Raw genomic sequence first — 56,353 nt, 5'->3', positions numbered from 1 at the left:
GAGTGCTTTCCTTCCAGGTAGACTGATCACTGATAACTCATTAATTGTTTTTGAAACTTTTCACTACATCAAAAAACCTAGAAGGAATAATAATGGTTATGTGGGAATTAAACTAGATATAGCTAAGGCTTATGATAGCCTTGAATGGGAGTTTATTGAAAATACTCTTAGAAGTATGGGTTTCCCTAACAAAATCACTCATACTATTATGCAATGTATTAGAACTGTCTCTTTTTCCATATTGATTAATGGTCAGCCTTCTGAGTCTTTTAAGCCCCATAGAGGCCTGAGGCAAGGGGATCCTTTGTCCCCTTACCTCTATATCATTTGCTCAGAAGTTCTTTCAGGCTTGCTTGAAAAAGCTCAGAAGGAAAACCAAATTCAGGGCATCTCTATAGCTACTAATGCCCCTGCAATTTCACATTTATTATATGCTGATGATAGTATTCTGTTTTGTAGAGCCAGACCAATAGAAGCAAAAAACATCATGAATATTCTAACTCAATATCAAGAGGCTTCAGGACAAAGGATCAATCTGGACAAATCAGAGATGATCTTCAGTCCTAACATTTCTCAAGATCTCAAAAATCAATTCCAGGAGAATCTACCTGTCAGGATAAGTGACAATATTCATAAATACCTAGGCATGCCTACTCATTTTGGTCGTTCCAAAGAGCAGGATTTCAATTTCATTATGGATAGAATATGGAAGAAATTGAAAGGTTGGAAGGAGAAATGTCTATCTTTTGAGGGAAGAGGTGTTCTCATTAGAGCAGTTGCTCAGGCCATTCCTACTTATTATATGTGTTGTTTCTTACTCCCAAAAGGTCTTTGTTCTAAAATTGAGAGAGCTGTTTGTGCATTCTGGTGGGGTTCAAATGGTCCTAAAAATAAAATTCATTGGACAAAAAAAGACAACCTTTTTAGGTCCAAATATGATGGTGGCATGGGCTTCAAGACTCTTAGAGATTTTAACTTGGCTATGTTAGCCAAACAAGCTTGGCGCTTTCACACTTCTCCTGACTCACTTATCTCTAGGTGTTTTAAAGCTAAGTACTACCCTCACTGTGATATTCTAGAAGCCCCTATTGGTAGCAATCCCATCTATGCCTGGAGAAGTATTCAGAATTCCATCTGGGTTATTCAAAGAGGAAGCTGTTGGACTATTGGTAATGGCAACTCTGTCAAGATTTGGAGGGACAGATGGATCCCTCAACATAATAAATATAAGGTTATAACCCCTGAAGCTTCCAACAGGAACATTACTTATGTCAAAGATCTGATTAATTGGGACACTAAAAGTTGGGATACTACAGCTCTTAATTCTTTGCTTCTACCTATTGACACTGAGTGTATTGAACAAATCCCTCTTATTAACAATAATAACAAGGATGAACTGATGTGGATGAAGACTCCTAATGGGATTTATACTGTTAAGAGCGGATATAATGCTATCAAGGAGTGGCAGTATGAGGAAAGTCAGCACCCATCCTCAAGTAACACTCAAAGCAACGTGTGGAAGAAAATATGGGCACTACATACTGTACCTAGGCACAAGACAATTCTTTGGAGGATTTTAAATCATTCCAAGCCGGTTAACAGTGAACTCAGCAAAAGAGGGGTGTCTTGTTCCATTTTATGTCCCAGATGTCTATCCAAAATGGAAACAGTGACCCATGTTTTTATGGCATGCCCTTTCACTATAAGAACATGGTTTGGGTCGTGTCTAACAATCCGGATTCTGGACATCCCTAACCCAAACCTTACTGAGTGGCTCTTTAACATGATTCTTCAACATGATGAACATGTCATTGTTTCTATAGCCGCAATAATATATAACATTTGGCATGCCAGAAACATATGCGTTTATGAAAATAAATTGATACCTGAAGCAGAGATATTGGATCGAGCTCAGCGCAGCATCCCAGACTATCTTACGGCAAACCCTCCTATTTCTAAGTCTCAGATGAAATCTCGATCCACCAGCATTCCTCACCCTAGTTGCTCGTCGTCTTATTCCGATGCTCACATCCATCCTAATCCTCCTGCTCAAACGACAGTCAAATGGAGGAAACCAGAAGCTGACTTTGTTAAAATCAACAGCGATGCCAACATGCAGCGAAGTGGAAAATGGGGTCTGGGGACGATTATTAGAAATGAGGATGGTCTGGTAATGGCTTCGGCAGAAAAGGCTGGGTTTGATAGCGCTACCGTAGCAGAGGCTTATGCTATGATGGAATCTATGAAATTTGCTCATGAGTGTGGGTTCCGTAAAGTTATCTTTGAAGGAGATAGTGAAGTTTTGATAAAGACAATAAAGGAAGGAATAACAAAGGACAGAACATATCTTGGTCTCTTAGTTCAGGAAATCCTTAGACTCCAATTGTATTTTGACAAATGTCAATTTAGTTTTATCTATAGAGATGGGAATAGAGTAGCCCACTCTTTGGCCCAATTAGCCCATTCAGAACCAAATGTGGTCTGGATGGAAGAGGTGCCAGGATCCATTCATAGGGTGTACTTTCTTGATCTGTTGAATTAATGATATAGTCTTTTATTTTCAAAAAAAAAAAAGATAAATAGAAGTATAGTTTAAGCATCTAGACAACCACTACGTGCCTGTCTGTCTCATCTTTTCATTACGCTAATGCGTATAAATTACGAACAATAGTTTTTATGAAATTTTGATTAAAATTATTACGATTTTGATTAAAATTATAAATATATGTAATAGATATTTTGCTCTTTTATATTGTAACAAACTATACTTATCTTTTTCAAAGTTACCAACAATATAACAAATAATATAATATCTTTCAAAAAAAATTTAACAAATCTAATATAAATTCTTATTTTTTTGAATGACACTAATAAAACAGCATTAGTCAAATTTGTTTAGGGTATATTGAAAGGAGAAAAACCTAGTACAAAACGGCTTATGTTCTTTATATATACCTGAAACTTGGAGATCTTGAACCTAGAAGTATCAAAACCTAGAAGGTAAGGTCTAACCTATGTGATTCTCATTCACTTTGAAGGTAAAGGTAACAAAATATTCACACTATGCAGAGGTGGGTGTCGTTTGCAGCAACACATGGAAGAAACTACATCACTTCTTCTTCTTCCTTCCCACGAATAAGATTTCATAACCCTAATAAGCTTTTATTCTCAAACCCTAATAATAACTTGCTACGTAAGTTATCATCATCCACTTCCAGTAACCCTAATGACGACAACGTCACCGCTTCCGTGGATGGATTTCCAGAAATTGATGAGTCTTCTTAGCAATCATACTCCCGAAGAGCAAAGGTACCACCTACCTTGACCAATCGACTTCACCATCAAAACTTTCTACTCCAAGTTATTGAAACCTCTTGTCAAACTAAATTAGTTGAAACCCTAAAAGTTCCACCGCAAAATCTTTTGCACTTTATAAAGAAGGTTTGGAAAAATAATAAGGGCATGATCAATACACATGCTTTGGAATCTCTTGTTGAATCGATATGCTCCAAACTTCATACTTAAGTTGATCCTAAACTTAGGAAAAATTGCATATTTTCACTGTGTTACGTGCTTAAGCATATTGGTGAAGATCAACTGGCTTAGTTAACAATATTTCTCAACTATGAAGGGTCAAGGAGAGTTTGTACTTGAAGTTTTTCATAGTTTTGATGATATATTTGTGTGTGCCAAATCAAGATACATATTACTTTACACTGCAAGCTCTTCTGAGCAGCACAAGTTATAGTGCTGACATGATCAACCAAGCAGCTTCTATTTGTCAAAAGATGATGCTGCTTCCTCTTCGTGATCATGATGCTGATGTCGATGTCGATGCTGGCGTTAAGGAATACATCCACCTTCTTCCTCCTTACATCGACGATGTCACTACATCCAAACTATTCTAGGATATTTTGACATGTCTTGGTGCTGTTCCTCCTCTCCGTGCCTTTAGGCACCGAATTGATTTAGAAATTTTATTTATGAACTTTCACACTCCGCTTAGAAATCAACAACAGTTTCTACTCAAAATTATTGAAACTTCGTGTCAAACTAAATTAGTTGAAAAACCAAATGTTCCACCTCATAATCTTATCCACTTTGTAGAGTGGGTTTGGAAGAATCATAAGTACCTCATCACAACACCTGTTTTAGAATCCCTAGCCTTGTTTCATCAATATGTCCTACTGCTCCCACTGAGTACGATGTTGAACTAAAGAAGAAAGATATATGTTTTCTGTGGAACTTGCTTAAGCATATTGGCCACAATCAGACTGGCCTTCTTAACACTCAGATTCTCAATCAACTCATAGGTTTCTTTAGACATATATGGGGGAACGAAGGAAAGGATGCACTTGAAGTTTTTGATAAATTTGAGGTATTTCAATGTGTACCAAATCAAGATACATATTTCAATGTGCACACTATTTGTGATTGCAAATCAAGTTTGGATACCCAGCACGTTGAAAGACTTCATCAAACCGCCGCTTCCATATGTCAAAATATGGTGCGTAATCCAGAAACCCTCCTTCCAGATGATGGTGAGATACATGGTTTCTGTTTAAATAGGTTTTCTGATAACAATATGATCAAAGAAGTCTATGCTCTCTATCTTGCTGCAAAAGAGAAACAGAAAAGAATCCCAAATTGGTCGCTAGAGTTAGATATGTTGTTGCCTTCTTCTTGTTGGAGTAAGCCCTAATATCCAATCAATATTGATTGGGTTTGGCTTTGTATCATGATATTGATATAAATATATATTGTGAATATATATAATAATAAAGCATTTCTTTATTGATTTTGTTATGTTTCAAAATAATAAAGTCCCTAGAATAGATAGTTCATGTAATGGAATATTAAGTGTGACTTAATCATGAGATTACATTACGTAAAGAACTCTATTCTTAAACATATCCATAGTCAAGCTTTAATATGAATTGGGATAATAATAAAGCATAAAGACTATTATGTATGTAGACTGATGACCGCATCTCATGGGTCATTGATATTGAGATATTAAGTCTATACATAGGTATAAATATTAGGAGTGATATTTATACTGGATTGACCCACCGTGAGAATACTACATAGTATGTTATGAAAATGTCATAAGATATTCTCACAATGATAATGGTGTATATCACTCTTAGACCTGAAACCACTATGATCCCTAGATGTGGACTCAAGTGCTTTGTTGCCATTCAAACGTTGTCTGTAACTAGATGACTATAATGTTGGTTGATGGGTACTTGAAGAATCATGCTGCGGGACATGAGTGTCCTAGATGGGATTTGTCCCTCCTCATAAAACGGGAGATATATCTTTAGGCCTCTTGATGAAATATGACTGTAAAACTGCATGGCCATGCCGAACTAAGTCAATATAAGATATTGGACTTATTCGTTATTCAGTATATTTCGGAATCAAGGAATATAAATAGTGATCTATACAAGGGTGACAATATCTATGCCTTGGGATCAATAAAGATATCGAGACAAAGGAGTAAGTGTACACATGAGTATTATCATGGAAAGGTTTCGTCAGATCACTTGACATTCTTGTCACTTGGGTAGCAATGATGTGTTGCTAGATACCGCTCATTGTTTATAATATTAAATATTAGATTTAATATTATTGCCAACGTGACTAGAACCTATAGGGTCACACACAAAGAACAGTCAAAAGAGAAATATATAAGTATGACTTATATAAGGGGTGCGTTTAGTAAATAACGCTAATTAGTTAGCAAAATTACTAAACTCGTTGTTGGGCTTACTGAAGCCCAATAGTGACTTATGACTTGCAGAGCACACTAGAAGTTCTATAAATAGAACTCTGGTGCTGAAGTTTTTGGTTACACGTTTTGAAGCAACCCCTTTCTTCTCTGCACTTCCAATTCATTGGCTAGCACCGAGTTTTGGAGGAGCACTGTTCATGTGGACTTACTAGAGGCTTTGCTGCTTGCTGCTTGCTTGGCTGTGATCGAGATTCCAGTTTCCAGTTCCAGCTTTCAGATTCCACAGTTCAAGGTAACAATCAAATCACTGGTTCATGTTTGAATTTCGTAATGATCCAAGGAATGAAAATCGAAAATTTTCCGCTGCTTCTACTCCATTCTTCTATTCGATTTTCCTTCAGTGGTATCAGAGCCAATTACGAAACCATGAATCGGATTGCTTTGTTACTGCTTTATGTTTTAATATGATTAAACATTTTGAATCGGAATTAAATAATAAAGAGAATTAAAATTGGCATCGTATCATGTTTTCTGTGCATGGCTTTTCGATTTGTTTGATGTTTCAGAAACCGTTTATGGTGAAGTATCGACATATCGATTATACATATCGACGGGAACATGATTGGAAACAAATCAAATTAGATTATCTTTTAAAATTGTTTTAAGAGATAATAATATTTTCGCAAATATTTGATTTGCTAATATTTTGATATTCTATAAAGAATTAATTTGGAATGCAAATCCGTTAATAAAATAGAATATTAAGTGTTAATATTTTATTATTTAAATTTAAATATTAATTAAAATTGATTGATCAATATCATATATGTGATATATGATTTTAATACAACATCATTATATGTGATATATTGATGATATCATTCGTTCAATAGGTTTTATATAATTGATTGTGAATTTGTAGTCAACTCGTGAGATTGAGCTTCGAATACCGATTCTGGTGAAGCATCAAAGATCCGGTTGTCCATACTGAACAAACAATTGTTAAAACTATTGATGTTTGATTGTTGTATTAGGATACCTAACTATACAAGCGTTGTATTATTATGGTTGTATCATTCGATCAATTGTTTTCAAAGAGATTGTTGTGAATTTGAACAATTCGTGAGAGTGAGCTTCAATATCCGAATCTGGTGAAGCATCATAGATCCGGTTGTTCATGCTAAACAAACAAATATTTATGTTTAATTAATTTATTTAATTGGAGAAAGGTAGTAAATTTAAAAGATCATGATTTTGAAAGAGTTTCAATATCAGATATGATTTTTGAATTTGGTAATAAAATATTTGCTTAATTTTAGCCCTGTAATTTGTTTTGGAAACAAATTGATTGCCTAAATAAAGCAGATTTAATTATAATAATTATTGAGTGTCAATATTACTATAATTAAGTAAATAAAAAATTCTACATTTTGGATTGTTTTTCAAAAGTTGTTTGAAAGGTAATAAACGATCCTAAATTGATAGTTAATTTAAAAGATCATGATTTGAAATAGTTTCAATGTCATATATGATCTTTTGAAATTATTTAATTGATTTGCATGACTTTAACTTGATTTGTTTATAATTTAAAAGAATTTGAAAGAGTTTCAATATCATATATGATCTTTTGGATTTGATCATAATATTTGCCGAAACGATTTGGGTGTTCATAAACGTGTCAAGTGTTGATGCGAAATACGCAATCTAGAATATTTTGGAACACAATCTGAGATATTTTGGTATGCAATCTAATATATTTTAGTACTTGATCTGAAATATATTTTGGTACATAATATAATATATTTTGGTACTCAATAAAATATATTTTGGTACATAATATGAGATATTTTTGTACTTAATATAATATATATTTGTACTCAATATAATATATTTTGGTACTCAATTAAACCCCCAGCTAATCTGCGTAGTGTGATCATATGTCAAATTTTAATTTAATTTATTTAATTATAAGGTATAATTAATAATAATAAAAGTGTGTTTGTTATTATTATCATGTGAATGATTATGGCCCTAGTCCTTTTATTTTATTTCTTTTGGATATTAAAATACGGCCTGCGTGTCGTGCCTCTCTCTTATATCTCTATTGTACATTCTCTTCTCATCCACTCCCTCGTATGTAAAACGAGTTTCTTTCATATGTAATGTAAATAGAATGCAAAGAAGTAATAGGGCTCATGACGTTAAGATAGTCCTGGAGGTCAAGCTTGGAGAAGCAAGGTCGTTTCTAGGATTAGTTTAGATTCTCTCATTGGCTTGAGAGAGTCATAGCGTTAGGATGACCATAATCATGTCACTTTGTAAATAGAATGCAAAGAAGTAATAGGGCTCATGACGTTAAGATAGTCCTGGAGGTCAAGCTTGGAGAAGCAAGGTCGTTTCTAGGATTAGTTTAGATTCTCTCATTGGCTTGAGAGAGTCATAGCGTTAGGATGACCATAATCATGTCACTTTTATTATTGTATAATCGTTATGCATGTTATGATTGGAGTGCGAATATATATGATATATAAGCCGTGGTGAGGTGAGATCAAACTTAATAAAAATCCTTCAATTCAAAATATTAAGTTTAATGCTTTCCAAAAGTTTAACACCCTTCAAGACTAATATCGAAATGTGTAGGTTTCGCCTCCGCGAGGTGCACTTTCTATACTAGTAAGTTGCGGTGCGGTAATCCAATTTACCCAAGTGTTATTCTTTTGGGTTTAACTTAACTAAATTAATTTTAATAAGATTAAAATAAATTTAGAAGCAATGTTTGGGAACATCTATATGATAGATTAGAGTAAGGAGTTATTCACTCAAATGATTTGAAAGTTGTATGAGATACAATTGGAAGGAGTTCCTACCTAAATAACTGAGTTTTGAGTACAGCCCCCGTTGACTTAAAGCAAGGTGAAATATGGATTTCAACCCACTAGAAAATCTTCCAACGAGATTTTCCGAATCAAGTGTTTTGAAGGTCATTTGATTTGAGTAAAATAGTGGGAGCGTATTTAATTAAAGACCTATTTAAATATGTTTTAAATCATGATAAATTTATTTTATTTATTTTCTGTATTTAGAATTTCTTTAGCATATAAATTTTATTATACTGTTAAAAGTTCTTATGAAGAACAAAATTTTCAGAAAAGAGTTTCCGAATTGGTACAAAATTTAAGAATTGTTCTTAAGAATGAGAAAAACTGTATATTCTCGAGCAGTTATTTCCTAGCAACTTTCTATGTCTATATTTGAAAAACAACGCTTATCAGAAGCATTGAGTCAAATGAGTAGATATAGGATATCTCATAGTGGTAACGACGATGAAGAATGATATGATCATTCAACCTCAATGTTATAAGATGAATAGTTTAAGCCTATCAAGTAGATCTACATGGATAAGAATAAAATTCAAATTCTGTTTTTCTACCTTTGAAAGGTTAAACACGGTTGCAAAAAGGGGAACCAATTATTTCAAAAGTTGAAAAACAAAAATTGCTCGTAGTTTTGAAAGGGTCAAAATATAAGAAAGAAGTAAGACTTCTTATTTACCCATATAGTTATAGAAAGTTAAATTTCTACTTCTTCATCATAAGTATATGATACTTGATGATTAATCTCATATTTGTTGAAATATAGAGAGTTTTAAAGAAGCAGAACATTAACTATAAGTGAAGTTCACCTACGTCTGGAATGGAACAAATTGTTTCATTAACTATAAGAGCTTATGCTTGGACTTAAACTTAAATTGATATGGAACCAAATAATTGTTATTAAATTCCATATAAAATAGAAACATTAAATCATAAATCTTGTATTGACAAGAGAAGGATTATGTAGTTGAATGATAGACAAATATTGTCCTATTGTCCTAATAATGTTTTCTATACAATGTGCTGATCAAGTAATGGATTTGAGTTCCATGATCATGATAAGCTAATCTATAACATATGAGAAAAGGATCAAATGAGATTTGAACCTTTTGTATATCATTGGCATCACTGTTTAGTACAAACAAGTGTGATTCACATTTCCAAAATCCATGGATATGGACTATTGGACTCATTTGATTTTATATCATTTGAAGGATGTGAGCCCCACTTTTCAAAATAGATTAATGCACCGGTCACCAACAAAGGTGAAAGGACACATAATTAATTTGAATTGATATACATATGAGATGTATATGGAGAACTAAACATATTTGCTAGATATTGTTTCTATACTTCATCTAACATTACTAAATCATTTAGTAGATAAGCAAAGTGTATTTGACACGATTCAAGAAAACTTTGAAATTGTTCAAAGATTTTAACAATGAAGTAAAAGGAATAAGTTTGAAAAGTATAAAGACTATACGAGTAAGTCGTGATGGTAAATGCTTGATTAATGAGTATAATGATTATTTATATCGCTTCATGTTTGACATGACTCGATCTAAAATAGTTTGATTATAACTCAATGACTCTTGAAATTAATTAAATTACAGTTATTCTTCACCCACAACAAAGTTCCAATTAAGTAATCATAAAGACACCATATTAGATATGGACGTAAGAGTACCTAGTTTTGACTTTATGATAATTTTAGGTTATATGGTTTATTAGATAAACTAAACTTCGAATTTAATGAATGTATAATTGTGTAACTATCCTTAGGAAACTAAAGGATATTATTTTTACATCTTCTTCTTTGACAAAATTTGTTTGTCGCTAGAACTGGAGTATTCCTTTTCAAGGAGTATGTCTCTACAGGAGCCAGTGGGAGTGATGTAGAACTTGAATTAAGTCAAGTAACACAAAATACACATCTCTCTAAGAATGGAACACGAGTTGATTCAACAAAGGGTTGTTGTTAAATCATCAGTTTGAGTAGCACAAGATCTAAATGGCTTGAACTTTGAGAAGTGGATATATGCCATGGGATCTTATAAAGAATCTATGTACACAAACCATATATGGATATTGGAATGTGATTTTGCTTTTAGAAAACTGACATGGATGGTATTATGAATACCTTTAAGATGTGATTGATTGTAGAAGGTTTCATGCAACTCGTGATGCAAATCATGACGAAACTATTACATCATCATAATGCTTAAATCTAACGATCCCACTTGTCATTATTGTATAATGCAAATTCTAGGATATGGACAACGATGTTGCATTCTTTAATTAGAATGACCTTGTATATGTATTTGACATATATGTAGGGTTTCATTAATCCAAAGGATGCTAGAAAGGTATATATATATATTACAAAATTCATGTATGAATTGGAGCAAGCTTCTTGAAGTTGAATTATTTGTTTTATTAGTGAAGTTTTATAAAAAACTTTGATTAATAAAAATCTTGTGCACACAAGGAGAATAGTGGGAGCATTGATATTAGTTTGGTGGAGTATGTGGATGACATACTAGTCACCAAAACAATTTATCTACACATGTGAGACATGGTTAGAAAATTATTTTCAATATGTACCAAAATTGATTGTAGTGTTCGACACTAGAATACTTTCAAGAATATCCATGGATGTCTTAAAGGACTAAGGATTGTTTCTTGAACACGGATTAAAGGAACATTGTAAAGAAGTTACAATGATGCTGATTTTAATATCGGTGTACAGTATATCCAAATCGCAATTTGGAATAAATGCTATGCTTGGATATCAACTATGAAATTTGTAAAAGTACAAGCTTCAAATAGTTGTTGTTTCTATTACAGATGTCAAATATATATGATTTGGATTGTTTAGCTCATAACTGAGCGAAACCATGTGTCTCTTGCGTTGCGGATTCCATTGATCCCGTCTGAGGTGAAATTGGTTTAATCTTGCGAGCAATGAATACTTGATCTCACCAATAATCCAAATGTATACTTTGACACTTCAATTTCTTTTCGATGGAAGATCGAAAGTGGAAATTGAAAGAAGTGTAACCTACCAACATAGGAAAGAGTTCCTTATCTACTAGAATAGTATCATGCCCAGGGTGTGCTTGATGCTAACACTTGATCAATATATATTGAGTTAATATTTGATTGGCTTTTAGTGCTAGTGGGAGATTGTTGGAGTAAGCCCTAATATCCAATCAATATTGATTGGGTTTGGCTTTGTATCATGATATTGATATAAATATATATTGTGAATATATATAATAATAAGGCATTTCTTTATTGATTTTGTTATGTTTCAAAATAATAAAGTCCCTAGAATAGATAGTTCATGTAATGGAATATTAAGTGTGACTTAATCATGAGATTACATTACGTAAAGAACTCTATTCTTAAACATATCCATAGTCAAGCTTTAATATGAATTGGGATAATAATAAATCATAAAGACTATTATGTATGTAGACTGATGACCGCATCTCATGGGTCATTGATATTGAGATATTAAGTCTATACATAGGTATAAATATTAGGAGTAATATTTATACTGGATTGACCCACCGTGAGAATACTACATAGTATGTTATGAAAATGTCATAAGATATTCTCACAATGATAATGGTGTATATCACTCTTAGACCTGAAACCACTATGATCCCTAGATGTGGACTCAAGTGCTTTGTTGCCATTCAAACGTTGTCTGTAACTAGATGACTATAACGTTGGTTGATGGGTACTTGAAGAATCATGCTAAGGGACATGAGTGTCCTAGATGGGATTTGTCCCTCCTCATAAAACGGGAGATATATCTTTAGGCCTCTTGATGAAATATGACTGTAAAACTGCATGGCCATGCCGAACTAAGTCAATATAAGATATTGAACTTATTCGTTATTCAGTATATTTCAGAATCAAGGAATATAAATATTGATCTATACAAGGGTGACAATATCTATGCCTTGGGATCAATAAAGATATCGAGACAAAGGAGTAAGTGTACACATGAGTATTATCATGGAAAGGTTTCGTCAGATCACTTGACATTCTTGTCACTTGGGTAGCAATGATGTGTTGCTAGATACCGCTCATTGTTTATAATATTAAATATTAGATTTAATATTATTGCCAACGTGACTAGAACCTATAGGGTCACACACAAAGAACAGTCAAAAGAGAAATATATAAGTATGACTTATATAAGGGGTGCGTTTAGTAAATAACGCTAATTAGTTAGCAAAATTACTAAACTCGTTGTTGGGCTTACTGAAGCCCAATAGTGACTTATGACTTGCAGAGCACACTAGAAGTTCTATAAATAGAACTCTGGTGCTGAAGTTTTTGGTTACACGTTTTGAAGCAACCCCTTTCTTCTCTGCACTTCCAATTCATTGGCTAGCACCGAGTTTTGGAGGAGCACTGTTCGTGTGGACTTGCTAGAGGCTTTGCTGCTTGCTGCTTGCTTGGCTGTGATCGAGATTCCAGTTTCAAGTTCCAGCTTTCAGATTCCACAGTTCAAGGTAACAATCAAATCACTGATTCATGTTTGAATTTCGTAATGATCCAAGGAATGAAAATCGAAAATTTTCCGCTGCTTCTACTCCATTCCTCTATTCGATTTTCCTTCACTTCTATGATTGCGACACTTTGTTCAAGAAAAGAAACTGTGCATTTGGCTTTGGAGATGTTGACTGATAAAGATAATCCTGGGGAAAATCAGGCTAAACTAGAGCTTTGTTAGAAGGTTGTCAGATACATTTGTCCTGGTAAATATTTGGATGAAGCCAAGCAGTTGATCTTTAAAATGATTGCAGACAGTCCATTACCGCGTCCTTCAGAACCAATTTTCGACCGTATTATTCGTGCCTACGTTCAAGCTAGGGAATTCGGACAAGCTTTGGAGATGGTGATGTTATTGGAGAGTATAGGCTTATACACTTGTCGTACTCTTCTGTATGATTCTTCAAATTCGTCTTGTATAAATATTGCTGAGAAGATCTTGGAAGAAGCCAAAAAGAAGGATTCTAAGTTAATCATCGCTCTGCTGTACCATACGCTCATTTTTAGATATTCCGATGGGCGGGTTTATGAGGAGGCTGTTAGGTTATTTACTCAGATGAGGCTCTCAAGTTTATGACTGAGATGAAGGATTTTGGTTTCTCCTTCAAACTTGATGACTATCACAAGTTGCTCCACTCTCTTTACTTGAAAGCTATGGATAGGAAATTGATGGCAAAGCAGCTAGAGGAAATGGAACCTATGGATAGGGAAATGGCAAAAGATCAGCTAGTAAAAATGAGCTCTATGGATTCGAGAACCATTGTTATCAAAAACCCGACTTAAGTCTCAAAATCCTGGTTTTTGCGACTTTGCGTAGCTTCAACGACTCAAATCCATAACAAAGTCCCAAAAACAGGCAAAATCCTATCAAAATCGCACAAAATCGCGAAATCCATTCAAAATCGCACGATTTTGATGGATTTTGAAGGATTTTGTTCATTTTTTTGATAAGGGTCAATTTTTGACCTGGTTCGTAAATTGACCCGATTTGAATCCATGACTCATTCTATAAATAGCCGAAAGGCCAAAAATTTTCATTCCTTCACTTCTTCCACATGCAATTTATAACATATATTTAACATTATTTTTGTTTTGGTAGAATCCTCGATTTTGATTGCGATTTTACGAGTCCCGACTTTGCTATCCTACATCGATTCTACAAAAGTCCTTGAGTAAAATCCTTCGATTTTGATTGCGATTTTACGAGTCCCGATTTTGCTACTCCCTTTCGACTTGAAGTAAAGTCTCGATTTTGATAACTTTGTCGAGAACGATAAAAGAGAAGCTAAAGGAAATGAATCTTGATATTAGGGCATCATTTTCATAGGAGGTTAGAATAATGGAAGAAAAAAAAATCAGTGGAGAAAATGTTAGGAAAAAATGGTTAAGAGTCAGGTTTATTTATTTTTATGTTTTTTTACTATATTATTATATTGAACTCGGTTTTCTTTTTCGCAACTATATTGTTTATGTATAGCTTATTTCCTTTTCAATATTAAGTTTATGTGTTTTTATGGTATCTTTGAGAGAGATAAAGATCAACGCTATATTTTTCTTACAGTGAAAAGAAACTAATAATGTGTAAAAGAGTTAAACAAGATGTTAACCCAAATTGCATTAGTCATTACGCACCACTTGTATTCTTTTGTTTATTACACTGTGGTGGCGGCGTACAGGCCGCAATTGCAGTGGTGAAGCTAAGTAACCATAGCAATGGCACATTCGTACTGGTTTTTATCACATGGAAATTTCTGTGTTCTCTGTTTTCGATAAATGCCATTTGATGAATTGCATTGTTTTGTAAAAGATGTTTATAAAAGTTCATTCAGGCACAGAAGGCTCCTAGAGTGTTAATGCTTTGGCTAAGAAACAAGCTATTATTATAGGGTATATAGTTTGGAAAAGGGCTTCTGCAACTCTTCATAAACATCATAGTTAAAACTCTTACAATATTGTCTTTTAGTTTACCAACAGTCAAGCTGCGTATTTTATTTTATTTTTGAATCATTAGGCTGCATACTTGGGACCACTAAAAAATTACTAGACATTTTTTTTATCACAAAAAACTGCTAGACATTAATAAGTATATACACACTACAAATTATAACTAGGCCAGATAGGATTTGGAAGTTCGGGATAATTTGACTGTTGAGACTTGACCAATTAGGATGAAGATCGAAAAGTTAAGCGCTTAAGAGGAAAAAAAGATCGTTTTGGTGAAGGTGATTTGGGTTGGACAAACTGGTAAGAGTGCTACCTAAGAATCGGAGAGCAGGATGAGGGTTTCATATTCGGAGTTGTTTTCTTCAGGTAATTTTCGAGGACGAAAATTCTTTTTTAGTGGGAGAGTTATAACAACCCGTTTTTCGCTAGAATTATTCTTATTATTTATTATGCGTGTTTATATGCGCTTGTGTGTGATTATTTGTCTCTGTGTGTATTTGTTTGGGATTAGTGAATTTTTGGCCTAGAAGGGTATTTTAGTCATTTTTAGACTCAGGGGTATTTTGGTCATTTGGTGAGCAAGGGTAAATTAGTCGTTTTTATTAAGAAGGTTATTTTTGGTATTTTAGTGAGAATGATTATTTTTGCTAAGTTACTATGAGTTGGGGTAAATATTAAGAGATGGTAATTATTCGGTGTTTTAACGATTTAAGTGAGTAGTAACTTTTGAGAATTAGTTGGTAAGCATGTTAAGCTCATTAAGACAATTAGAAACCTAGCCCAATTAGAAGGTGGTATATAAGCATAACTCTTATGAGAAATCATAGGTTAAGCCTTTCATTATTTCATTTCACAAAAACATAAGAGGTAGAGAGAAAAAGTGTATCAAGAGGATAGAAGAGGAAGCTAAAGAGAGCTTGGGGTTTGAAGAGCTAAGAGCTAAAGTGAAGCCAAATCTAGGATTTGTGAAGCTAGAGGTAAGGGGGATGGTTTCCTTTTCATAATTAAGCTATAATCTCCTATTTTCAATTATGGGATTTAAGTGCTTTTCTGTTAATTGTGACTTTTGAATGATGAAATTCGTGCTCCTAATTCAAGTGGTTTTGTGGGAATGATGAATTTCATGAAATTGTTATGTTATGTGCTTAAACTTCATAGTTGTTGTTGTTAAGTCATTTTGATGATTTTTGCTTATTTGTGTGTAAATCATGAATTGATGAGTGATTAATGTTGAAACATGTCTAAATTCACTTCATAAATGTTTGCTTATGTTTGTATGTTGATGGGATTTGAATTGGTGTGATTGTTGTGAAGTTTGAATAAAAATGAGAAAATTGTGGGTTTTGGTGAAAAATGAACTAGGTGATGAATATGTGGTGAATTGAGGTTTTGATTCCATGTTTGTTGTTCTTTTGATTGTCTTTTGATGTATTTTTTTTTTTGGTCAAGCCTTTTGATGTATGTTAACTAGCTAGTAAACAAGTTTTGGGGACGAAATTGAGTCAAAGAGGATCAAAAATGGGATTTTGGGGTGAAAATTGGAGGGTTCACGAGAGGAAACCCAAGAACAGGGCTGCCTATTCTGGTGCAGCTCGCATGGCAAGCTCGTGGCGAGCTCAAGGCGAGTTGCCCAGTTCAGCACCCATGTTTTTGGTCGATCCGGGTACTCGGGGTCAATCCAGATTATTCCAAATTGATTCTTTTGATGTATTTGACTGTACTATTGCTTTCTAAACCTTTGGAAACATCAAATGAATTAGATTGAACTTGGATTTGTGAATCGAATCAAACTTTTTGAAAAAATGTTCAAGAATGCATAATTTTCCAAAACTCGTTTTTCTCAAAGGAAAAGGGTAGGGTTAGGGTTGTTTATTGTAACCTTGATTTATAAAAATGTTTTGGATGGTATTCATGAGCTTTAACATGGTTTTGCTTTGAAAATTGGAATTCTTTGAAAAAATGATAAAACGATACGAACTAAGTGAATTTTAGAATTACTCGTAATTAACCTATGATGGTTATATGCATATGCTACTCTGATCATATGTGAGTAGTGTATATGTTTGGTTGAGGTGTTTGAACATTTTTACTTTGTTTTGTCGACTTATTTAGAAAATGTAGAAAGTAACGAAAATAGACGAACTTTGTTAAAAAGTGGATTCATGACTGGATAACTTGTAATTGGCTTCGTGCTTAAGATGATATGATATAATAAGGATGAATCCATGTGAGTTGGGTGTTTATTATGATGAATGTCATGATGTGGATAGTTGTCCATCTTTTATGTGAGATGTGAATTTGGAATTTTGTCGTTTCTTTGAAGTGATTGTTATTGATGATGATTATGATAATGATTTTGATGATGGTGATTTATTATTGATGATGAATTCTTACATGCAAAATGATGGTGATTTAATGGTGCTTGCATGTATGAAAAATGTCGGTGTTTATGTTAGTGTCTATGTCGGTGCGGTGTTGTTTGAACATAAGCATTATTGAGTCATATGTTCATGAAAATAAGTAGGATATTTATATCCAAGGACGGTGATTAGGATACTATGTATCCAGCAACGGTGATTAGAATACTTTGTATTCAACGAAGGTGATTATGATACAGTTGTATTTTGAGGTGATGACCTTGACTGTGACCGGTACCACATGCATATAGAGTTGTGTCTAGGAGCATTGCATAACTTGACAGGTGTCATACTTCCTTAGGTGCTTGGTAAATATTCGTATTTGTGAAACATTGGAGAATTGTATGCTTGGTGAAATTTTGGTGAATATGTGAAAATGTACTTGTGTATTATTATACTTGTATGCTTGATGATTGTTAATGTTGTTGAGTTACTTAATCATTTGAATTTAATTATGTTGTTCATATTCATTTGATTATACTTTAATTGTGAAATGTGAACTAACCCCCAGTTGTTGACAGCCTACCTTATTCGTTTGGATGGGTAGATGATGTGCATGAGTAGTTTATCTTTGCTTGGTGAGTTGTTAGAGGCTAGCTTTGGATCTAGCCCGTCTTTTACCTTTAGAGTCTTAGTGTGTCGGCTCTGATTATGGCCATCTGTCTATTATTTACATTTGATGACTTGTTGAGATTTTTATCACCCAGTGTGTTGAGATGAGATTTTATATTTGGTGATGTAGTATGATTATGTGATATGGCTATTTTGGAGATTTGATGTAGTTGTTATTGAGATTTGATGATATTATATTCCGCTGCGATGTTTTGAGAAAATTAATTATGCATGTTTTGAACTTATAGAAGAAGTAGCATCTAAATCCTTTGTATGATGATTTGTGTAATTTACCGCTTTAAAGGTTTAGGGTGTTACACTATGAGTGTCCTAAGATTCATAGATGGGCTGACCTAATGGAACCTTTGCCTTCATTGCCTTGGGAAAAACAGGAACACCAATTATATTTTCAGTTACCTTACAGATGGTAAGACCCCACTCGTAAAGATCACTATGATCAGCAGGTGCAACCAGACTTAGGAGGGATAAACCTAGTTAACTGATATTTATAGACCCCACACGTAAGGATCGTCGAGTGATCAGCAGGTGCAACTTCCAACCTTCTAGGTTAGTCACGTCCCAATGGCCACATCACTTGTATACTCTACCTAAGATAAATAAACGCGACATTACTGTTATTTAATACCCAACAATATAAACAGGGGGGATTCAAAGAATCCTAACTGCTGCTTACTTTTCTGTAAACAAAACAGATAAACTTGCTCTCTTGCAAACAGATAAAAATGCAAATCTTTAACCCTTATCTTTTATTATATTGTTAACTTACAAAAATAAGTAACGCAAATTGTTTGGACGAAACGACAATCCCTATGGATACGATACTCTACTTATCACTTTATTACTTGGTAAACGATTTGGTACGCTTTCCTAATCCGACCATCAGTATGGAGAGTTAATTTATACGAATTGGTAGTAACTTGGGATAATTAATATAATGGTGGTGTATGAGTAATATTGAGGGTTTTAATGAAGTAATTTTGTAGTAACATTTTAATGAGATGAGAAAGTTACTAGGCCCATTAAGATAAGGGAAACCTAACCCATTTAGTGAGAATATATACGGATAACTCTATTAAAAAATTAGGGTTTAGCATTCATTTCATAAACTTGACAAAAGGTGGCTAGTGAGAGAACAGAGAGACTTGTTTGCCGAATCAATGTGGGGCTCCAAATTTCAACGTTATTTTCTAGAAAGGTATTGTTACTAACTATTATTTTCAACACTCGATACCCTTTTTTCGGGGTTTGTCATCGCTTAATTTTCAACTATTTTTTTTTGATCCATTATTGTTAACTCTTCTGGGATGATGTTCTTTTTTAGTTTTAGGGTTTATAGTTCCTTGTTAATTGAATCGGAGGGATTGAGATCCACTAGTTATAGGTGATTTTGTATTTAATTCTGAACCCTAGAGGCATAAGATTTTTTTTTGTTTTTGTGTGCGGATATTTCTTTCACCTATTTCATAATCAATGTTGAATTGAATGAAAGTTTATAGAATCAAAGTTGAATTGAATGAAAGCTTATGGAATCAATGTTGAATTGAATGAAAGTTTTCATATTTGTTGTGGAATTTTTTCTCTTCCAACCCTTTGATTTGTCTAGGTTTCAAAATTGTACAAGTAAAAAATGGTTTTTTCGCATGCCCGGATTACCCGGATATTGGGAAAAATCAGAGGGTTTTGAAAAGCGCGGGAGTTGGAAGATGAACTACCATGTCTAAGTCCTGCACGGATAATTTGGTGGGTGACCTGACTGGATAGATTGTGATACCATATTAGATTTTTATATTGAGTCTAAATCATCCTAAAACTGGCTTATAAGGTGCCATCATTCTTAATAAACCTTTTTCAGAGCTTATCACTTTTAAACAAGGGACTTGGTTTTTTTTATCAATAGTATGAATTATTATGTCTTTATTGGGTTTAATCTAAGAGCTGAACTTTTGCTGCTTTATAAACTGATGGTGAATTATTGTGACAGAGTGATTGATATATATGCGGCAAAATGCAAACTTTGCATGAAATGGAGAGTGATTGATACACGGGAGGAGTTTGAGGAGATTTGTCATAAAATCATTCAAGAGCCTTTTGATTGTAGCAAGAAGGCTAATTGTAGCTGTGATGATCCTGCTGATATCGAATATGATTCTTCTCGGACATGGGCCATTTACAAGCCTAACATTCCAAAGACTCCACAAGGTTTCAAGAGAACCTTAGTGCTTAGAAAGGATTACTCTAAATTTGACTCTTACTACATCACACCAACAGGTAAAAGACTAAGATCCCCCAATGAGATGGCAGTATATCTTAAAGATCATCCACAACCCAGTGGTGTATTTGCTTCGGATTTTGATTTTTCATCCCCAAAGATTATGCAAGACACCGTCCCAAAATTTATTAAGCAACATAAGAATTTTGCGAACAAAAAAGCTAAGATAGCTAAAGATGAAGTTTGAGATATGTCATCACAAGGTTGTTGCATGATGTTGTTGTAATAGATTGTTTTTAGATATTGTGTTAGGGAACACCAATTTTGTGGTATTGAAACAAATTTAACTTTAGTTCTGGTGGTCCATTGTAATTGAAACATAAACAGATATTTGCAGGCTCTTTATGTTGTAACCTAAATACATGTTGTACTTTATCTTTATTAAAAAAATACAAGTTGTATTTTTTATAAAAAAAAAAATGTAATTTATAGTTATGTGGTGATAAATGTTATAAACACTATAAAAAAAAAAACAGCAAATAAAGTAACATTGATTCTTATTTAACTGCATAAGTTATAATTCTAACATGAATGGCATCGGCCTCTTCTAAAAAAACATGCTTTGGCAACCTCAATTTGTTTATTCAACCGTTAATTTTACTTTATTTTGAGTTTTTTCTTTTTCTCTTAAAAGAAAAACTTGCCTAATATTTTTATTACAAAAGTGAGATAGGTTGGTTTGTGGGTCAATTTTATACTTTTTATTATTGTTAAAGGTTAATAGCAGGTATGACCAGCCAAAAACTATTTTATTTGCGTTTACTTTTTTTAGGGTAGGTCTGCGTATTTAGAATATAATTCGATTGTGACACATCATAGAATCTTACTCTCGGACAGCTTTGGATATTATTGAGGATACTAATTAGAATGACTTTCATCACCATGCAAACTTGTTCTCTCTTGTTAAGAGGCTCTCTTCTCTTTCTTGGCTGGTCTCCTTTAATCATACTATCAGAGAAGACAATGAATGTGTTTACTAATTAACTCAGTTTGTAAAGACAATGCATAATATATGCAAGGTCTTAGGTTCGAACTCCGGACACCACCAAAAAAAAATTAGAGAATCAATAGACTTTTCATATTTCACAACTTATTTCCCTTTTGACTTGTCCCTTGAAAATATCCAGGCGAAAAAAAAATTCCACGTCTGAATACCATTCAAGGGATCCATCGACTCCAAGAGGAACTCTTTATAGTTACTCTCAATCTTGACCCTCAATTTTAATATTAATTAATGGTCAAGATTAATTATTAATAATTCTATGGTGGGATTTTTCTACACCTTCACCCTAAATATTCGTCTGCAAAACACTTAATGAAGACAGACGATACAATCTTCATAGTATTGATGACATAACATTCTCTATTCCTTCCATCTCAAAGGATTAGGCTATAATGATTTGACAGATGTAATTAAGTAAAGGTAGGGAATGGGATTCACCAAAACAGAGAAGGGGAATCGGAAAGAATACATATCAATAGTGTGGATTAACTTGTAAGTTGTAATAAGTTTTGATTGAAAAATAAAAACCACTTTGCAATTGATGGCATTATTTTTTTTTTGAAGGAATTGATGGCATTATTTATTCGTAACAATTGAAAGGAGAAAGGAGTGATTTGTTTATAAAAAAGTTGTAGGGTCATCCTTTTTTCGATACAAAAGTAGATATCATTGATACAGCTAGCTGTGAATTTAAATTGGAACCAAAAGAAACCTGTATATGCATAGAATGAAAGAGAATGATGGTAGGACTGCAGAAAATAAAATAGACACGTACAAAACAGCGGCGAGACTGAAAGACGACAAGCAAAAAACGATAGCGAGACAAAAGCAACGGTGAGACAAGAAACAATGGCAAGTGGCAAACCACTTTACCTGAAAAGCAATGAGAACGAAAGCAACAATGATGAATGATATCCAATGTTTAAAGTGTTGTTGAATGCTTCTTCCATGGCTAGAACGTAAGTGACCCTAATATGAAAGGTACCCAGCGATGAAGAAGAAAGGTTCATCAGTTGTTATTTTCTTAGAGGGAACCGACAACTATTAATTCTTAGATTCAGTGCATCAATGGAAAAACGTGAATGAAATAAGAGCTATTTGTCTTTGACGGAAACATAACTATTCTAACGGCAAGGGATGTTTGTGTCATGTGAGAAAATAGACCGGATGTTAGTTACATATTGATAGAGTTGAGGGGAAGTGTATTTTTCCCTATTATTAATAATTAATTAAGGCCATTCATTAATATTAAGATGAATTATTTCAAAAAAAATTAAATATTAAGATGAATGGTTATGATTTAGAGTGTGTGTCTATATATATATATACACACACACACACACATGTGATTTGTTTCAATGTATAAAGCATGAGCATCAAGCCTAAAAAAAGGCAGTCTGGATCATTTGGAAAATGGCAGTCTGGATCATTTCGTGTATTGTACGCACTCTTATGTATAAAGCATGAGCATTAAGCCTACAAGAGGCATTATGGATCATTTGGTGTATTGTACATAATCTTATCATGTTTTTTACACAAGAGGTTGTTTCCTAAACTTGGGCTATGTTTAAGACCTTATTGCTCTCTGATCTTTCCGGTGAGGAACTGATGTAGGTAACGGTGGCGGAAAATTCTCTAGTACGGTGAAGAGGAGTCTTCACGGTGGAACGAAAGATGTCTACATGAACATTAGCACTCAAACGCTCAAGTCAATATTAGAACTGAGAAAGAGTGTGTAAAAAGTGTGGGAAAAGTGAATCATACCTTGAGGGTGAAGCTAACTCACCCTTATATAGGCATGTGTGAGAATAATTGTTTATGTCATATGAGGCGTGATGACAAGTTATTCTTAGCATGTTTTTCAATCATTTTCAGTAGGTTTTAGCAGCAAAAAGGACTGAAACATAGCAATTTTAGGGGGTATTTGAGGTAATTCGCGAAGAAATTATGCAAATCGGCAAATCAAGAAAATCTGAAGATTTGTGAAGACTTTGGGAAGATCAAGAATGAAGATTTAAGAGGCCTCGGAAGACTTTACAGTGGGAGGAATTATGTTCCCAAGTTCCGAGACAAATTATTTGAAGACTTTAGTTTTATTTTGTATGATTATAAGTTGCTTGACATTAAAGCTTTAAAATACTTTTTTTTAGAGACTTTAAAATACTTTTTTGTTTTTGTTATTAATAAATTGGATTTTCTATGTTAAATATGTTTGGTCACATTTGGGTTGATCAAACGTGTTTTGACCACAAATTACTTATGTTTGGATTTCAATCATTAATTTGATCACAAATAAGATTTAAAAAAGTGTTACTCTCCTTTTCACTCTTTTTATTTCGCCAATGCTTTGTAAATTATGAACGGTGTTTCTATGAAATGCTGACATGGATGAAAAGTATATAAACTAGATGTTTGTGAATTGCAAATATAATAAATCTAACAAAATATATCAAATAGAATATAAATTCTTATTTTTATTAATAACACCAATAATTATAAGAAATAAGAATAATGATGTTTGTACAACTATTTGGTGACAATTTTTGTGACAACCTTCTATTTCTCTTTTTTTATTGGTCAAAAAGTTATTGCAAAAGTGTGGAATTTTGTGCAACGAATGTCAATTATAACAAGCTAAACAATGTGTGCAAACAATTTAAATTGAACGAGAAATCCACTTGAATTGTATTAAAGCAATCAAATATTATTGCACTAAATAATCCACAAACTATTTCAAGCCAAAACCTAATCTTAAGCAAGAAATCACTACCACAAGAAACTAACAAATTTTATAGATGACTATCACAAGTTAATTTTTTATGTGCAAGGTGATTGAATTTAAAATGAATTTATCTTAAACAAAGACCAATGAAAATTAGGTTTTAGGAAAATCACAAGGTAATTATACTCATCATATATGAAATTAATTGTGCATAAATTAAAGGAGATAAAGGAGAAGAAAACACCATAGATTAATAGAGATTCCCCTTTTTCGTCCTCTCTAAGGATGCATCCTCTCTTCATAGAAGAAAACGTCTCTTCCATGATAACACCTGAATGCTATGAAGATTGAGACGAAGGTCAAGAACTTTGAATCGATTAAAAGAAATTCCAGATGAACAATGAATTGATTCAAAGTTTCATAGGCATAGATTTGAATCGTTTCAGTGTTTCCAGAAGATGAATGATACTATTTAATATCCAAGATTCAGATAACTGAAAGACTGAATGAATCGATTCAAAAGCTCTTTGAATCAATTCAAAGCCTTTTGATCAAACACCCGAGGCAAGCAATTAATCGATTCAAATGATCAAAGGGAAATTTTTGAATCGAATCAAAAACCTCAAAACATAAAATCTTAGGAAACTTGAAAAACAAGGATCGTCAAAACCAAAAGCAATAACTTGGACACCCTTGTAGAAGATTTCAAGACTGAGACTTACTAGGGTGCTTTTGCATAACGAAGCAAATACTTAATTAGAGTAAACCATCAACAAGAACATCATCAAACCCAAAATAAAGGAGCTACTGTCACACGTGATTTGTGTCAACATATCAAGCACGAGCATTTAAGCCTAAAAAAAGGCGGTCCAGTGCATTAAAGCTCCCGCATCTGTAGATCCGGGAAGGGTTTCCATCATTTATTGTATTGTACACAATCTTATGCTGTTTTTTACACAAAAGTTTGTTTCTAAAACTTGAACCTGTTACATTTCAGTATTAATCCTAAACATGGGCTATGTTCGAGACCATGTTTGAGACCTTATTGCTCTCCTTGTGTGACAACTTATTCCATTGACAAGAATACATACTCAAGACAATAAAGGTAAATTTTTTATTCTTTCTCCTCATTTGTATCATATAAGAAAACAAGATTGTCTGGTAAGTGTTGCTCATTAGTAGCTAGTAGAGACATTATTTGCATGAGTTGGAGATTGAAACCTAACAAAACAAAAAAATCAAGATTGGCATCATATATCAAATAATGTAAGACATGGAATCTCATAATGATCTTAATTAAGTGTATTTCTCTATCTTTTCGTGCATATAATAGGCAATTACCCCTCAGGAATTGTAAGTTTCGTCAATTGACCTCCTGAAATTAACAAAACTTCAATTACCCCCTGAAATTGCACAACGTTAATCAATTTACCCCCTCCGTCAAATTCTTCTGTTAGTCAACATTACGTTTTGTAAATAATCCCCCTGAAGTTTTGCACTTATGTGCAAAATGCCCCCTGAACTTGAAATTTATATATTTTTTTCTTATCCTTAAAAGTGACTACATTATCACTAAATTGTGGAGATATTAGCTAAGTTATGACGGTATACAACCATATATGTTCCCTAAAATGATCAAAAATTAACCATGTATTAGAGCCTAATGTGATGAAAGTCAACATAGCAAAGTACACCACACCTCTCAGATGGAAAACTAATGCATGACATACATAATGAAGCACATAAATGACATATTATTGGCATAACCAATATTACCAAGATGTCAAAATATATGTCAAAACATCTGAAACTATTCTAAACAAAGAATGACATACATGGTTCATGCCAATCTCATTATGTTTGTCAAAATATATGTCAAAATATCTTAAACTATTCTAAACCATCTCACTATGTTTGTCATGCATTAATACATGGTTAATGTTTCCATCTTGGTAAAGTCATATATTTTGACATCTTGGTAATTCTTGGTCATGCCAATCATATGTCATTTATGTGCTTCATTATGTATGTCATGCATTAGTTTTCCATCTGACAGGTGTGGCGGTACTTTGCTATGCTGACTTTCATATCATTAGGCTCTAATACATGGTTAATGTTTGATCGTTTCAGGGAACATATATGGTTGTATACCGTCAAAACTTAGCTAATATGCTCCACAATTCAGTGCTTATGCAGTCACTCTTAAGGATAAGAAAAAAAATATAAATTTTCAAGTTTAGGGGGCATCTTGCACATAAGTGCAAAACATCAGGGTGGTATTTGCAAAACGTCATGTTGACTAACAGAAGAATTTGACGGAGGGGGTAAATTGATTAACGCTTTGAAATTTCAGGAGGGTACTTGAAGTTTTGTTAATTTCGGGGGGTAATTGATGAAGCTTAAATTGATGAATTTGTGGCTTAATCTCAGGAACTGGACGGTGATTCCTCTAGGAAAGGGCTGTTTTAAGTTCAAATTCAACTCAATTGAAGATATGAGGAAGGTTTGTGCTCAAGGTGTCCTCAATCTCAAACTTGGAATCTTGAGGTTCTATTGTTGGTCGATGGATTTCAATCCACAAAGTCAGGTTCAAACACATGCTCAGATTTGGGTGAGGCTAATGCATCTTCCACAAGAGTATTGGAGAAACACCACCTTATTTGAGATTGCTTCGGGAATAGGTACTCCTTTGATCATAGATGACGATACTCAGGGTAGGCTTTCTGGTTTATATGCGAGGGTGCTAGTTGATGTGGATTTGTCTGCTAAGCTCTTCGAGTCTGTGTTGGTGGAACGAGAGGGACATGCTTTCCCTGTTGGGGTTCATTATGAGAGGCAACCTGGTTTTTGCTCACATTGCAGATTTATAGGTCACACAATTCAACAATGCAAGAAACTAAGCACAATACAAGGTAAGGAAGGATTAGAGAAGGATAATAAGAAAAATCAGACTCAGCAACAACATCACAGTGTAGTTTCACAACCTAGAAATCCATCTAAAAACGATGTTATGACTCGAGATAATATGGAGGTTTTGAACGCAAGCACTTCAATATTACAATCTGAAGTTGCAGTAGCTCATCATAGTGTGGAAATTGGCATTAATTCTACTTTGGCGACTAGTACTCGTACCAACACTTTTCAGGTTGATATGGTAGCAGAAAATCCTAGTGTAGTAGATGTGCCAGATTCAGTTACTGGACATGATTGCAATGAAGGTAATGCTCTTGCTCTGAATAATTCTTTGGACGTGTTGAATTCTATTAATGATAAGTTAGATGGTGAGGCCTTGTTTGAGGATTTGGGTAGCAAGGTGGTTTCACCTGAAAAGTTGGTAGTGATCAGAGATAATCATGTTGTTGATCCTCTAAAGGATGTTGGTTTAGTGTCTGACACAGGGTTAATGGCACCTGCTAAGGTTGCAAAACCCTCACAACCTTTGTTACATGAGAGTAGTATGCATGCGCATTTTTCTGACATCGGGATAATGTCTTTCCCCAGTTCAGCTTCTACCTCTTTGGCACATACGACTCTTGTTTCCTCCGGTAAAGCGGTTTCTCCTTCTCAATCAACTCATAGGTTTCTTTTGACATATATGGGGGAACGAAGGAAAGGATGCACTCGAAGTTTTTGATAAATTTGAGGTATTTCAATGTGTACCAAATCAAGATACATATTTCAATGTGCACACTATTTGTGATTGTAAATCAAGTTCGGATACCCAGCACGTTGAAAGACTTCATCAAACCGCCGCTTCCATATGTCAGAAGATGGTGCGTGATCCAGAAACCCTCCTTCCAGATGATGGTGAGATACATGGTTTCTGTTTAAATAGGTTTTCTGATAATAACATGATCAAAGAAGTCTATGCTCTCTATCTTGCTGCAAAAGAGAAACAGAAAAGAATCCCAAATTGGTCGCTAGAGTTAGATATGTTGTTGCCTTCTTCTTTGATTGCGGCACTTTGTTCAAGAAAAGAAACTGTGCATTTGGCTTTGGAGATGTTGAATGAGAAAGATAATCCTGGGGAAAATCAAGCTAAACTATAGCTTTGTGAGAAGGTTGTCAGATACATTTGTCCAAGTAAATATTTGGATGAAGCCAAGCAGTTGATCTTTAAAATGATTGCAGACGGTCCACTACTGCGTCCTTCAGAACCAATTTTCGACCGTATTATTCGTGCCAACGTTCAAGCTAGGGAATTCGGACAAGCTTTGGAGATGGTGATGTTATTGGAGAGTATAGGCTTATACACTTGTGATACTCTTCTGTATGATTCTTCAAATTCGTCTTGTATAAATATTGCTGAGAAGATCTTGGAAGAAGCCAAAAAGAAGGATTCTAAGTTAATCATCGCTCTGCTGGACCATACGCTCATTTTTAGATATTGTGATGGGCGGGTTTATGAGGAGGCTGTTAGGTTATTTACTCAGATGAGGGATTTTGGTGTGGCTCTCAAGTTTATGATTGAGATGAAGGATTTTGGTTTATCCTTCAATCTTGATGAGTATCACAAGTTGCTCAACTCTCTTTACTTGAAAGCTATGGATAGGAAATTGATGGCAGAGCAGCTAGAGGAAATGGACCCTATGGATAGGGAAATGGCAAAAGATCGGCTAGTAAAAATGAGCTCTATAGATTCGAGACCGATAAAAGAGAAGCTAGTGGAAATGAATCTTGATATTAGCGCATCATTTTCATAGGAGGTTAGAATAATGGAAGAAAAAAAATCAGTGGAGAAAATGTTAGGAAAAAATGATTAAGAGTCAGGTTTATTTATTTTTATGTTTTTTTACTATATTATTATATTGAACTCGGTTTTCTTTTTCGGAACTATATTGTTTATGTATAGCTTATTTCCTTTTCAATATTAAGTTTATGTGTTTTTATGGTATCTTTGAGAGAGATAAAGATCAACGCTATATTTTTCTTACAATGAAAAGAAACTAATAATGTGTAAAAGAGTTAAACAAGATGTTAACCCAAATTGCATTAGTCATTACGCACCACTTGTATTCTTTTGTTTATTACACTGTGGTGGCGCGACGTACAGGCTGCAATTGCAGTGGTGAAGCTAAGTAACCATTGCAATGGCACATGGAAATTTCTGTGCTCTCTGTTTTCGATAAATGCCATTTGATGAATTGCACTGTTTTGTAAATTATCTTGCTTGTTGATTTGTGTCTACGATAAATATACTTGGTTTTGCTACAAACAATGACGTGCCTTCCTTGTCTCTTACTCTTTGTCTTCTCTCTAAATTTGGAAAAGATGTTTATAAAAGTTCATTCAGGCACAGAAGGCTCCTAGAGTGTTCATGCTTTGGTTTAGAAACAAGCTATTGTTATAGTTTGAAAAAGGGCTTCTGCAACTCTTCATAGTATGCAGGCTCTAATAAGAGTTGAGACAGTTATTAAATTACAGTGAGTTCGTCGTACAGTGAGCAAGTAAAATAATTTCAACCATAAACTCGTGCAAGAAAATGTGGTAAAAACTTCATAGTGTGAGTGAACTTCTTGCGAGTATTGTTAGTAGTTTTTGATTACAATTTTTACGGTTTATGCAGTAAATGTGTTTTTAAGTTAAGCTATTTGTGAAGGTGATTTGTGTGCTTTGATAGCATTCGTCAATATATGTTTCATTTGGAACATTAGTATGAAATCCAAGAGTATTCTTTGGAGTACACAACCTTTTTTCTCTCTCTCTTCAGCCATCATCTTGTGTATTGTTGTTTAAATCCTCATGTACAAGTAAAGGAAATATGAATCTGAATGTTTCGTTTTGTTTTTTCTATTAATTTTAATTTTGTTTCATTAAATTATTTTTTATTACTGTAGTTTATAGAATTTGAATCATAAACATCATAGTTAAAAATCTTACAATATTGTCTTTTAGTTTACCAACAGTCAAGCTGCGTATTTTATTTTATTTTTGAATCATTAGGCTGCATACTTGGGACCACTAAAAAATTACTAGACATTTTTTTTATCACAAAAAACTACTAGACATTAATATGTATATACACACTACAAATTATAACTAGGCTGGTTAGAATTTGGAAGTTCGGGATAATTTGATTGTTGAGACTTGGCCAATTAGGATGGAGATCGAAAAGTTAAGCGCTTAAGAGGAAAAAAGATCGTTTTGGTGAAGGTGATTTGGGTTGGACAAACTGGTGAGAGTGCTACCTAAGAATCGGAGAGCAGGATGAGGGTTTCATATTCGGAGTTGTTTTCTTATGAGAAATCATGGTTAAGCCTTTCATTATTTCATTTCACAAAAACATAAGAGGTAGAGAGAAAAAGTGTATCAAGAGGATAGAAGAGGAAGCTAAAGAGAGCTTGGGGTTTGAAGAGCTAGGAGCTAAAGTGAAGCCAAATCTAGGATTTGTGAAGCTAGAGGTAAGGGGGATGATTTCCTTTTCATAATTAAGCTATAATCTCCTATTTTCAATTATGGATTTAAGTGCTTTTCTGTTAATTGTGACTTTTGAATCATGAAATGCATGCTCCTAATTCAAGTGGTTTTGTGGGCATGATGAATTTCATGAAATTGTTATGTTATGTGCTTAAACTTCATAGTTGTTGTTGTTAAGTCATTTTGATGTTTTTTGCTTATTTGTGTGTAAATCATGAATTGATGAGTGATTAATGTTGAAACATGTCTAAATTCACTTCATAAATGTTTACTTATGTTTGTATGTTGATGGGATTTGAATTGGTGTGATTGTTGTGAAGTTTGAATAAAAATGAGAAAATTGTGGGTTTTGGTGAAAAATGAATTAGGTGATGAATATGTTGTGAATTGAGGTTTTGATTCTATGTTTGTTGTTGTTTTGATTGTCTTTTGATGTATGTTTCTTTTTGTCAAGCCTTTTGATGTATGTTAACTAGCTAGTAAACAAGTTTAGGGGACGAAATTGAGTCAAAGAGGATCAAAAATGGGATTTTGGGGTGAAAATTGGAGGGTTCACGAGAGGAAACCCAAGAACAGGGCTGCCTATTCTGGTGCAGCTCGCATGGCAAGCTCGTGGCGAGCTCAAGGTGAGTTGCCCAGTTCAGCACCCATGTTCTTGGTTGTTCCGGGTGTAACGCCCTCCTTTTTATTTAATTATTTTGATTAGTTTTAGAATATATTTATATGAGGGATATATGATTTGTTGACATTAGATGTCTTTTTATAATTTAGTTAATATATTTTGTTGAGCGATATTTTGTTATGTTATATGTTGGTATTTACTAGCATAATATATTTGTTAATTGTTATAGATATATATTTGTTATTTGGTGTATTATTATATATTTAGAAGAGAAATATTATTTATTAGAAAATGAGGATTATTAGTGTGAGTAAAATTGGAGGTTAGAATAGAAAGAAGAATAAGTTGTTGGGCCTAAATAGATTTGGGAAGAATATTTTAGTATTATAAATAGAGAAGCTTAGGTTAGAAAGAGTTTACCAAAAACCGCTTTTTCGAAAAGAGGAGAACAAGAAAGAAGAGAAGAGAAGAGAAAATTCAAGAGAAGAGGAGAAGACCTTAGGAAAGAAGAACGATGTTGCTGATTCAGGAATTAATCTAAGGTGAGGGTGAGACTATCTTGCATTAATATTAAGTTAACCATTAGATTACATCTAACAAGTTGGGGAGAGTTTGTGAGAATTTGAGAATTAGGGTTTTGAGAGAGATTTGATGATTAGATGATGAAAACTTGTTGAATAGATGTAGAAATTGTGTACAGACCTTAGATAATCCATAGGATGATTATTGGAAGTAGGTTAGCACCATGAGATTATGTGAAACTTGAAGAAACTCTGCATTTTGCCCGAATTTTGATATTAAAACTGGTATTGATCGGTGCAGAATTGGTCTTAGGTGTAAACACTAAAGTTGTAGGTATGGATGTTAGCTTTCTAATGCCGCTGGTCTCACTTCAAAACGATTTATAGAACTTGAGTTATGGTCAAATTACTGCATGTAGGTCACAGTGAATTTTTATGGACTTTCAGCACAACTTTTCCGAATTTAAAATGAAAACTGGTATTGATAGGTATAAAATTGGTCTTAGGAGTAAACATGAAAGTTTTAGATAATTTTGTTAGCTTTCTAGTGACTTTGGTTTGACGTGAAAATGATGTTTGGTCTTTGAGTTATGATGAAAATACTACAGGGAGGTCTTAGCAAAATTGTACAGTGACATCATTCTCTGTTTCATGTTTTTGCGTTTTGTTCATATGTTTCTGTTTTGTTTTGACTTTCATCACCATGCAAACTTGTTCTCTCTCGTTAAGAGGCTCTCTTCTCTTTCTTGGCTGGTCTCCTTTAATCATACTATGAGAGAAGACAATGAATGTGTTTACTAATTAACTCAGTTTGTAAAGACAATGCATAATATATGCAAGGTCTTAGGTTCAAACTCCGGACACCACCAAAAAAAATTAGAGAATCAATAGACTTTTCATATTTCACAACTTATTTCCCTTTTGACTTATCCCTTGAAAATATCCTGGTGAAAAAAAAAATTCCACGTCTGAATACCTTTCAAGGGATCCATCGACTTCAAGAGTAACTCTTTATAGTTACTCTCAATCTTGACCCTCAATTTTAATATTAATTAATGGTTATGATTAATTATTAATAATTCTATGGTGGGATTTTTCTACACCTTCACCCTAAATATTCGTCTGCAAAACACTGAATGAAGACAGACGATATAATCTTCATAGTATTGATGACATAACTTTCTCTATTCCCTCCATCTCAAAGGATTAGGCTATAATGATTTGACAGATGTAATTAAGTAATTCTTGATATACTTTTTGAGAAATGCTAGGGACACACTCCCTAACACACTCTCTAACACACTCCACTCATATTCAGCCACGTCACCAACTTTTTCAATGCTCTTGACCGGTTACTTGTTATTTACCTTTTAACACTTTATTTTTTTTTTAATTATTGAGTTTCAAACTGTCACCCACTATCGGTGAGAACAGAACAGTCATCCTGCATAGATTTATTCCTTCTTGAATACCCTCTGTTTCGCATATGGACATGTGAGGGTTGTATGCTTCTAATTTCTTGTCGAAATTCTTCATTCCAAAAACCATTAACAATGTTAAACTACCATTCCTTTAAAAAAATGAAGTAAACTATCATGGTGTCTCTAAAAACTCAACTATATTTATGCTAAAACCACCACCACTACATTGAATTTTTAACTTTTCTCCTCTTCTCTGACAACACATCATAGTGACTGAAACAACTTTGTTTTCTCATCCACAAGGATCTTGAGAATTGGTGAAGCATTTAGGAAATTGTATACATAGATCTACGCCGTTCATAAAACTCCTATGTAATCAATAAACAGATTTATTTCATGAGAGGAATGGAACCACATGCCAAAATCGATTCAACTCTCCCGTTGTAGTTCATGTCTGATCTGCGACTGGGAGTCTTGGAGAAGACAACCAGAAATTAAATTAAATTCATAATAAAAAAAAGATTAAAATAATTAAAAAATGTTACTTGCAGTACCGGTTAGCAGGTAAAGGCATTGAAAGAGTTGGTGACGTGGCTGAATATGAGTGGAGTGTGTTAAAAGAGTGTGTTAGGGAGTGTGTCCCTAGCATTTCTCATACTTTTTTGATCAATGTGCAATGCATACCTATTTTGAAGAATAAGTTACATGTTGGTGTGAGCACACATCATAGATATATCCTTAATTATCAGTCTCGTCTATCATACACCCAGTAAGCACCATCCATAGTCTTAAAGGTAGGGAATGGGATTCAGGTGTTATTTTCTTGGAGGGAACCGACAACTATTAATTCTTAGAATCGATGCATCAATGGAAAATCGTAAAAGAAAGAGAAGAGGCGTTAATGAAATAAGAGCTATTTGTCTTTGACGGAAACATAACTATTCTAACGGCAAAGGGATGTTTGTGTCATGTGAGAAAATAGAGCGGATGTTAGTTACATATTGATAGAGTTGAGGGGAAGTGTATTTTTCCCTATTATTAATAATTAATTAAGGTCAATCATTAATATTAAGATGAGGGGTTGTGATATATATATATATATATATATATATATATATATATATATATATATATATATATATATGTCTTTGACGGAAAGATAACTATTCTAACGGCAAAGGGATGTTTGTGTCATGTGAGAAAATAGAGCAGATGTTAGTTACATATTGATAGAGCTGAGGGGAAGTGTATTTTTCCCTATTATTAATAATTAATTAAGGTCAATCATTAATATTAAGATGAGGGGTTGTGATATATATATATATATATATATATATATATATATATATGTATATATATATAGAGAGAGAGAGAGAGAGAGAGAGAAAGTAGGGGTGGGCATGGTTCGGTTAACCCAAAAAACCGAACCAAAATTTTGAAATGGTTCGGGAAAACCGAACCGTTTCAGGTTTGGAGCTAACTGAACTGAACCAAAGTTATGGTTTGGTTAACCATTTGCTTACCTATTAACCATACCGAACCAAACCAAAACAAATATTTTTTATCCAATGAATAAAACCACTTTTTTTAAAAAAAACAACTTATTCAAAACACCTTATTTTAAAAAACAATTTATTCAAAACAGCTTATTTTAAAAAAACAGCTTATTCAAAACAGCTTATTTTAAAAACAACTTATTCAAAACAGCTTATTTTCATTTCAGGGTGCATGAATTTTATGAGAATGACATGGAAATCCAACTTCTCCATGTTAGCACTTGAGCAAACTTGAGAACTAGAATGAAAATTATTGAACAAAACTGATAAGTAATACATTTTGTAATACATTTTCCATTGTTTTCCGATCAATATTAGAAAATTTTAATCCATCTATGGTGTGATTACTAAAGGCAATGCTTAATAAAGCCGATGATCCAAAACATAATGATAAAATTTCAAACTGAACTAGGACTTTGTTATGTTCAGTCATTCAGTGAAATGCCATAAGGGAAACAACTCTGTGATATGCCAAAGTTAACGAGGGGTCTATAGATGGAAGAAAACAAACACCTCCGAAAGAAAGGTTCCTTCTATATCACACTAGGTTATCACTAGACACTTCTCAACAAACTAGAATGCCCAGTTAGCCTTGACAGAATGAGTATTTTTTTAAAAAATAGCTTATTTTAAAACAGCTTATTTTATTTAAAACAACTTATTTTATTCAAAACATGTTTTGAATAAGTTGTTTTTTTGAAAATAAGTTGTTTTTATAATAAGGTGTTTTTCATAAAATAAGTTGTTTTTCAAATAAGCTGTTTTTTTTAAAATAAGCTGTTTTGAATAATCTGTTTTTTAAAATAAGGTGTTTTGCATAAAATAAGCTTTTTTGAATAAGTTGTTTTTTAAAATAAGCTATTTTTCCAATAAGCTATTTTGAATAAGCTGTTTTTTAAAAATAAGTTGTTTTCATAAAATAAGCTGTTTTGAATAAGTTGTTTTTTAAAATAAGGTGTTTTGCATAAAATAAGTTGTTTTGAATAAGTTGTTTTTTTTAAAAAATATGCTATTTTATTTAAAATAAGCTATTTTATTTAAAATAAGTTGTTTTGAATATGTTGTTTTTCAAATAAGCTGTTTTCAATAAGTTGTTTTTTTAAAATAAGTTGTTTTCATAAAATATGCTTTTTAAAATAAGCTATTTTAAATAAGTTGTTTTTTTCGAAAGATCCAACAAAGAGTTCAAGTGTTTCCTTAAAAAAAAAAGTTCAAGTGGTTTGGTTCGATTCAAACGGTTCGGTTCGGTTCAAGATGGTTCGGTTATGGTTCAAGAACTGTTAATAAATTAACGGTTCGGTTCGTGAACCATTATAATGGTTCGGTTCGGTTCGGTTCGCGCGGTTCGGTTCATGGTTATTTTTTGCCACCCCTAATAGAGAGAGAGAGAGAGAGAGAGAGAGAGAGAGAGAGAGAGAGAGAGTGGACATGTTATTGTGAGAGGATGAGAGGGTCAAATATTAGCCATAGGATCAAAATCAACGGATGTGATCTAATTTTGGCTAAATATGCACACGCGCATGTTTTCCTTTTTCATTCACTGTTTAATCTTCTTTTTGCGTTTTGTTCTGAGATCTTCTCAGTGAACTATTTGTGAATGTCAAAACAAACTCCAAAATTGGTTTCTAAGTTTCTACAATTACAGTCCTTCTCTTTTAATAGTAATGAGATGAGATTCCACAATTGATTATGTGTATTCCTGGCAAATAGAAGAAAACGGAACCCAAAAGATTCTGGAAAATTTTAAAAGGGGCTCCTTTGATTATCGTAGGAAGAAGAACTATGTTGAAACCATGAATAGTCTGAGACATGCTGATCGCACTGTTCTTAAGGATTTTTCGCGTAATTATACGCTAACCCCCAGGATTTAACAGACCCTTCTTGATATAAAATCAAGGATGCAGAACTAGCAAGAAGAAATACTTTCAGGAAGATGTAACCCAAAATTGTTTATCATACTCATTAAAATTGTTTTCTATTCGTTCAATGTATATCTCTAAACATGAATATGGAGGCTTTTCTGTGTTGGTCATATCTGCCAAAATCAGTAACTGATTCTATGTAAATGCACTATGAATAGCAATTAAAACTGAAGGTTATTTTCAACAAAATTAATATGTGTACGGTTATGCTACTACGTGTGTTTTTGTAAGTCAAAAGGAGTATAGCTCATATAGCATAAAAATAACTGAAGGTTATTTTCAACAAAATTAATATGTGTACGGTTATGCTACTACGTGTGTTTTTGTAAGTCAAAAGGAGTATAGCTCATTATTAGAGATATATGTTAGTCATATAGTCACTAGTTAGTTAGTGTCTATAAATAGGCTTAAGGTGTCACATTGCATTGTAACCTACTTTCTCATATTGTAATATTCATTTTCCATCAATACAAAGAACTTTGATCTATTTCTCTCATTCCTTCCATGGATGCCATGTTTCCTAACATGGTATCCACCTTGAAGGATATTTTCCGCTACATTTTCTCTGAGAAAATCCGATTTTCTCAATTTTCCTTTTCTTTCTCTCTCTGCATTTTCCCGAGAAAATATATTTTTCTCAAGTCAGTTTCACTTTCCTTTTTCTCGTTCATTTTTTCTTCCCGATTCAATTTCTTGCTTTCAAGTCTTTGATTCAATTTCTCGTTCACTTTCCTTTTCCACTTTCGTTTTTCTAATCGATCGTCTTCGATTCGCTTTTGATGATATTGCGTTCTTGTGTATCTCCTCCTTCATGATTTTGTTCACAATTCACTCAGATGTCATGCTTCTCGTTTTTCCCCAAATCTTAGGGTTATATTTTCGTTCTCCTTCCTTTATGTTGAATCGAACATTTCTCCTTCAATTTCTAATTCAATTTCGTTTTCGATTCGATTTTCTTGCTCGAAATCGCTCGTTACTGCGGTTTTCCCCAAATCTTTGGTTCCTTATTCATGTTTTTGTCCGTCTCGCGCGTGATTCCATTTTGCGCTCTATGTTTTGCAATTCTCGTTTGATTCTACTTCGATTTACTGATTAGAATCAAATTTCAGTGGTATGCATTTCAGCTTTGAGTTTGATTGCGATGACTGTGGTTGTATGCAAGAGCTGAGGTTTGAAGTTGAATTTGTGTGGATTTTCGGTTGGTTCTTCACAATGTGTTGTTGGATTCTATATTGCGAGTTTGCCGCAATCAACTGGTAATTGTTGTAATTTTTGAGTATCGTGCACACAAGGTGTTTGCTAAAAGTAGATTGGTGACGTTCCTGAAGAGTTGTTATCATGAGGGAACAATGGAACATTCCTCTGTTTTGGTTCACCTTTACATTCCTGCAGGGTTTCTGAAACTTCCTCTAGTATGGTATTCTTGTTGTTGAATTGGATTTTCTCTGCTCATAATGCACTTACAGAAGGTTTCATTGTTGGCTATGTTGCTGATCAATTCGAGTTAAGTTCTTGCTCAACTTCTTACTCCTACATTGTTGTGAGATTGATCAGAATTAGCTCTACCACTGTGAGATATTGCTTACTCTACTTTTGATTAGTGGTACATTAGTATTTGATGCCTCTTATGATATCATATGTTAGTGTTAGAGAAAGATAGAAAGGTTCTCTCTGATCAAAATTTCTAGAGTTTTGAGGATTATTTGAAGTATGGTTGATGATGTTTGATGTTTGAAAGCTTGAGATTTGGTCATTGTTTGCTTCTGGTTTGTCTACTATTGTAACAATTGCAGACTATTTGTTGGTTTGTCTTCTGATTCGGTTATTGAAGACTATTTGGTTCATATTGGGAAGTTGGTACTTTTTTGGACCTCTTTCCTATTGCTACTGGCATTATACTATTTTTGATGTTTTTTTTTTTTTGGTTTACCATCAAAGCAATCCATTGGAGATGTTGGTTCTGGTTGTGTTTCTTTTGGATAGGGTAATCCATCAAACTGGTTCTGTCTTACTTTTCTTTGAGATATTGTTCAAGAATTGAAGCATAAAGCATTACACACATCAGTGATACATGGACTCCTAGTTTCTTTTATGATCAGTTTGGCTTCCATATGTATCACTTGGCCTGTTATGCCATTTTTGGGTGTTGATTGGAACCTTTCCAGCATTGGCAGAAACTCATGGAGTTGATTGTTTTGAAAAGAATATTAGCTTGTTTCATTTCTTGGTTGTCCACAATTCTGGAGATGGGTTCTTATTTGGAAGCCTCTGATGCATTGCCTCATATTCCTGGATCATTATAGAAGCTTTTAGTCTATGCCTTTGCTTCTGGTTTGTATTTGGTGAGGTTTATGATTCTGGCTCAGTTTTGGATTATTGGAAGATTCTTGGATTGATTACTTTTCCTCGGTTTCTTTGTCCTGGATCGTTGTTTGGAGTGCTTCATTATTGGAAGCATTGGTTTTGGCCTATGGTTTGAATGCATCAAAATCGTTTTGGCCTAGGAATAGGAAATCTCATATTTACACCTTTCCTATTTTACATGAATTAAATCCCTTAGATTATGCAGCAAGAATAAAACAATATCTCAACAATTTATTGGTTACATGAACTTGTCTTTCAACAACTTATATATAGAAGGCGAAATTCCACTAAGCACTCAACTACAATCCTTTGATCCCTCTTCATATGTCGGCAACAGTGGACTTTGTGGACCACCACTCATAAATCTTTGCCTTGGTGATGTGATTTCTCCAACTAGAAGCCATGAGAAACATATCACTAGTGAAGATGAAGATAAGCTCATAACCTTTGGGTTTTATGTTAGCTTGGTACTTGGTTTCATATGAAGATCATCTTGGTCACACTTAACAGTTTTTGTAAATAGGTTGAAAAAGAGATTCCAAGTTGAAGAACAACTGGTAAATTTGTTTTGATATATATACCCTCTAATGTATATTTTTCGTATATATAAAGCATATATGTTTTTGATTTAATTTTTTTTTATGTTTATTTATAATCTGCACACACACAAAATTAGTTGACATGATTTTTTTTTAAATCAATATTTGCAGGTAACGCTTCAATTGTGAGTGATATTTGCAATGTCTTCGTCAATATATGTTTCATTTGGAACTTTAGTATGAAATCCAAGAGTATTCTTTAGTATGAATATATCTTGAATTTTGTACTTGGGTATATTATAGATTCCTAGAAGTCATCTTTTTTAGTGTCCTATATTTTTAATTCTCATCACTAAACTACTTTCTTGTCATCTTGTGTATTGTTGTTTAAATCCTCATGTACAAGTAAAGGAAATATGAATCTGAATGTTTCGTTTTGTTTTTTCTATTAATTTTAATTTTGTTTCATTAAATTATTTTTTTATTACTGTACTTTATAGAATTTGAATCATAAACATCATAGTTAAAACTCTTACAATATTGTCTTTTAGTTTACCAACAGTCAAGCTGCATATTTTTTTTGTTGAATTACTAAGCTGCATACTTGGGACCACTAAAAAATTACTAGACATTTTTTTTATCACCAAAAATTACTAGACATTAATATGTATATATACACTACAAATTATAACTAGGCCAATTAGGATTTGGAAGTTCGGGATAATTTGACTATTGAGACTTGGACAATTAGGATTGAAGATTGGAAAGTTAAGCGCTTAAGAAGAAAAAAGATCGTTTTGGTGAAGGTGATTTGCGTTAGAAAAACTAGTGAGAGTGCTACCTAAGAATCGGAGAGTAGGATGAGGGTTTCATATCTGGAGTTGTTTTCTTCAGGTAATTTTCGAGGACGAAAATTCTTTTTAGTGGGAGAGTTGTAACAACCCGTTTTTCGCTATAATTATTCTTATTATTTATTATGCGTGTTTATATGCGCTTGTGTGTGATTATTTGTCTCTGTGTGTGTATTGTTTGGGATTAGTGAATTTTTGGCCTAGAAGGGTATTTTAGTCATTTTTAGACTCAGGGGTATTTTGGTCATTTGGTGAGCAAGGGTAAATTAGTCGTTTTTATTAAGAAGGTTATTTTTGGTATTTTAGTGAGAATGATTATTTTTGCTAAGTTACTATGAGTTGGGGTAAATATTAAGAGATGGTAATTATTTGGTGTTTTAACGATTTAAGTGAGTAGTAACTTTTGAGATTTAGTTGGTAAGAATGTTAAGCTCATTAAGACAATTAGAAACCTAGCCCAATTAGAAGGTGGTATATAAGCATAAGAAAAATGCTCTCCACCCAGCAACTTTTACTCGCACGCTGCAGTCATGCCGAAAATGCCCATGCGCTAGTTAACTTGCGCAAGTGTAAGTTACTGCGCAAGTTTACTCACGTGGCGCAAGTTAAGTGGCGCAACGATACTTTTTCAAATTATTTTTATTAACTTATTCAAAATTATTTTGTTTATATTAACTTCATTCAAATTATGTTTTTTTCTTAACTTTATTTAAAATTATTTTATTAACTTTATTTTGAAATTATTTTGTTTACATTAATCTAAATTATTTTCTTAATTTTATTCTAAATTATTAATTCGATATTATTCTTTAAATTAATACAAATATAAATAAAGGTAAATACAATACAAATATAAATAAAGTTAAATACAACAAATATAAAACAAAGGAACAAAATTGAGGCATAAATAATCTCTCATTTTATTAATAATTCATAAATTACATTACAATAATTCATATGATAAAAAGTAATCTACTTATTCACTAAATCTACTTATTTTCTCCTTGGGGTAAAAAGTAATCAATCTTCGTGGGGTAAAATAGTGAGCAGCCTTCTTGGGGAAAATACATCATCAACCCTTGGGCAAAATTTAAAACTGTTTTTTTTTACCACACGAAGTTCTTTTTACCCACGGTAAAAAGTTTATGCGGTTAAAAAAATAGGTTTAAAATTATCCCAAGGGTCGATTATTTCCCCAAGTCGGCTACTCACTACTTTACCCCGACGAAAATTGATCAGCTTTTACCCAAAGAGAATATTGAAAAGAAAAAAAAGAAAGAAGAGAAATAGAGGGAGAGAGTGATGAGGGGGAGAAAGTAGTATGGTGTGAGGAATTAGGGAAGTATGGAGGGGTATTTATAGGTGGGAATGGTAGTATAGGTGGTAAATACCATTAATGTGGTGAAAAAACGTGTAAAATTTGGTAGAAAACGTGTGGATTGAATGTTGAAATATTGACCACAGACCAAAAAAACGTTTGTTCTTCAGTTCTGACCACCGGCCAACGTGCGTGAGTTAACTCGTGCATAGGCTAGTGGTGCGTGACTTAAGTCACGCATTGCTTACAACTTGTGTGACTTAAGTCGTGCATGGCTTACAACGTGCGTTAGTTAAGTCACGCTGCGTGACTTAACTAACGCAAGGGTATATTTGGAAGCAGTGCAGGGTGCGAGTAAAAGTTGCTGGGTGGAGAGCAAAATTCTAAGCATAACTCTTAGGAGAAATTAGGTTATGCCTTTCATTATTTCATTTCACAAAAACATAAGAGGTAGAGAGAAAAAGTGTATCAAGAGGATAGAAGAGGAAGCTAGAGAGAGTTTGGGGTTTGAAGAGCTAGGAGCTAAAGTGAAGCCAAATCTAGGATTTGTGAAGCTAGAGGTAAGGGGGATGGTTTCCTTTTCATAATTAAGCTATAATCTCCTATTTTCAATTATGGATTTATGTGCTTTTCTGTTAATTGTGACTTCTGAATGATGAAATTCGTGCTCCTAATTCAAGTGGTTTTGTGGGCATGATGAATTTCATTAAATTGTTATGTTATGTGCTTAAACTTCATAGTTGTTGTTGTTAAGTCATTTTGATGATTTTTGCTTATTAGTGTGTAAATCATGAATTGATGAGTGATTAATGTTGAAACATGTCTAAATTCACTTCATAAATGTTTACGTATGTTTGTATGTTGATGGGATTTGAATTGGTGTGATTGTTGTGAAGTTTCAATAAAAATGCGAAAATTGTAGGTTTTGGTGAAAAATGAACTAGGTGATGAATATGTGGTGAATTGAGGTTTTGATTCCATGTTTGTTGTTGTTTTCATTGTCTTTTGATGTATATTTTTTTTTTTGGTCAAGCCTTTTGATGTATGTTAACTAGCTAGTAAACAAGTTTTGGGGACGAAATTGAGTCAAAGAGGATCAAAAATGGGATTTTGGGGTGAAAATTGGAGGGTTCACGAGAGGAAACCTATGAACAGGGTTGCCTATTCTGGTGCAGCTCGGATGGCAAGCTCGTGGCGAGCTCAGGGCGAGTTGCCCAGTTCAGCACCCATGTTCTTGGTTGTTCGGGGTACTCGGGGTCGATCCAGATTATTCCAAACTGATTCTTTTGATGTATTTGACTGTAGTATTGCTTTTTTGGATGGTATTCATGAGCTTTAACATGGTTTTGCTTTGAAAATTGGAATTCTTTGGAAAAATGATAAAACGATACGAACTAAGTGAATTTTGGAATTACTCGTAATTGACCTATGATGGTTATATGCATATGCTACTCTGATCATATGTGAGTAGTGTATATGTTTGGTTGAGGTGTTTGAACATGTTTATTTTGTTTTGTCGACTTATTTAGAAAATGTAGAAAGTGGCGAAAATAGATGAACTTTGTTAAAAAGTGGATTCTTGACTGGATAACTTGTAATTGGCTTCGTGCTTAAGATGATATGATAGAATAAGGATGAATCAATGTGAGTTGGGTGTTTATTATGATGAATGTAATGATGTGGATAGTTGTCCATCGTTTATGTGAGATGTGAATTTGGAATTTTGTCGTTTCTTTGAAGTGACTGTTATTGATGATGATTATGATAATGATTTTGATGATCGTGATTTATTATTGATGATGAATTCTTACATGCAAAATGATGGTGATTTAATGGTGCTTGCATGTATGAAAAATGTCGGTGTTTATGTCAGCGTGTATGTCGGTGAGGTGTTGTTGGAACGTAAGCATTATTTTCATGCATACATAAGTAGGATATTTATATCCAAGGACGGTGATTAGGATATTATGTATCCAACAACGGTGATTAGAATACTTTGTATTCAACGAAGGTGATTATGATACAGTTGTATTTTGAGGTGACGACCTTGACTGTGACTGGTACCACTTGCATATAGAGTTGTGTCTAGGCACATTGCATAACTTGACAGGTGTCATACTTCCTTATGTGCTTGGTAAATATTTGCATTGGTGAAACATTGGAGAATTGTATACTTGGTGAAATTTTGGGGAATATGTGAAAATGTACTTGTGTATTATTATACTTGTATATGCTTGATGATTGTTAAACTTGTTGAGTTACTTAATCATTTGAATTTAATTATGCTGTTCATATTCATTTGATTATACTGTAATTGTGAAATGTGAACTAACCCCCAGTTGTTGACAGCCTACCTTATTCTTTTGGATGAGTAGATGACGTGCAAGAGTAGTTTATCTTTGCTTGGTGAGTTGTTGGAGGCTAGCTTTGGAGCTACCTCGTCTTTTACCTTTAGAGTCTTAGTGTGTCGCCTCTGATTATGGTCGTCTGTCTATTATTTACATTTGATGACTTGTTGAGATTTTTATCACTCAGTGTGTTGAGATGAGATTTTATATTTAGTGATGTAGTATGATTATGTGATATGGCTATTTTGGAGATTTGATGTAGTTGTTATTGATATTTGATGATATTATATTCCGCTGCGATGTTTTGAGAAAATTAATTATGCATGTTTTAAACTTATAGAAGAAGTAGCATCTAAATCATTTGTATGATTTGTGTAATTTACCGCTTTAAGGGTTTAGGGTGTTACACTATGAGTGTCCTAAGATTCATAGATGGGCTGACCTAATGGAACCTTTGCCTTCAATGCCTTGGGAAAAACTGGAACGCCAATTATGTTTTCAGTTACCTTACAGATGGTAAGACCCCACTCGTAAGGATCACTGTGATCAGCAGGTGCAACCAGACTTAGAAGGGATAGACCTAGTTAACCGATATTTATAGATCCCACACGTAAGGATCGTCGTGTGATCAGCAGGTGCAACTTCCAACCTTCTAGGTTAGTCACGTCCCAATGGTCACATCACTTGTATAGTCTACCTAAGATAAATAAACGCGACATTACTGTTATTTATTACCCAACAATATAAACAGGGGGATTCAAAGAATCCTAACCGCTGCTTACTTTTCTACAACCAAAACAGGTAAACTTGCTCTCTTGCAAACAGATAAAAATGCAAATCTCTAACCCTTATCTTTTATTATATCGTTAACTTACAAAAATAAGTAACGCAAATTGTTTGGACGAAACGACAATCCCTATGGATACGATACTCTACTTATCACTTTATTAATTGGTAAACGATTTGGTACACTTTCCTAATCCGACCATCAGTATGGAGAGTTAATTTATATGAATTGGTAGTAACTTGGGATAATTAATATAATGGTGGTGTATGAGTAATATTGAGGGTTTTAATGAAGTAATTTTGTAGTAACATTTTAATGAGATGAGAAAGTTACTAGGTCCATTAAGATAAGGGAAACCTAACCCATTTAGTGAGAATATATATGGATAACTCTATTAAAAAATTAGGGTTTAGCATTCATTTCATAAACTTGACAAAAGGTGGCTAGTGAGAGAACAGAGAGACTTGTTTGCCGAATCAATGTGGGGCTCCAAATTTCAACGTTATTTTCTAGCAAGGTATTGTTACTAACTATTATTTTCAACACTCGATACCCTTTTTTGGGGTTTTGTCATCGCTTAATTTTCAACTATTTTTCTTGATCCATTATTGTTAACTCTTCTGGGATGATGTTCTTTTTTAGTTTTAGGGTTTATAGTTCCTTGTTAATTTAATCGGAGGGATTGAGATCCTCTAGTTATAGGTGATTTTGTCTTTAATTCAGAACCCTAGGGGCATAAGATTTTTTTTTGTTTTTGTGTGCGGATTTTTCTTTCACCTATTTCTTGTGAGAAACTAGAAAAGATTATGAGTTAATTTTCATAATCAATGTTGAATTGAATGAAAGTTTATAGAATCAAAGTTGAATTGAATGAAAGCTTATGGAATCAATGTTGAATAGAATGAAAGTTTTCATATTTGTTGTGGAATTTTTTCTCTTCCAACCCTTTGATTTGTCTAGGTTTCAAAATTGTACAAGTAAAAAATGGTTTTTTTGCATGCCCGGATTATCCGGATATTAGGAAAAATCAGAGGGTTTTGAAAAGCGTGAGAGTTGGAAGATGAACTACCATGTTTAAGTCCTCCACGGATAATTTGGTGGGTGACCTGACTGGATAGATTGTGATACCATATTAGATTTTTATATTGAGTCTAAATCATCCTAAAACTGGCTTATAAGGTGCCATCATTCTTAATAAACCTTTTTCAGAGCATATCACTTTTAAACACGGGACTTGGTTTTTTTATCAATAGTATGGATTATTATGTCTTTATTGGGTTTAATCTAAGAGTTGAACTTATGCTGCTTTATAAACTGATGGTGAATTATTGTGACAGAGTGATTGATATATATGCGGCAAAATGCAAACTTTGCATGAAATGGAGAGTGATTGATACACAGGAGGAGTTTGAGGAGATTTGTCATAAAATCATTCAAGAGCCTTTTGATTGTAGCAAGAAGGCTAATTGTAGCTGTGATGATCCTGCTGATATCGAATATGATTCTTCTCGGACATGGGCCCTTTACAAGCCTAACATTCCAAAGACTCCAGAAGGTTTCAAGAGAACCTTAGTGCTTAGAAAGGATTACTCTAAATTTGACTCTTACTACATCACACCTACAGGAAAAAGACTAAGATCCTGCAATGACATGGCAGTATATCTTAAAGATCATCCACAACTCAGTGGTGTATCTGCTTCGGATTTTGATTTTTCATCCCCAAAGATTATGCAAGACACCGTCCCAAAATTTATTGAGCAACGGAAGAATTTTGCGAACAAAAAAGCTAAGATAGCTAAAGAAGAAATTTGAGATATGTCATCACAAGGTTGTTGCATGATGTTGTTGTAATAGATTGTTTCTAGATATTGTGTTAGGGAACACCAATTTTGTGGTATTGAAACAAATTTAACTTTAGTTCTGGTGGTCCATTGTAATTGAAACATAAACTGATATTTGCAGGCTTTTTATGTTGTAACATAAATACATGTTGTACTTTATCTTTATTAAAAAAATACAAGTTGTATTTTTAAAAAAAAAATATATATATAATTTATAGTTACGTGGTGATAAATGTTATAAACACTATCCAAAAAAAAGCCGCAAATAAAGTAACATTGATTCTTACTTAACTGCATTAGTTATAATTCTAACATGAATGGCATCCTCTTCTTAAAAAACATGCTTTGGCAACCTCAATTTGTTTATTCAACCGTTAATGTTACTTTATTTTGAGTTTTTGAGTTTTTTCTTTTTCTCTTAAATGAAAAACTTGCCTAATATTTTTATTACAAAAGTGAAATAGGTTGGTTTGTGGGTCAATTTTATACTTTTTATTGTTAAAGGTTAATAGCAGGTATGACCAGTCGAAAACTATTTTATTTGCGTTTACTTTTTTTAGGGTAGATCTGTGTATTTAGAATATAATTCGATTGTGACATATCATAGAATCTTACTCTCGGACAGCTTTGGATATTATTAAGGATACTAATTAGAATGACTTTCATCCCCATGCAAACTTCATCTCTCTTGTTAAGAGGCTCTCTTCTCTTTCTTGGGTGGTCTCCTTTAATCATACTATGAGAGAAGACAATGAATGTGCTTACTAATTAGCTCAGTTTGTAAGGACAATGCATGCAACATCTTAGGTTCGAACTCTGGACACCACCAAAAAAAATTAGAGAATCAATAGACTTTTGATATTTCACAACTTATTTCTCTTTTGACTTGTCCCTTGAAAATATCTAGGTGAAAAAAAAAATTCCACGTCAGAATACCATTCAAGGGATCCATCTACTCCAAGAGTAACTCTTTATAGTTACTCTCAATCTTGACCCTCAATTTTAATATTAATTAATGGTTATGATTAATTATTAATAATTCTATGATGGGATTTTTCTACACCTTCACCCTAAATATTCGTCCGCAAAACACTTAATGAAGACAGACGATATAATCTTCATAGTATTGATGACATAACTTTCTCTATTCCTTCCATCTCAAAGGATTAGGTTATAATGATTTGACAGATGTAATTAAGTAATTCTTGATGTACTTTTTTGATCAATGTGCAATGCATACCTATTTTGAAGAATAAGTTACATTTTGATGTGAGCACACATCTTAGATATATCCTTAATTATCAGTCTCGTCTATCATACACCCAGTAAGCACCATCCATAGTCTTAAAGGTAGGGAATGGGATTCAGGTGTTATTTTCTTGGAGGGAACCGACAACTATTAATTCTTAGAATCGATGCATCAATGGAAAATCGTAAAAGAAAGAGAAGAGGCGTGAATGAAATAAGAGCTATTTGTCTTTGACGGAAACGCAACTATTCTAACGGCAAGGGATGTTTGTGTCATGTGAAAAAATAGAGCGGATGTTAGTTACATATTGATAGAGTTGAGGGGAAGTGTATTTTTCCCTATTATTAATAATTAGGGCCATTCATTAGGTGGATTCTAGGGTGAGGGTTCAATTAAATCCCTCACCGGTGTATCACTAAATTTAACCATTAGATTAATTACACTCATTAGTCACTACCACACCGGATCTAATCTCATCACTTTACAATTTCTTTCTTTCTCTCTCCTTTCAACTTCTGCATCTATGCCATGAAACTATCTCCATCCTCAATTTCTACTTCAATTGCATCTTCACTCCTGATAATTTTTGTTTGATATTTGTATGGAAATTTTTTATTCAAAATTAAAAACTGGATTTGGGTATTGATGAATTTTGGAAAGAATGAAACGGGTTTTGAGAATCAAATGTTTTTTTACTCATTCTTGTACAGGATTAATAACATAGATCTATGTTTACCTAAGTTTGATATTATTTTGGTTTAAGATTGTTATTTCAAAAAACAATTCAAAGATTTCTGCACACAACAACATTTCTCACATCACTTCACGCCAGAGATTCATATGCTAATCAATTAATTTTTATTGGCATAGTTGTATAATCGTCAACATTTGGTCGATAAAATAGATTTGATCTTCCCTGGCCAATGGTGTAATGGAATTGGAAATTTAATTTTAAGTGGTTGGTGAATTGTATACCTCTATTCTACATTTGGCCTTTGCTATTAAACCCAATAAAAAAACATAAAACATCAATAATCTTCATTCAATTTCATCATCGTATGTCCGATTTTTATTTAGGTTGGTTATCATCACCGGTTCAGGAAAAAGGATGCAAATGAGAAAGAAATAGAGGTGGGATTGTGTGTGGAAAGGAATAAATGTTCTCATATATTTTTCTTAAACAATCTTCACCATTGATTCAATCAAATGGTGTTTTTGTCGTGCTTCACCGGTGAGGGACTTAATTGAACCCTCACCCTAGAATCCACCCATTCATTAATATTAAGATGAGGGGTTGTGATTTAGAGAGTGTGTGTATATATATATATATATAGATAGATAGATATAGAGAGAGAGAGAGAGAGAGAGAGAGAGCATATCAAGGGAGAGGACATGTTATTGTGAGAGGATGAGAGGGTCAAATATTAGCCATAGGATCAAAATCAACGGATGTGATCTAATTTTGGCTAAATATGCACACGCGCATGTTTTCCTTTTTCATTCACTGTTTAATCTTCTTTTTGCGTTTTGTTCTGAGATCTTCTCAGTGAACTATTTGTGAATGTCAAAACAAACTCCAAAATTGGTTTCTAAGTTTCTACAATTACAGTCCCTCTCTTTTAATAGTAATGAGATGAGATTCCACAATTGATTATGTGTATTCCTGGCAAATAGAAGAAAACGGAACCCAAAAGATTCTGGAAAATTTTAAAAGGGGCTCCTTTGATTATCGTAGGAAGAAGAACTATGTTGAAACCATGAATAGTCTGAGACATGCTGATCGCACTGTCCTTAAGGATTTTTCGCGTAATTATACGCTAACACCCGGGATTTAACAGACCCTTCTTGATATAAAATCAAGGATGCAGAACTGGCAAGAAGAAATACTTTCAGGAATATGGAGGCTTTTCTGTGTTGGTCATATCTGCCAAAATCAGTAACTGATTCTATGTAAATGCACTATGAATAGCAATTAAAACTGAAGGTTATTTTCAACAAAATTAATATGTGTACGGTTATGCTATTACGTGTGTTTTTGTAAGTCAAAACGAGTATAGCTCATATAGCATAAAAATAACTGAAGGTTATTTTCAACAAAATTAATATGTGTACGGTTATGCTACTACGTGTGTTTTTGTATGTCAAAAGGAGTATAGCTCATTATTAGAGATATATGTTGGTCATATAGTCACTAGTTAGTTAGTGTCTATAAATAGGCTTAAGGTGTCACATTGTAACCAACTTTCTCATATTGTAATATTCATTTTCCATCAATACAAAGAACTTTGATCTATTTCTCTCATTCCTTCCATGGATGCCATGTTTCCTAACATGGTATCAGAGCTAACTTGGTATCCACCTTGAAGTATATTTTCCGCTACATTTTCTCTGAGAAAATCCAATTTTCTCAATTTTCCTTTTCTTTCTCTCTCTAAATTTTTCTCTCTCTGCAATTTCCTGAGAAAATATATTTTTCTCAAGTCAGTTTCACTTTCCTTTTTCTCGTTCATTTTTTCTTCCCGATTCAATTTCTTGCTTTCAAGTCTTTGATTCAATTTCTCGTTCACTTTCCTTTTCCACTTTCGTTTTTCTAATCGATCGTCTTCGATTCGCTTTTGATGATATTGTGTTCTTGCGTATCTCCTCCTTCGTGATTTTGTTCACAATTCACTCAGATGTCGTGCTTCTCGTTTTTTCCCCAAATCTTAGGGTTATGTTTTCGTTCTCCTTCCTTTATGTTGAATCGAACATTTCTCCTTCAATTTCTAATTCAATTTCGTTTTCGATTTGATTTTCTTGCTCGAAATCGCTCGTTACTGCGGTTTTCCCCAAATCTTTGGTTCCTTATTCATGTTTTTGTCCGTCTCACGCGTGATTCCATTTTGCGCTCTATGTTTTGCAATTCTCGTTCGATTCTACTTCAATTTACTGATTAGAATCAAATTTCAGTGGTATGCATTTCAGCTTTGAGTTTGCTTGCGATGACTGTGGTTGTATGCAAGAGCTGAGGTTTGAAGTTGAATTTGTGTGGATTTTCGGTTGGTTCTTCACAATGTGTTGTTGGATTCTATATTGCGAGTTTGCCGCAATCAATTGGTAATTGTTGTAATTTTTGAGTATCGTGCACACAAGGTGTTTGCTAAAAGTAGATTGGTGATGTTCCTGAAGAGTTGTTATCATGAGGGAACAATGGAACATTCCTCTGTTTTGGTTCACCTTTACATTCCTGCAGGGTTTCTGAAAGTTCCTCTGGTATGGTATTCTTACTGTTGAATTAGATTTTCTCTGCTCATAATGCACTTACAAAAGGTTTCATTGTTGGCTATGTTGCTGATCAATTCGAGTTAAGTTCTTGCTCAACTTCTTACTCCTACATTGTTGTTAGATTGATCAGAATTAGCTCTACCACTGTGAGATATTGCTTACTCTACTTTTGATTAGTGGTACATTAGTATTTGATGCTTCTTATGATATCATATGTTAGTGTTAGAGAAAGATAGAAAGGTTCTCTCTGATCAAAATTTCTAGAGTTTTGAGGATTATATGAAGTATGGTTGCTGATGTTTGATGTTTGAAAGCTTGAGATTTGGTCATTGTTTGCTTCTGGTTTGTCTACTATTGTAACAATTGCAGACTATTTGTTGGTTTGTCTTCTGATTCGGTTATTGAAGACTATTTGGTTCATATTGGGAAGTTGGTACTTGTTTGGACCTCTTTGCTATTGCTACTGGCATTATACTATTTTTGATGTTTTTTTTTTGTTTACCATCAAAGCAATCCATTGGAGATGTTGGTTCTGGTTGTGTTTCTTTTGGATAGGGTAATCCATCAAACTGGTTCTGTCTTACTTTTCTTTGAGATATTGTTCAAGAATTGAAGCATAAAGCATTACACACATCAGTGATACATGGACTCCTAGTTTCTTATTGAAGCATAAAGCATTACACACATCAGTGATACATTGACTCCTAGTTTCTTTTATGATCAGTTTGGCTTGCATATGTATCACTTGGCCTGTTATGCCATTTTTAGGTGTTGATTGGAACCTTTCCAGCATTGGCAGAAACTCATGGAGTTGATTGTTTTGAAAAGAATATTAGCTTGTTTCATTTTTTGGTTGTCCACAATTCTGGAGATGGGTTCTTATTTGGAAGCCTCTGATGTATTGCCTCATATTCCTGGATCGTTATAGAAGCTTTTAGTCTATGCCTTTGCTTATGGTTTGTATTTGGTGAGGTTTATGATTCTGGCTCAGTTTTGGATTGTTGGAAGATTCTTGGATTGATTACTTTTTCTCGGTTTCTTTGTCCTGGATCGTTGTTTGGAGTGCTTCATTATTGGAAGCATTGGTTTTGGCCTATGGTTTGAATGCATCAACATGGTTTTGGCATAGGAATAGGAAATCTCATATTTACACCTTTCCTATTTTACATGAATTAAATCCCTTAGATTATTGATCAAGAATAAAACAATATCTCAACAATTTATTGGTTACATGAACTTGTCTTTCAACAACTTATATATAGAAGGCGAAATTCCACTAAGCACTCAACTACAATCCTTTGATCCCTCTTCATATGTCGGCAACAGTGGACTTTGTGGACCACCACTCATAAATCTTTGCCCTGGTGATGTGATTTCTCCAACTAGAAGCCATGAGAAACATATCACTAGTGAGGATGAAGATAAGCTTATAACCTTTGGGTTTTATGTTAGCTTGGTACTAGGTTTCATATGAAGATCATCTTGGTCACACTAACAGTTTTTGTAAATAGGTTGAAGAAGAGATTCCAAGTTGAAGAACAACTGGTAAATTTGTTTTGATATATATACCCTCAAATGTATATTTTTCGTATATATAAAGCATATATGTTTTTGATTTAATTTTTTTTTTATGTTTATTTATAATCTGCACACACACAAAATTAGTTGACATGATTTTTTTTTAAATCAATATTTGCAGGTAACGCTTCAATTGTGAGTGATATTTGCAATGTCTTCGTCAATATATGTTTCATTTGGAACTTTAGTATGAAATCCAAGAGTATTCTTTAGTATGAATATATCTTGAATTTTGTACTTGGGTATATTATAGATTCCTAGAAGTCATCTTTTTTAGTGTCCTATATTTTTAATTCTCATCACTAAACTACTTTCTTGTCATCTTGTGTATTGTTGTTTAAATCCTCATGTACAAGTAAAGGAAATATGAATCTGAATGTTTCGTTTTGTTTTTTCTATTAATTTTAATTTTGTTTCATTAAATTATTTTTTATTACTGTACTTTATAGAATTTGAATCATAAACATCATAGTTAAAACTCTTACAATATTGTCTTTTAGTTTACCAACAGTCAAGCTGCATATTTTTTTTGTTGAATTACTAAACTGCATACTTGGGACCACTAAAAAATTACTAAACATTTTTTTTTATCACAAAATTACTAGACATTAATATGTATATATACACTACAAATTATAACTAGGCCAGTTAGGATTTGGAAGTTCAGGATAATTTGACTATTGAGACTTGGACAATTAGGATTGAAGATTGGAAAGTTAAGCGCTTAAGAAGAAAAAAGATCGTTTTGGTGAAGGTGATTTGCGTTAGAAAAACTAGTGAGAGTGCTACCTAAGAATCGGAGAGTAGGATGAGGGTTTCATATCTGGAGTTGTTTTCTTCAGGTAATTTTCGAGGACGAAAATTCTTTTTAGTGGGAGAGTTGTAACAACCCGTTTTTCGCTAGAATTATTCTTATTATTTATTATGCGTGTTTATATGCGCTTGTGTGTGATTATTTGTCTCTGTGTGTATATTGTTTGGGATTAGTGAATTTTTGGCCTAGAAAGGTATTTTAGTCATTTTTAGACTCAGGGGTATTTTGGTCATTTGGTGAGCAAGGGTAAATTAGTCGTTTTTAATAAGAAGGTTATTTTTGGTATTTTAGTGAGAATGATTATTTTTGCTAAGTTACTATGAGTTGGGGTAAATATTAAGAGATGGTAATTATTCGGTGTTTTAACGATTTAAGTGAGTATCAACTTTTGAGAATTAGTTGGTAAGAATGTTAAGCTCATTAAGACAATTAGAAACCTAGCCCAATTAGAAGGTGGTATATAAGCATAACTCTTATGAAAAATTAGGTTAAGGCTTTCATTATTTCATTTCACAAAAACATAAGAGGTAGAGAGAAAAAGTGTATCAAGAGGATAGAAGAGGAAGCTAGAGAGAGCTTGGGGTTTGAAGAGCTAGGAGCTGAAGTGAAGCCAAATCTAGGATTTGTGAAGCTAGAGGTAAGGGGGATGGTTTCCTTTTCATAATTAAGCTATAATCTCCTATTTTCAATTATGGATTTATGTGCTTTCCTGTTAATTGTGACTTTTGAATGATGAAATTCGTGCTCCTAATTCAAGTGGTTTTGTGGGCATGATGAATTTCATGAAATTGTTATGTTATGTGCTTAAACTTCATAGTTGTTGTTGTTAAGTCATTTTGATGATTTTTGCTTATTTGTGTGTAAATCATGAATTGATGAGTGATTAATGTTGAAACATGTCTAAATTCACTTCATAAATGTTTACTTATGTTTGTATGTTGATGGGATTTGAATTGGTGTGATTGTTGTGAAGTTTGAATAAAAATGAGAAAATTGTGGGTTTTGGTGAAAAATGAACTAGGTGATGAATATGTGGTGAATTGAGATTTTGATTCCATGTTTGTTGTTGTTTTGATTGTCTTTTGATGTATATTTTTTTTTTTTTGATCAAGCCTTTTGATGTATGTAACTAGCTAGTAAACAAGTTTTGGGGACGAAATTGAGTCAAAAAGGATCAAAAATGAGATTTTGGGGTGAAAATTGGAGGGTTCACGAGAGGAAACCAAAGAACTGGGTTGCCTATTCTGGTGCAGCCGCATGGCAAGCTCGTGGCGAGCTCAGGGCGAGTTGCCCAGTTCAGCACCCATATTCTTGGTTGTTCCGGGTACTCGGGGTCGATCCAGATTATTCCAAACTGATTCTTTTGATGTATTTGACTGTAGTATTGCTTTCTAAACCTTTGGAAACATCAAATAAATTGGATTGAACTTGGATTTGTGAATCGAATCAAACTTTTTGAAAAAATGTTCAATAACGCATAATTTTCCGAAACTCGTTTTTCTCAAAGGAAAAGGGTAGGGTTAGGGTTGTTTATTGTAACCTTGATTTATAAAAATGTTTTGGATGGTATTCATGAGCTTTAACATGGTTTTGCTTTGAAAATTGGAATTCTTTGGAAAAATGATAAAACGATACGAACTAAGTGAATTTTCGAATTACTCGTAATTGACCTATGATGGTTATATGCATATGCTACTCTGATCATATGTGAGTAGTGTATATGTTTGGTTGAGGTGTTTGAACATGTTTATTTTGTTTTGTCGACTTATTTAGAAAATGTAGAAAGTGGTGAAAATAGACGAACTTTGTTAAAAAGTGGATTCTTGACTGGATAACTTGTAATTGGCTTCGTGCTTAAGATGATATGATAGAATAAGGATGAATCAATGTGAGTTGGATGTTTCTTATGATGAATGTAATGTGTGGATAGTTGTCCATCGTTTATGTGAGATGTGAATTTGGAATTTTGTCATTTCTTTGAAGTGATTGTTATTGATGATGATTATGATAATGATTTTGATGATGGTGATTTATTATTGATGATGAATTCTTACATGCAAAATGATGGTGATTTAATGGTGCTTGCATGTATGAAAAATGTCGGTGTTTATGTCAGCGTCTATGTCGGTGAGGTATTGTTGGAACGTAAGCATTATTTTCATGCATACATAAGTAGGATATTTATATCCAAGGACGGTGATTAGGATATTATGTATCCAACAACTGTGATTAGAATACTTTGTATTCAACGAAGGTGATTATGATACAGTTGTATTTTGAGGTGACGACCTTGACTGTGACTGGTACCATGCCTATAGAGTTGTGTCTAGGCGCATTGCATAACTTGATAGGTGTCATACTTCCATATGTGCTTGGTAAATATTTGCATTGGTGAAACATTGGAGAATTGTATACTTGGTGAAATTTTGGTGAATATGTGAAAATGTACTTGTGTATTATTATACTTGTATATGCTTGATGATTGTTAATGTTGTTGAGTTACTTAATCATTTGAATTTAATTATGCTGTTCATATTCATTTGATTATACTTTAATTGTGAAATGTGAACTAATCCCCAGTTGTTGACAGCCTACCTTATTCTTTTGGATGAGTAGATGACGTGCAGGAGTAGTTTATATTTACTTAGTGAGTTGTTGGAGGCTAGCTTTGGAGCTACCTCGTCTTTTACCTTTAGAGTCTTAATGTGTCGGCTCTGATTATGATCGTCTGTCTATTATTTACATTTGATGGCTTGTTGAGATTTTTA

The 56,353-nt window shown here is 33.5% G+C and overlaps 1 protein-coding gene, 2 long non-coding RNA genes and 2 pseudogenes across 3 annotated transcripts; all 5 read left to right on the top strand.

Moving 5' to 3' along the window:
* Positions 1-16,647: 16,647 nt before the first annotated feature.
* On the top strand, positions 16,648-20,751 carry LOC146913527 (methyl-CpG-binding domain-containing protein 4 pseudogene; annotated as a pseudogene).
* A 5,829-nt stretch (positions 20,752-26,580) lies between these two features.
* On the top strand, positions 26,581-27,807 carry LOC146913526 (uncharacterized). Its single transcript, XM_085720946.1, has one exon. It carries the CDS (start codon positions 26,581-26,583, stop codon positions 27,805-27,807), a length of 1,227 nt encoding a protein of 408 aa, XP_085577072.1.
* Positions 27,808-37,072: 9,265 nt separating this feature from the next.
* LOC146913525 (uncharacterized) lies at positions 37,073-39,977 on the top strand. Its single transcript, XR_015013624.1, has 2 exons — positions 37,073-39,553; positions 39,707-39,977. It is a non-coding gene; the product is annotated as an uncharacterized LOC146913525 (long non-coding RNA).
* A 6,179-nt stretch (positions 39,978-46,156) lies between these two features.
* On the top strand, positions 46,157-46,651 carry LOC146913524 (methyl-CpG-binding domain-containing protein 4 pseudogene; annotated as a pseudogene).
* A 3,517-nt stretch (positions 46,652-50,168) lies between these two features.
* LOC146913523 (uncharacterized) lies at positions 50,169-53,163 on the top strand. Its single transcript, XR_015013623.1, has 2 exons — positions 50,169-52,738; positions 52,893-53,163. It is a non-coding gene; the product is annotated as an uncharacterized LOC146913523 (long non-coding RNA).
* The last annotated feature ends 3,190 nt before the right edge of the window (positions 53,164-56,353 follow it).

The sequence above is a fragment of the Medicago sativa genome, chromosome 6 (genome assembly GCF_051527215.1).
Source record: "Medicago sativa cultivar Bolivia chromosome 6, Bolivia_mono, whole genome shotgun sequence".
In the NCBI taxonomy this organism is placed as follows: Eukaryota; Viridiplantae; Streptophyta; class Magnoliopsida; order Fabales; family Fabaceae; genus Medicago; species Medicago sativa.
This window is presented reverse-complemented; position numbering and strand designations above follow the sequence as displayed.

Bases quoted from the DNA above. Each gene is read 5' to 3' on its own strand.
- LOC146913526 (XM_085720946.1), top strand. From the start codon at position 26,581: ATGAATTTGTGGCTTAATCTCAGGAACTGGACGGTGATTCCTCTAGGA.